The sequence below is a fragment of the Erpetoichthys calabaricus genome, chromosome 10 (genome assembly GCF_900747795.2).
Source record: "Erpetoichthys calabaricus chromosome 10, fErpCal1.3, whole genome shotgun sequence".
Lineage (NCBI taxonomy): Eukaryota > Metazoa > Chordata > Cladistia > Polypteriformes > Polypteridae > Erpetoichthys > Erpetoichthys calabaricus.
Genome location: NC_041403.2, coordinates 136,569,440 through 136,641,528, shown reverse-complemented (window position 1 = coordinate 136,641,528; position 72,089 = coordinate 136,569,440). Strand labels below are relative to the sequence as shown.

At 39.6% G+C, this 72,089-nt stretch overlaps 1 protein-coding gene across 1 annotated transcript; it reads left to right on the top strand.

Annotated features, from left to right (window-relative positions):
* The first annotated feature begins 41,052 nt into the window (after nucleotides 1–41,052).
* Nucleotides 41,053–48,279, top strand: cbln4 (cerebellin 4 precursor). Its single transcript, XM_028810614.2, has 3 exons — nucleotides 41,053–41,981; nucleotides 44,349–44,465; nucleotides 46,938–48,279. Exons 1-3 carry the CDS (start codon nucleotides 41,697–41,699, stop codon nucleotides 47,133–47,135), a joined length of 600 nt encoding a protein of 199 aa, XP_028666447.1. The 5' UTR covers nucleotides 41,053–41,696; the 3' UTR covers nucleotides 47,136–48,279.
* Nucleotides 48,280–72,089: the final 23,810 nt, after the last annotated feature.

Here is a 72,089-nt window from a genome sequence, read left to right as displayed (position 1 = left end):
CAGAGCCCATGCTATGTGTGAAGGTGATACCCATTGTTAAAGATAGCCCAGCCACAGACAGACACGACACCACAATGTCCACAACACACACGTTTATTTTACACCATTTACAATATTTACATGTTTGCTCAGTCCTTGGTCCTTTCAGCCGCCTCCACTCAACTCCTTGCAAGCTCCGTCCTCTTCCACCCGACTCCGGCCCCTGAATGGAGTGAGGTAGCCCCTTTTATAACGCCCCGGATGTGCTCCAGGTGTCCAATGATGAACTCCCGGCAGCACTCCCCAGTGTGGTGGAAGTGCCACCCTTGCACCCGGAAGCACTCCGGGCGTACACCATCCCCTGGTCCGGCAGCACTTCCTGGTATGACGGAAGCGCTCTCCTCCAGGGCTCTAGGATCATCCAGGCACCCAGGGAAGAGTAGTGCCGCTCTCCCGGTCTGTCCGTCCTCCAGGCGTCCCTGCGGGGCAGGATCCCTGGTCATCTGCCACACCATTATATCTAGATGATGCTCTTCCACCTCCTGCATCAGCTCAGGCTCCTTCCCCATCAGAGAGGTAATGTTCCAAGTTCCCAAAGCCAGTCTCCACTACCAGAGTCTAGTCCATCCAGGTGTTTCCTGTCTATGCTTGCCACTAAATGGCTGTTGCATTCAACTCTCACCCTTTGTTTTGCAAGTGGTGAGCCCTTAAGACAGCTCCACATTGCTGTTTTGGGATGAGCCCAGCTGGGTTATGTGGGTTGCCCAACCACTAGATTCTCACCAGAGAACCCTATCCCAGGCAGTGTACATTGTTTTTTAATTTGTACTACCATCAAGGCCATTGTGAACCATTGTTTGTCTGCCCTTTCAGACCCTACCAGGTGCACAAAGCTCCAGATAACCCATGTCTGAGCATCCTGGCAAGGTAGTAGTGCTTGAGAGATGCAGGGTGGGTGGGGATTAAGCCTGGTAATTACACATCTGCCATTTACCAGGTGAAGTAGGATTATGAGCAGCCTTCTTCTTTGGTCCCTAACGAACAGCTGGACAAGGGTGACCTCAAAGCCAGTATGCTGCTGTGGGTGCCATTGAGTCCTGGATTTCTTTCATGATGTGTTTCCATTACTGTCTGTCAAGTGTGACATTCCTAGTTTCACTGATATTAATTCAGTGATTTTTGAGGAGATCTTCGATTTGTTTGATCCAGGTCTTTTTCGGGACTCTAAACTCCAGGCAAGAAACCAATGGGCATTCCTGATATGCAGCCTAATTGTTGCCAATCTGATGCTGTGAAGCATGAGGTCTTGTCATCTTTCCTTTGAAGAACTATGCCAGTTGATCTTTTCTCTCAGAAGGTTCTTAATCTTTAATTGTATTTTATTTTAACAGAAATTCCTGCATATTTCCTCTATAATTATACTGCAGCTATTGCTGGACTCATTACTTCTGCGCTCTTTCTGCTTTGTGGCTTGTCTGAATCACCCTGTTGTCAGAGAATCTCTTTTTCTCCTAACACTTGAAACAAGACTGAAGTCCTCTTTCTTTTGTATTGCAATCTGATATTGACATATTTTGTATTGTGTTGTTAGCTGAGTCCCCTCATGTATTTCTAGTGTTATACGGTTTGATTTTGTTGCTATAATACCCAGCATTACATTCAGGCATTGATTGCACATTAAGCTGCCTTTGTGAGTGCTAATATATGGGTTCAAGGCAAAACGGAATGGCAAAATTAATTATCACAATGGAATTTTATGCTTCTTCTCCATTTATTGCTTTTATGTTTGCTGTATGAACCTATCTGAATAAAGTATTAGCTATTCCACAGCAGTGGTTCCAATATGTTATCATCAAAAAAAACCTTACTGTTAAAATGCAGAGAGCAGAGGGTCACAAAGTGTAGTGTGGACTATTGAGGAAATTTATGGTTTGCTGCTGATTCATTTGAAACATCTACTTCAAATAAACTAACACAAGTGTCTGAAAGGTGACACAGAGCTACTGCCTCTATGTGTGTGCAGTTGCACTCCTTGTGTCAATGTAGTAATTTTTCAGGGTCCTCCAAATTTTTACTGCACTTCCCAAAGATATTCAGATGGACTCCACTTTTGCCAGAAAACCCCTTTTAGTGTTGCTGCTAACAGTGGATTACGTACCCAAGGATGTGTTGCACTATTTCTTCCTTTGACATTGTCGGTTTCCAGTTTAAAAAGAGAGCATGATATTCGTAGCCATTGTCTCAGATTGACTGGGATGTTCCCTGTACACAGTAATAGAGCTGATCTTCTACTTCAGCCTAATTATCAGCAGGAAGGAAAGCCTCTAAGCAGAGTCAATTGTCCCTTTACTGACACTACTGGTCAAAAGTTAGAACACCCCCATTTTTCCACTCCATTTGTTAATTGTCTCTTCTCACCATTATGATAACAATATACAACACAGTATTGTCTAAATAATGTTTCAGAGAGTGTGGTAACACAGTTTGTTTCAACACTGCTTTTATACAGGCAAAGAGTTTATAAGTAATCAACACAACTTCGGACACATGCAGGGATTGTGTGTATCAACTTCCAAGCCTTAAATAATGTTCATTGCTGCAGAGCAGCTATAAGTTTTAAATCATTACTTGTTACCTTAAAAAGACCCTTTTGCATAACTCTTAAAATTCAGTTTTTGGTAACCTACACCTTTTTTCATAACCTCTGCTAGTTAAACACTTATCTTTGTACCCTTTTAGGTTATTCACTGGACTCGAACTGCGTAAATATCTGTATAAATTGGAATAACGGAGGTGTTCCTAAACTTTTGCCCAGTAGGGTATATACAGTATAGCTCTGCGATGGGATGACAGCCCCTCTACAGTGCTCCAGTGACAGGCTCTGACCATGATGACCTTGAACTGGTCTGTTAATGGATGAATGCTCGAGTGTCTGAATGGCATAAGGTAATTTTGAGAGTGTCGTGCTGTTGTGCCTTACGCTGCAAGCCTCTGTATCGCTAGACTGCAGTCTCCTCTGTCGGCCTCGAGCAGACTGTCTTGGGTTTCCATGGCAGATTGCAGAGATAGCCTCCTAGTTATTAGTTCTCCTGCACTGTGACAGCATTTGGGAGTAAGTAATACCAGCTGGGAATTTCCACAAGGAAGTGTTAAAAAATAATTAAATTTGATAATTATTCTCCTGCCTCGTCTTCTAAGTCTATTTGAATGCAATCAATAATGTAAAATAAGACAAATTAAACTTTACCCGTGGCCTTGTTCATTAGAGTGTAAATGAAAAAATGGATGTGCATAAGAGTGCTGGTCAGGGGAATAGACAGGGCACATCGGAGATCACTTAACTCTTGACTGAGTAGACGGAAGCCAAAGGAGTCTGGGGAGGATTGTGGGCTGCATTAGACCCTCATGGGCTCTATGGATTTGTAAAAATGAATTGAACCGCAGCTCGGCTCGCTTACTTGCCTTTCTGCAAAACAGGTCTGATAAAATATTCTGTAACCCCTGTGCACTGCTGCATGAAAAATTGAAAACAAAACTTCAGTAAATGATAGCTTGGAAAAAACAAAGGGAGAGCTTCTGAGTACATTTTACTAAACACATCTCTAGCATGCTGGGAGAGTATTTTAATGGAAAAGAGTTTTGTTTTCTTTCCATCCATCTGGCTACTTTATTGATGTCAAATTTCTTGTGTATAATTAACAGCCAACTTGCACATAAATAAAAAGCATTATGCTAATTCATGATTCTGGAAGTTCTGTTTCTTTTTCGTTTCTCAAGATATACCCGATTTTACATAGTGGGATTCTCATTATTAAGGATACTTGTGTTCCCTTGTGAAAGTCACTACTATATATGAATAAAGACTGATGATCATGAATTCATCTCACCATCTATCAGTTTTTTGACATGTCTAACTTAATCACAGGATAGGCACAAGGCATGAACCTCTGCAGGATGGAGCTTCAGTGGACACACTGGACCAGTCTGGAGTTGGTTAACTAGCCATCAAGATAGCTAACAATGTTGCTCCACCATACTTGACTGTTGTATATCCAAATTCTTCACTGAACGGTGGTAAACGAGATCATGGTAGAAAACGTAGAGGTATATACAGTAATCCCTCCTCCATCGCGGGGGTGGCGTTCCAGAGCCACCCGCGAAATAAGAAAATCCACAAAGTAGAAACCATATGTTTATATGGTTATTTTTATATTGTCATGCTTGGGTCACAGATCTGCGCAGAAACACAGGAGGTTGTAGAGAGACAGGAACGTTATTCAAACACTGCAAACCAACATTTGTCTCTTTTTCAAAAGTTTAAACTGTGCTCCATGACAAGACAGAGATGACAGTTCCGTCTCACAATTAAAAGAATGCAAACATATCTTCCTCTTCAAAGGAGTGCGCGTCAGGAGCAGATAATGTCAGAGAGATAGAGAAAAGCAAACAAATCAATAGGGCTGTTTGGCTTTTAAGTATGCGAAGCACTGCGGCACAAAGCTGTTGAAGGCGGCAGCTCACACCCCCTCCGTCAGGAGCAGGGAGAGAGAGAGAGATAGAGAAAAACAAACAAGCAAAAATCAATACGTGCCCTTCGAGCTTTTAAGTATGTGAAGCACCGTGCAGCATGTCACTTCAGGATGCAGCTGCACAGAAGGTAGCAACGTGAAGATAATCTTTCAGCATTTTTAGACGAGCGTCCGTATCGTCTAGGTGTGCGAACAGCCCCCCTGCTCAATCCCCCTACGTCAGGATCAGAGAAAGTCAGCGCAAGAGAGAGAGAGAGAGAAAAGTAAGCTGGGTAGCTTCTCAGCCATCTGCCAATAGCGTCCCTTGTATGAAATCAACTGGGCAAACAAACTGAGGAAGCATGTATCAGAAATTAAAAGATCCATTGTCCGCAGAAATCCGGTAACCAGCAAAAAATCTGCGATATATATTTAAATATGCTTACATATAAAATCCGCGAAGTAGTGAAGCCGCGAAAGGCGAAGCGCGATATAGCGAGGGATTACTGTAATGCCATAGCTCTTCTGTGTTGACTCACCTCACTGAGGAAATGAACTCTGCTTCTAAAACAGAAAACTAAAGGGCATTGGCTTTGAAGACACATAGTTAGGATTTCTTCACCGTTTCTAATTCAGGAACAGAGACCTGCTAATGTAGATGTGGCCATAAACAATATCCATTAATCCATAAGATGGACACCATATGGGCAGCAGCAGGCAGGAGTAGTAGATTTGTAGTATTGTCATGTGTACAGAGCAAAGTGAATCACATGCCATAACTCCAAGACTACAGAGTTGTATTTAACTTTAATCTTCCAGATAAAAAAAACTGTTTATATCTGGCTTATAAAGTTCAAGATGGACGACATTTGAACCCGTGTACACTACCTGCTAGCATATTTCATGAAAGTGTCCTCAGCCTAGCAGGTGTCAAGCAGAATTGCATTATTGCATCCTATGTGTAGGAAGTGGACCTGAAATAAAGGTTGCATCTTACAAATCGGTAGGCCCTGAGATTCAGAAGCTGAAATGAATACAAAGATAAAGAGCATGCTTTCCTGGGAAAACACAATTACTGTCATCAGATGAGGTGGCTCCAAATAATTAAGCAGATGAATGGCACAGATAAAGGAACATAAGACATTTTAATGAAGGTAGGCCATTCAGTCCAGCCCAGCCTATCCATTTATTTGCACCCTGTGTTTCTAAAACACTATCCTGTCAAGAGATAAATACTCCCTAGGTGGTCATTTTCAAATCATTAATAATTGTTTTCCACAACTAACCGTTCTTTGGGTAAAAAAAAAAAAAAGAAACGATTTTTGCCCAAAATATGTTGTTTTAGCGGCTTCCAGTAAAACCTTAGTCTATGTTTCTATTACATTTAAACATATTCAGACTGTTGTCATTTTCTAACCCTGCAGAGCTATCACTAACCACCAGAGGGCGCCCAGAAGCTCAGCTGCCATTTGTCTCCTATTGTTTTAAGCTGCACTTGGATCATTCGGTGAGGGATTTCTTGATGCTTCGCTGCTTTTTTCTACTGCCACTAGTAGGATGGCAGAATGTGTGGAGCACGGCATGGATGGTGACCAAATTAAAGGTGGTGGATCTCATGTATGAGCAATTATTTTAGGATTTAGCAATACACTATACATCAAAGAGAGAAGTGTTCAGGAGGTTTGTGCTGATGGTTAATGGCTGAGCTTCCTCTGTCTATGTTTAAAGTTTATGACTTAAACTACTATAAACAGTGATCCAGATAAGAGAGCAGCATGGTGAGGCTTAGAGTGTCCAGTAGAAGTAAAGGTGATAGCAGATGCCAGAAAGTGGACTGTGGTGCTTTGCTGATGCCCTGCTGGTTGTGTTTATTGATGAGGCCAGAGGAGCAGAGTGTGAGTGGGGTCATCTCTCATGCACCCAAAGCAGGAACATTAATAGGATCACATTAGTTGAAGCTGCTGAGATGAAAGGTCTTGCTGTACCTCTGGCTGTCACTGCAAATCTTCAGTTCTATTTAAAAAATGTATTTTACATACTCTGCACCATTTGTCTGGCACTCGGTAGGCTATTTCAACAGATATTGGACAACCTTCTGAGGAGAGACTGCATATTTCAGAAAACTTTGGGAATTGTTCTTTTGATTGTAGGGAAAGCCTGGATTAAATTTACATAAACAAAAGAAGCAGCAATGATGTAGAGAAAGCAATCCATAGGGTCCCCATGGCCACACATGCAAGGCCATATCTTAAGTCCAGGATTACTTAACGCTTTCAGTGCTCTTCCAAGTTAAAAATGGAAAGCCATGTGGGCTGTCAAAAGGGGTCCAGGAGAGAGAAACCTTGTTAAACAATAGCACAAGGTTGAAAAGCCGTTAAATCTAAGTACTAAGAACACCGGATTCTAGCTTGTCATGATTTATCTTTCAAAAATACTTTTGACAAAGAAGAGCTTAAAAAAAGCATCAAATGCATAAAAGGACTTGCCTAAAATAAGCAATCCAGTAGCAGACAATGTCCCAAAAACCAATCTAAAATACTGATCAAAAAGGAAGGCCATAATCCAGTAAATCAAAATAAGTTAAAGCTAAACACAAAGAGCACTCCCAAACACCAAGCTTCTTGTGGGAAATGCCTTCCCCGTTTCCCACAGGCACAACACAGTCCAAAGCACAGAACACAAACAATACTCTTTCTCCACTCTTTTCCTTCTCCTCCACTCCGCTGGTCAAGCTTCGTCTTCCTCCTCCCGACTCTGGCTCCCCGAGTAGTGGCTGCTGGTTCCTTTTATTACACACCTGGAAATGCTCCAGGTGCTTGATTACTCGTTTCCGGCAGCACTTCCGGGTGTGGCAGAAGAACTGCCCAAAAGGGCTCAGCAGATCCTGCTGCAGTACCCCCTGGCAGCGCCTGCAGATCCCAACAGGGCTGGACCACACTCCAACTCCCATGAAGCCCTACGAGAGTCCAAAGCACCGCTGCAACCCAGGGGGGTTGCCATCTAGTGTCCCAGGGGAGGTAACGCTCTGGCCACACTTGCTCCCCCAGTCCTCCCTGCATGGAGGTGTCCCGGCCGGGGAAGACCCCCCGCCACATGCTACAGACTTTTAAATAAACAGAAAATACAGAAGCATAGGCAGAAAATACAGAACATGAACTGGCAGCCATAAAACACAGTTGTTATTCCAAAATCTAAGTCAAAAAGAGAGGTGGCGCTAAGTTGAAACTAAAAATTAGAATGTAATTAGAAAAGCACAAGAGATATTTGTTTAAATTATACACAGTTTTGGGTGCTGGTGGTCACATAGCCTGCGGTGGGTTGGCACCCTGCCCAGGATTGTTTCCTGCCTTGTGCCCTGTGTTGGCTGGGATTGGCTCCAGCAGACCCCCGTGACCCTGTGTTCGGATTCAGCGGGTTGGAAAATGGATGGATGGATGGATGGTCACATAGCATCAGTTTAAATTAGAGTGCAACTTCTGGGACTGCACTTGTAGTAATTGAAGGTTGCTTCGAGGCAATGAAGCCACAAAATGTGAGTGACTGTAGGGACTTTCAAAACAAAAAGATAATAAAAATAAAATATATGCAAAGCAACAAATACAACCTATTCAAAGAAAAATCTGAAATTCTTGATATTCAAAACTATAATGTTATACAACCAGAAAAAATGCATTGAACCCAGAGAAAATCTATCAGACTTTACTCTATTGTAACACTCAACTTGCAGGGCTTCACAGGAGTATTGTCCATCTTTTATTCATTTTTTTTTAATCCTGCTTGCATATTGTGTCTAATTATTTGGAATCTTGAATTTTGATCTTGGTCTTAAGTGAGAGTTTATGACGTGACACACGTAATGTAACCCAAGGAATGCACGTACAGGATACTTCGCCCAGGTAACTGGGTCCTTCTCATGGCAAACAGTGGCTTGGACACGTGACTAACAGGAAAAGAACAGCCGCACAGCTTGACTAACAGGAAAAGATTCGGGACAACATCTGCGGATACTGGAACATATTGCATAGGCCCCCCTAATCATTTTTAGTGCAAACACAAGTCATATGCTCCAAGTGCAAAAGACAGTCACACTCTGTTAGGGCATGAAAAAGGTGGAAGCACCTTTGGCAAAGTGACTTGGGGTGCTGTGTTTCATAAGAAGTATGTGAACTACCTTTCTTCAAGGACTGGAGGGCTTTATGAGTGTTTTCTAGTTTACATATAAAGATCTTGAACCTTTAGAATATGTTGCCCCCAATGCCCACAATGCACTCTAGATGCTATAGTTTTCATAAAAGCCTTGGCATATTTCTGTACATCTTCCCAAAATTCTAATCACATTAGGCAGGCAGTAAACATCATATTAACATCCACATGAATACCTGGACCCAAGGCAGGATTAAGACCCCCCAAAGGCCCATGGGTGATTTAATGAATAGAGCTCCCTCCGTGGGCTTGTCTTCTTCCCACAGTGCATCAAGGTGCCATCTCTTCCCCAGGTAAACAACACACATGTAAATAGCTGTTCACATGATGCAACAGATAACAGAATTCATTGGCCCAATTGACCTTCTTCCATTGTTTCAAGATTCAGTTACTACACTTGTCTGTCCATTATAGGCACTTTCAATGGTGGATAGGGGACAGCAAGGACACTGACTGGCCAGCAGCTATGCAGTCCTACACATGGCAGGGTTTGTTGCATTGTGTCATGACGCATTGCCAACATTAAAATTATCTGCAATTTGTGCCATAGTAGCACTTCTGTTTGTTTGTACCAGACATGATAAACTTTGTTGATCTCTCGTGTCGATGAATGTTGGCTGCAGGTGCCTAATGTCAGCTTAACACCTAATATATCCTTGATTGTGACATGTGCCATTGCAAGATAGTCAATAGCATTTGCTTCATATGGGAATGACCATAATGTTTTTACTCATCAGTGTATACTATACATACATACATTCATACATGCATACATACAATCAGTGGCCACTTTATTAGGTACATCTGCTTCTTAACATAAATAACTTGCTCCTCTAATCAGCCAGTCATGTGCCTGAAAGTAAATATGTTCAGACATGCAGATTTAGTCAAGTTTATTTTTTGACTAAATATTGCTAAATTCAAGACGCATAATGCAAGTTACTCTGGCTAAGTGACTGTGGTATATTATTGATGTCAGACATGGTCATTCCAGAATCTCAGAAACAGCTGCTTTCCTGGGACTTTCACACATGGCACTCTAGAGTTTATAGACAACGGTGTGAAATATAAAAAAAAACAACAGCAGCGCTGTGAGTGAAATGACACCTTGTTAACCAGATGTCAGAGAACAACAGTGGTGTGCAGAAGGGCTTCTCTGAATTCACCACATGCCCTCCAATATCCACTCTGATCAGCTAAGACAAGAAAGATCAGGCCACAGTGCAGAGATGTCCAGAGAGCTTTTGTTTCAACACAGTGGGAGCACTTTTTAGGACAGGCTTTGTTACAATAGAGTATTCCCGACACAAAGCAGTACCTGATTGGATTTTTTGGTTTAATTTAACAGAAAGCCAAAGGTATTATAATATTCACTACCTTGGCAAAAAAGGCATTCTGTTTTAAGGTCAGCTTGGGAGCATTCACTGGTAAAGTGCATTGCTGCACCCACCACATGATGAAACAGCTCCGGATCCTGGATGGCAACCCCCCAGGGAGACACGCAGTCCAGTCCTCCATCTTAGGAAATTACTATCTATCTGCTGCAGCCAGGTGTTATGTGGGTGTTCCCTTGGCCTCATCCAGCTGCCTGGATCCTCAACAGTGAGGATCCTGTGAGCTGGATCACCCTTGGTGAATCACGCCACATGGAAGCAGTGCCGTAACTGATGCTCTCTCACAATGCACAATGGAGGTAATGTGCCTCATTCAGGACTCTGTGAGCATTCGACGCCAGTCAAACCAGTGGTACCCAAGGATTCTCTGAATAGATACAGTACTAGAGGAGTCCAGTCTTCGTCTCAGGTGACTGCATAGTGTTCATGTCCTGCAACCATATAGCAAAACAGGAAGCACCAGGACTATAAAGACTTGGACCTTCCACTTTTGCAAAGATATTGGGAGTGCCAACCTTTTCAGCAACCTCATGACCCCCTGTGCTCTCCCAATCCGTCTTCTGACTTCATAGGAAGAATTACCAGAGACACGAATGTCACTGACAAGCTAAGTAAACCTCTCGATGAGCTCAACATTCTCTCCGCAGACAGACACGTTGCTGCTGCCTGTGGCCATGAGGTCATTAAAGGCCTGGATCTTGTTTTTTATCCAGGACACTCACAAGCCCAGACACTCAGACTCCTCACTCATTCTCTTGAGACCCCCCCATCAGAGTCTCCATTGACTCTGGGAAGTTCACAACATCATCGGCAAAGTCAAGTTCAGTGAATCTTTCTTCACCAACAGATGCTCCACAGTCATTGGGCCCCACGACCATACACAACACCCAGTCCATGCAAGCATTGAACAGAGTAGGAGCAACAACACACCCTTCACAAACCCCAGAATCTACTGGGAAAAACGCAGAGGTTCTGGCTTCACTCTGCATAGCACTAATAGTACCAGTGTACAACCCAGACGTAATATCCAGCAGATTTGGGGGGATCCTGCGAAGTCTCAGGATGTCCCACAGAGCAGCTCAATCAACTGAGTCAAAATGCTTTATGAAAAATCAAAAAAGGCTACAAAGAAATTGCTGATATTCACATTTGCACACCATGAGAAACCTCAGTGCCAGGATGCGGTCAATGGTAGATTTCTAAGGCTTAAAATCTGACTGCTGCAGTCGCTGATAGGTGATCAAGTGATCACAGATCTTATTGAGGATGAAACTAGCAAGAACCGTACAGTGTTATCCCTCTGTAGTCACCGCAATCCAGGGCCTCATGCATAATGGTGTGCGTAGAATTCGCACTATAACATGGCATGCGGACAAAAGCGGAAATGTGCTTACGCAAAAGAAAAATCCAAATGCATAAATCTGTGCGAACCCCAACTTCCATGTTCTTCCGCTCCATAAATCCCGGTCAGCGTGAAAACTAATGCACGTGCACGCGCCTTCTGTCCTGCCCCAACTCCTCCCAGAATTACGCCTCTTTGAATATGCAAATCAATATAAATAGCCCTTAAGCTCAGCCTTCTGTGAAAAGGCCATGGCAAAAGCAAGAGGGAAAATAGAAGAATTTCAGCGAATACCAAGTGGAGGCAAGGAAAAACTTACTATTTGTTGGTTTAAACAGTGGTATAATCAACAAAAGGTAGTTGATCGAATGAAACTCGAAAGCTCACGTTCACAAAGTCACACAGTGCCCGAAATAAAAAAGAAGTTGTCACATATCAAAGCCATGAAAAGGCGAGTCGTAGCCCATCGTCTAAGTGTCAAATGAAAGCTTATTAGGGTACAGAGAAAAAAAAGGCACATAGTGGGGAAAAAGCATGAAATGTCAACTTTAATCTCTAGATTTCCACTTTAATCACGTAGTTTATTTTGCCATTAAAGTAGAACATCATAAACTTCATCTTAAAATCATTTAATTTACTAGTTTCTCAATCCCATCGTAACTAAAGTAGCACGTTAAATGCTTTGTTTTGTATTTGATCTTCTATGTGCTCTATGTGTGTGAATCACTACGTGCTTCCAGGTTTTCTCTTCCTCCGACAGGACACAGAATTATTACATTTGTGATATTACAGCTCTCTGAATAATTAAAATACAGAGATGTATATGTGATATCATTTCATGATGATAGAAGTTAAAGCATGTTATTACACATGGGAACACGGTGGCGCAGTGATTGTTCATGTCTCACGCAAGATGCTTGCTGTGCCATGCGTGACCTTCGATGAAATAATTTATTGCAAGCAGTACTGTCTCTTTCAAATGTACTAACCTCCAATTCCTGTCCTTACTTTTCTTTCTCCAAATACCCAATCGCCACACAATCAGCTCTGTAATAGACGTTAAGCCATCTGTAAGCTTAGAACGGCGATTCTTCAAAACCTTTAAGGAACATTGAAATATCTTCGTAGTACGTGTTTAATTATTCTATCCATCTATCCTTCCAGTGTCGCATCAGCACCAGCAAGAATACAACGCGAAGCAGGAATAATCCATGAATGGAGAGCCAGCGGCTCGCTAGTGGTGCGGCACCGTGTCTTCACATGTTTAATTATTAACAACATAGATTATTTAAATGAAGTTAAAGTTTTATCTGTATAATATAATCAACATATTTTGCTGCATTTCATCTTAAAAATGATATGGTCATCATATGTAAATACGCGCTTTATAAAGTGGCTCAGGTTGTGCAATATTATAACTGTATCGCAAGTTTACATTGAGGTAATTGTACTTATAAGTGGATTGATTGAGTGCGTTTAGAGTTCTTGGGATGAAACTGTTTCTGAACTGCAAGGTCAGTACAGGAAAGGCTCTGAAGCATTTGTCGCATGAGAAAAGTTCAAATAGTATGGCTGAGACAGCGTGTGCTTGATGCTGTATACCGATAATTCTCTTTCCGATCAGCTGCTGTACAGCTGTGATTCACACTCAGATACAGTTATATAAATACTCCGAGTGGTGCAGTGAGAGTAATATGGAAAAAGATGATCCTCTGTGGCAACCCCTAACGGGAGCAGCTGAAAGAAGAAGAAGAAGGTGCAGCGAGAGTAACAACGCTAAAGCAGTTATAGTATTTGGAATAGTTTGACCATTCTGTGGACCATTATTTTGTTACAGGTTAATTACAATCAGATGCATTAAACTAATAAACAATATGCGGTTAATTTCAGTGTATTTATAAAGCTGCGTCAGGGATGTGGATCTAAAAAAGAAAGGGTAACCACACAGGAATAGTAGCACTGCTTTGACGCTGAGTGCTGCCAGTGTGCAAAACCGAGCGAAGAACTTGCGTACGACAGGGTATGAGCTACCGTGGAAATGTGTGTGGCTTTATGCCAAGTTTAGGTTTTATACATCGCAATTTGAATGTGGAAACGTTCTTACGCAACATTTTTGTGCGTATGCTCCGTTTATACATGAGGCCTCAGGTGATCACCTTTCCCTTTTCAGATAGGAATATGACAAGTTCCATTTTCCAGTCAGTTGGGATGAAACCCGTCTCCAAAATGGAAGAAAAGATTTCTTGCAATGCAAGGAGGACAGCCTTACCACCACCCTGGAGAGGTTCACCCCGGATAACCACAGATCCCTGCAGCCTTCCTTACCCTCAGCTGGTTCACCAACTGTACAATCTCAGTGAGACTGAGTGGTTCAAAACTAATCAGAAGAGCAGCCTCAAGAACCATGGCGCAAGAGCTACTCAAAGTAGCCAACCCAGCGGGTCACAATTGCCTCATCACCCACCCTGACAAGAAGACAGTTCAAATAGAAGAAGCACTGTATAATTACAAGCAATATCAAACACAAGGTCTGTACAACTTGAAAGCATGAGTCCACATGATAGCACCTCAATCAAATTTTTTTTACCTCTCAAAGTGTCTATTGTAGGACACATATTCTGGAAACTGTTAAGATATTGTTTAATCTGGTACTGATTTTTGTATATATCAATCAATATTTTCTCTTATACATTAGACCTTCACCATGGAAAGCTAAAATGTGTATGATGGACAATCTGCTTCTGTTACACACTGCAAGTGCCTGGCTGGATGGATGGGCATCCAAAATAGGATGAATTGCTATCTGCCCTGGAGGCCACAATGGAAAGAGCAGGAGAATGGAGGCATAACTGGGATGGTCCTTGGTTTCTGTCCCAGTCGGGATGCTGCCCAGATAACAGATACACAAGGGATAAATGGAAATTATGAACAGTTCTTTCCCCAGCATGAAAGATGGCAGTGCGTCCACTGCTGAAGCCCAGTTTGAGCACCTGCAGGGTTGCCTGGGAATTGTGCTATTGAAAAGCGACCCTGTTGGAGTCCTTAGGTGCGACGGGGGTGATCTGTAAAGAATGGACCTCCCTGTTTCGGGTGAGCTTCTGTATGACCTGGAAATGCTTCTGGTATGCAATGCCATGTCATGTTTAGACATTTTGTTGAGTTGCCAGACATGTCCTTATATTACAATGAAAATCCTGGTAATCACAATCCTAAAGTACACACAACCCCAGCTAAGATAAGGTGGGTGATAGATAAAAGCAGAGAGTGGTTTGGCACCAGAAACTTTCCACGAAGTTAGTTTTCCTGTGAAAAAATAATGTGCACAATGGTGTATTTTTAGTGTGTCTTCATGTGAAAAATATGCAGCATGTCACATTTTTAAAAAAGGCACTGCGCTCCTCTGCAGTGATGTGAATGAGAGTCAGAAATAGAATTGATTTTATCAGTGTGGTACAGAAGAAATGCTTTACGCAGAACACAGATAAACATGGAAGTATGAATAACACTTTGAAAGCAGCATTCCTTGTTTTCCACCCAAAAATGACCTTTAAAACCCCAAAACAATCTTCAATGAGTTTCACATTTTGCAATTGTGAAATCAACTGCAAGATGAATTATAGTGTCAGTTCATGAAACTGTATGTGAATTGAAACCAGCAAGCTTTTATCGGTATAGATTGTGTACTTAATAGACTGGGCACAGGAGAGATTTTATATAACGCCTTGAAATTGGGAGAGGTGCTATATAAATAAAATGTATTATTATTATATTATATTATATGAGCCAAAAAATTATGACTTCTACTATATAAAGCAGATAATGTTAACTGTCTCTTAACAAAGCCACATATCAAGATCAGAAATATTTTTTAAACTTTTTGGAATTGTACAGCCCTATAAAAGAATTCTGATCCCCAGAACTAATATGTAAAAAAAAATTACAAAATAACATACATAACATAATAACATACGTGCCCTTGGGAGTCAACCAAAGGGACCAGGAAAAGCCATTTCCACGCCAAGCCAGGGGGCGACGGGGTGTGCTAAACCTCTCTCTTTTCTCTCCACAGATCAAACACGAGAAATCCTTCCTGTCCCGGCCCCAAGGACATCACTTCCTGTCCCGGTCCCAAGGACATCACTTCCTGTCCCGGCCCCAAGGACATCACTTCCTGTGAATCACCTATACAAAAACCCTCATCCTCCATACTTAAACAGTTCTGTTTTAGACTCTAACCTGTGCACACTGTACACTAGTTTACTTTTTGCAGCCAGGGAAACTATATGGGTGGCTGCCCCAAACCTTTATTGTGTGTCTGGCTGTTTCTTTCACACAGTATTTATAAATATATACATATATAGTTATTTAGGGATTTGGCATCCACAGTTTTGACCATACGCAGTACAAAAATATAAAAAAAGTTCAAAGTATTCCTGAAAAAGCATTAAAATTCCTGCATGCAGTCCTGGCCACTAACACACATGCAAGAAACAGCATGCACAGGCTGATTCTGTAGAGACACAGCCCTTGTGTTTGCTTCATATGTGCAACTGACTTTACGCCTTTATATATAATTCCTGAGCATCTGCAGTTTCTGCACATTCACTGGGGTTCCTGGAACCATGTACACACAGTTGAAGAAGGCTAATCGGTACAGTATATACAGTATTTATGAAAAAAAAATGAAATAATGAAGACTGTTTCAAGCATAAAATGTAAATGGAAAGAATGTGCTGACAACGTATGATGCCAACCAATATACTGTATAGTGTCATGTTTGTTAGAGATAGACTTAATGTCAGTCAATCAGTCATTGTCCAACCTGCTATATCCTAACACAGGGTCACGGGGGTCTGCTGGAGCCAATCCCAGCCAGCACAGGGTGCAAGGCAGGAACAAACCACAGGCAGGGTGCCAGCCCACCACAGTAGACTTAATGTGTCATACAGTATTTAGTCTGTTTCAATAATTAGTTATTGTTGCACTGACAATCGTAAATTTACTTTTAGATAAACATGTAGAAGCAAACTGGAGCATAGGATCCTAAATATATATTGACTTGAAAGTCCACATTCACTATAATTCTTTTACCCATCAAGAAGTAAACAAATCTTCAAACTTTTTAACATAATGCCTGAGGAAAAATCATTTTTCTTTTGTTGATAGAACATCCTTGACCAAAAAAAAAAAAGAGTTCTTATGAAAATATACTTCACATTTAGTGAGTGACATTTTGTAAATGACTGATCAGAATAAGTTTTAGTTGGTTAAAATTGTAATCTTCATTTCTGTTTTCCACCTCATTTATTTGGACATTTAAGTTTTGAAATGATCAAAGAAATTATTTTAAATTCTTTATATCCAAAGTTCAATTGTCTTCTTTGGGCCTTCTGTTTTATTCTGAACTGTCGAATGTTGTTTGATGGCTTTCCTCAAGCAATAAGTTAAACTTTTTCAAAAGCCAAAGTACTGTATGTCTGCAACACGGTAAAAAAATATTCATTAGTGTAACTTAAAAAATAGCGTCAAGTGGTAACAATCAATTGAATCAATTTTTCTGAACTCATACTTTTACTTAATGATAACCCATTTTTTCACGTCAGTTCAATTTATATTAATGTTTAACCAGAGAAGGAACTTAATTTGAGGAAACAAATTCTCCTACTCAAAAATGGTATTTCCTTTGAATAAAAAAGTGAAAGTTTCAATTTTAACTAAATATGTTTTTATGTTAACTTATAATTTAAATTTCATTAAGCATTTTTTTAATTGGCTCTATTTCATTAGAATGTCTCAAAGGCTATCAAGCAATTTCAATTAATTTCTTCCTAATTAGTTGTGTTGTTTCACAAACATAAATGAAGTACAGTAAACATAACAGAAAAACCCCTTTAGCTTTATTACTGAACATTTGCAACACAAAAATCATCATTTATAAAAACTATATGAAATCATTATATATACACATATATTAAATAAACCTTCATATTTTATACTATATTATATGTAAAATGTTTATTACACTTTATATACATGTTATATTGTGTTATCTACTCTCTCTATATAAAATCCTAAGCCTAAAAGATTTTATGTGACGTTTTTATGTCACATTTTTTGTCACGCTTTAAATTGGGCTTATTTTAAAACCTACATCTGTATGTTTGGTATCATTCTTTTCAGAATTTATCAAACTTTAATGTGATGTTGTTAGATTTTCAGATTCTTATTCTGTTTTTAAATTATAAACTAAATTATCAAGAAAGTTGTGGTTTACTTTTGATTGAGTAAACTTTCTTTCACAGGAACAAACTATTAAAAAAAAGATCTATTCATTACACCAATGTTTGTATTTAGGTGGTTTAGTTAGCTGAAGGTCGAGGTGCCAAAGGCGCCAGGGGCCCCCCTATTTATACTATATAAAGATAAGTACTCAACAACCTAAACCAGATCTGAAACTAGTAGCTGATTAAGAATAATTAAATACATAATTTCATATTTTGAACTGGTTGATCAATAGGACATTTGTTCCTCCTTAACCTCCATGAAGATGAAAATTCAACAATAATTTCCTTGGTAAACAAAAACTAAATAATGTCCCAGGGGGTATTCTCCATATGTGGATTACTGGTTTAGTAGGATTAAATTTTTGACAGTTTAGCATGATCTTAGATCTGTTGGTTCTTCAAAACTTTTCTTGGATGCATCATCATAGCAAAAAATCATAAAAACCTCAAACCTGCTTGGGAGCAGGTTTGTTCTACTGTATGTATACAAGGATTAGCTTGCACACTTAACGAGTTTCCATGCATGGAAAACCATTCAGCCATGATCTCACCATTCATAAATGAGTGACCGACTACAATCAATGTGCAGATAATAACAAGAGAATTTTAAGTCGACAGTTTTGCGTGATTGTCTTGATCCTTTAGCCTGTTCGGATGACCATCTATTTGAGAAATATCGCTTCAGACGATCAGAACTTTATTACCTCCTATTGTTAGGAGCCTAACTTGTAGTCATTAAACTTGGATACAAATATATTTATTACTAATTGATCTGAGTTGAGGAGCTTGCTGCTTAGGTTCTACACTCTGGGAGATTTCTTATTTCCCTCCAGTTCCATAAACACTTTTTGAAAAATGAGAATTTTATGTTCTTAGAGTATCTAAGATTTGTTGTATACATTCATTCAAACAACACTGCACAAATTGTTGCGACAGAGTGTAGTCCATTCAGCACCTCTGCACCCTCAGTAACAATGAAAACTTCTTCAGGTGTGGATAACAAATATGGACACTGTGAGTGTCTTCATTTCTCTTTCACCATCATCTACTACAAGAAAAAGATAAAGATGCACAAATACTCATCTATTACTATATAGTAAAATTTGACAGATAGATAAATAAACCTTAAAAACTGTTAAAGCATTGAGTGTAAATGTCTTATTAGTGTCATATAACAAGTCAAGTATGTTCAAAATATTGAACTACAAAACAGCATATCATCCACAATTGATTATACAAATATTACATCAAAATCATGACTGAACATACTTTTAAATTTAACAGTTGAGGATAAAACCACAAATCCCACTAATAAACAGCATAAATAAAGATAAATTGTATTCTAAGCCTTACCAGATATTCTTTGAATAAGATCTTTGTCATCCTCATCAAGGTAAATAAAAAGGGACCTCAACATGAACTCTCTTCCGGTGTTAACATCATTTCTCTAAATGTAAAAGTACACATATATTAATATTTACTGACCCAGACATTTATAAAAAATAAACTTTTTAAATTTTGTGCTTAAAAATTTCAAATCACTGCCTTAATGCTTTTCACAAATATAATATACCTGAGCTACTGCTTGAATGAAACTGGCAGTCTTACAGCAGGTAACTACTCCTTGGTATTTGATGATGCCTGTCAGTTCATTTGTCCAGCTGTGCAAAAAATCTGGACTGGAGAGGGATTGTAGTAATCCACAGGAACTCTGCATTAATCTTAAAGGAAAAAGATGATACAGTTAAAGAGATTAAGTAACTTCAAAAATTCAAATACTGTAAGGTAAACACTTCTTGGGGAAAAAAGTAATAAACGTCACTCACTTTGGAAAGGGCAGGCCATCGCTTCATGAAACCCTCAACCTTCAGCTGCTCCTTCACTACTTCATGCCTTCTACAGGAAAATATCTTTGCCATGAGTTCTCAAACGACTCTTTCATTATTTCTCACCTTTGCCTCTGTGTTTCTATGTCTGCTTCAAAGCTTTCTGGTGTCTCTCTGTGGGGTAATAATCATCAATTTATATGACACAAATAATTTTCACAAAACAAAAATTAATTTTTCATTAAATTTGAATATAATCAGCATCGACTGCTCAATGCAATACACAATACATGCCTATGCTTTGTCTGAAGACTGATGATACTATTATATTTAATAATATTGGTAATACATCTGGTTAATACTTAAATCCTGAGTTTCAAGTACAGACATTTTTCAGTTTCATCTATTGACACATCGCGTTACGACCATCAAGGGGGGAACCCCATTAACCCCAAAGAACTCTTTGATACAGTAAATCCATATCAGCGTGCTAGATATTCCAACAGGAATGTCCCAAAATTCCACACTCAAAGAAAAAAGTTCTTTGTAATTTACAAAGCATCGCGAGGGAAAAAAAGAAGCCGACACAGCAGCACTAGTTAAAACTGTATATAGAAATATAGTCCTATACACCTTAAATGGAATCGGACAGCACCCAAATGATAGAGCATTGTTTCTATTTGAATTAAAAATTTTATTTTGAACTAAACTTTCAATAACTGTATTCATTAGTTGTGTTCATGCTTGATATAAACCCATTAGAAATTTGTTTCTTAACGTTGAGCACTCAGTCACATTGAAACTGCAACAAACTTTAAAGCAATTTATGTTTTTCTCACATCAGTCCAGAAAAAAGGAGACAATTTCAATTAATTAATTAATTAATTCAAGTCAATTAATTGAGAAGTAAAACATCATGACATTAACTACACTATTGTTTACAAACATGCTATATTTGCATACATTACATACAGAGTATTTCACATTAATAGTGTCACAGAGACAAGCTAATCTTCTGCAGTTACAACTTAACTTCTCTACATCACGATTCCTCTTACACAGTGAATGCCAAATACAAAATTTGAACTATATAGCAAAAAATGTAAAAAGTGTATAATCGAAAAATGTTGTGCAAACTCTTCCAACCCTCATCTCGAAATCAGAACTTGAATACAATGGCGTCAATCGCAGCACACTTCATGTTTATTCTTGAACTCTCATGATTTGTGACTATTGCGTCAGACGTTCTACCGTGTACTGCGCAGGTGTAACAAAACTACAAAGAAATTTTTTTTTGTGTTTGATTGAATGCAAGAAGTTATGTTAAGCGACAGCACGTTTTTTCCGTTTGACATAAGGCAAAAAAATGACATTAGGCGAACAAATTTTTTAATATTCTTCATTAAAACTGTGAAAATTACATTAAATCAAAAGTAGCGCTTTTTCTTTTTTTACAGTAAAGGTAACATAACATCAGGTTCAAACCTGTATCTTTGAAGAACTGCACAAAGCCACAGTATTTGTTTGATAGAAACAAAATTATTTATTTTCGCAGATTATTGCAAAGTCTTTTTAAAAATCAGACCTTGCAAAAACTAACAAACTTCCACATGTAATAACAGTTAAAAAAAGAAATTTAACTGGAGTTGTTTATTGGTATTGGTAAAAAAAAATCAATTGATAAAAATAACCATAGTAATATTAATATATTCAGTTTAGTTATTGTGTAGAAGATGCACGGTGACAAATGCAACACTGTATGCATAAAACAACAGGGACATATAGTAACTAGAAGTACCATGACATGTAGCTACTAAATTCCGCTAATATTTCTAGTAGCTATAGCTGATACAAGGTGTTATGACTGATGGGTCAAGGAACTGCTGGAAGGTTTCATGGAATCTTTGGGTTCCCCAGAATGCAGTTTAAGAAACACCGGATTAGACAGGAAGCTGAAACTAGGTACTTTTAAACAATTTGATAAATGCAGAAGGTAAGGGCAAGTGTAAAGACCTAAGTGGATTTGCTAAGGGCCATATTCTTATGACTACACGATTGGGTCAGAGCATTTCTGAAACTCAGAAGATTGGTGGATGCTTGCAGTGAGCTGTGATGAGTACCTGCCAACAGTGAGTTGAACTGGGTAAAAAAAAAAAAAACTTCCAACAGGGTGTTACAGTAGGTGGTGAAGGGAGAAGTCAACAAAGGCTATTCATTCTGGTATGAACCAACAGAAGAGCTACTGTGGCGCAAATCACAGATAATTGTAATGAAGGTTATGGTAGTATTGTGTCACGAGACATCTTTGCTTTGAACCCTGCTACATTTGTAATTACATAACTTCACGCCAATTAGAGTGTCCATGTTAATCCCATTTACTATTAAAAGCAGCTACAATGGGAATGTGAATCAGAACTGCACATTGGATCAATGGAAGAAGGTTACCTGGTCTGATGAATCACGATATCTGCTGCATCATGTCAATGTCCAGATACCTGTGTGTTGTTTACCTGAGGAAAAGATGGCACCAAGATCCACTGTGGGAAGAACACAAACCAGTGGAAGAATTGTGATGCTTTGGGAAAGGGTCTACTGGGAAACCTTGGACATTCATGTGGATGGTAATTTGTAGACCAAGTACACTCCTTCATGACAATATTATTCCTGGATGATGTAATATTTTTGCAGCAGAAACATGTGCCCTGCCACACTTGTACAGATTGTTTGGGAATGCTGCCCTGACCTCCAAATTCTCTAGATCTCAATATACAGTAATTGAGCATTAGTGGGATGTGTTAAAACAAGAAATACAATCCGCAATAACTCTATTGTACAACTAACAGAAATTAGAAGATCTGCTGCTAATGTCCTGGTGCCAGATACCACAAGACACATTCAAAAGTCTTATAGAGTACATGCCTTAGCTGGTCAGAGAAGCAACAGCATATTAGGCAGTTGGTTATTATGTTTGGCTCATGTGTGTGTCTACTCATCTATCTATTATAAAAAGAAATCCTGTCCTGGAAAGCAAAAGCAAGGCTATGATACGTGATCTTCTCGGAAGACATTTTAAAGACCCGCGAGACCAAAGACATGCCCTACTTACAATCTATCAAATAGGACAATAGGCATCAAAACATTCAGTCTTGTGAAGGATTTGAGCACACACAGATCCAGGGCTCTCAGCGCATATAAAGCGTATAAGGACAGTACGTTATAAATGAAATGTCAACATCTAAGCGAAGAAGAAAGCAGTGCGGAGAAAAGAGACTCAAATGCGTTGGAGAGAAAAAAGGACAAAAAAGAATAATTGAGGTGCAAATTCAGAAAATAAGGAAAGTAATTATCAGCCCAGAACAAGTGGAATTGAAAAAAAAGCACGTCCAATCCGGCTCAGAATTAAAAGACAATGAGTAAAAGACAAAGTAGAACTTCATAAAGACGTTTACAAACATTGGCGCTAAACACATGCAGAGCAGGTTAGAGACTATGAAACCAGTGAAATTAGAAAGGCTCAAAAAAAAAAAAAAAATGTTGACACTATACACATGTCCATCCATCCATCCATTTTCCAACCCGCTGAATCCGAATACAGGGTCACGGGGGTCTTCCTGGAGCCAATCCCAGCCAACACAGGGCAGGAACCAATCCTGGGCAGGGTGCCAACCCACCGCAGGACCTATACACATGTGGAGAAAGTTAAAGGATATGAAAGTAGGAAAATTAGAAAATATAAAAAAAGAAAGTAAAGATTGCATTACCGCAAACAAACAAACTGCCTCATTTAACTATAAACCAGTCTAACTTTGGTTTTGCAAAATAATTACTACACTATTGCACCTTAACACTTAATTCTACTTTATTCACATAATTTTACTTATTTATTATGTTCTACTATACTGTTATCTTTCAATCTATGACTTTTGTTTATCTAACTGATATTCTTCTAACTTTGCACAGTTTTTGATAAGTGGATCAGGATGCATTTCACTGCATGTTGTCCTGTATAACTATGCATGTGACAAATAAAGAATCTTCAGAATTTCAAAAATGGAGTTTACCGCACATGCATTTATTGGTTACTTTGTTCATGTATATATATTTATCTGTCTGCTTATTTAAAAAGCTAAATTTACCCCAGGAGTCAAAAACATTCTGTCTAGCCCTTGTACAAAAACCTAGACAAAAGCTGGGGTATTACCTTGGTAACCCCATGTACTTTTGGAACTGTGAGAGGAAAATAGCACGACTTTACAGACAGGAGTCCAATGCAGAACTCTACTTACTTTTTTACTTTGTAAAAAAAAATGATTAACTGCTGATGATATAGATCGTTTTGTCTGTGCTGAAATTCCAAACAGAGAAACCTATCCTGACCTCATTAAAAAGATTCAGAATATTGGAACTCGCAAGATTACAAATGTTGTTTTTACAGAAGTTCTGAAATAAAAGTGAAACGAATGAAATAGCAACAATTCAAAGAAAAAAAAATCTTAAAAGTGTGTATCCGGAAAACCAAACACGGGGGTTGGCGAGTGAAGTGAGCAGGGGACGAAGCCCCCTAGTTTAATAAAAGATAAAGGCAATCAAATTCATCTTCACGTGTACTGTACATGGTTAACAAAGCCAGTGGATTCAACATCATATATGCAATGTGTAAAAACATAAAATGATGTAATTGAACAAAATGTATGTGTGTAAGTACAGAAAATAGAACAGAATGATCAAACTTGTTTGTGTTTTGCGTACGTGACAAAAAGCATGTATACTTTCTGGAAGTTTTCTTTCAATGATGTGTGTGACAAGAAAATATACCTTTAGGGTAAGGACTTTACAAATTGGAATAATACAAAATGAGTCAGGACGCTATTTTTATTGCTTACGTGGTCAACGATCAGGAGACTAGAAAGGTATAAAAGAGCAAGGACATCTGCACTCGAGGCAGATGAAGTGCGGTGTCCTAGGACTGTATTTCTCTGTCATTTTACCCTTGCCTGGTATGTATCAATAAAAGGTTTTTACTAATTTTAATTTTCTTCTCTGTCTTCAGTCACAAAAAGTGTCCACAGTTTTTGGCGCCCGGACGTGGGGCAAGAGACGGCCGGTCGACTCCTCCAGCGAGACCATTTCAGTGATCCGTCTTACCAGCGGACTGCCGTCAACTTGAGCGCTCCGGCAGCAGAGCATGCAGCTCCGGCAAAAGTTAGGACTGCCCTGTCCTGAAACAGTTCTTGCGTGAGGAGCCCCTGGTCTCCTCTTTGCTACATCCACGGTGACTGAACGGATTTCCAGACAGAGCTTGCACACTTCCAGGCTGGGGTAAGCACCGGGGAATTTCCGAACATTTTTTATTTTCTAAATTACGGGAGGGCGAGTTTCCTGTTGACCGTCTAGTCATACTCATATCTCAACGGGTTGCTTAAGGTGATGGAGACTTGACCCAAGCAGTTTGACGCATACGAAAGGTCTGACGAAAGGATACTGGCCTCACCCATATCCTAGACTCGGCTGGACGTATTGATGTAGTATTCTGCTGAACCGAATCGGACACGAAGTCACCTGAGCTGGAATCCGGGGATGTGAGCGGACAGGCTAACGGGACGAGTAACGGGGTGGTATATATATGTATGGAAACATAAACAGAAAAAGAGCACAGATTGCAGGATTGCTGTTAGGACGGAATAAATAAATCTACATACTAATAGCAACAATACCGTGTTCTCCTGGGAACTGGGACAGGACCGATAGTTAGGTGTCTCCCCTTGGGAAAAAAGAAGGGAACAGTAAGGGAACAGTGAGTGGCACACTTAATACCTCACTGATTCATACGTACAAGGGATTAGGCGAATCAGTATATAGTTGGAAAATTAAATACAGGACCCGGGAGGGCAAGGGGACATAATGGGAACTTATAACAGTAAGCCTGTTAATCGCCGCACAGGGGGATCAAAATCATTAATGCTGGAAGAATTATTTTCGGAGGATCAACAGACGCCCCGTAAAAATGGGTCTCCTAGGAAATTTATAGAAAAGAAGACAGGTTTAGATTTCAAGAAGGCATGTAAGAAATGGAATAGACAGAGTGGTGGGCGTTGGCCGATAGAGGGGACAGGAGATGCAAGTGAAATACAGGAAACTAGGAAGATCCTGTGTAGGAAAAGCAGGGTTGTTATAATAGTGGACCATATCGAATGGATAATGTTCGATAGATGGGAATTAGTAATAAAAGACAGAAATTTAGAAGCAGTACAGAAACAGAATGAATTGTTGCGGGCAAATGAGGGAAAGGCTAAAAAGGAGAAAGAGGAATTATTAATTACATTACAGAAAGTTCAGATAGGCACTGAACCACAGGCAGATGGGAGGAAAAGGAAGAATAATCCAAATAAAGACCCCCTTTATCCTATTATTTTTTCCCCTCCTCAGTACCAACCTCAGGCACCTCCATTATCCCCTCCTCTATCCCCCATTCCGACTGCCCCCCCTGCACTACAACTAGCAGAAGTTTCCCCTGATGATCCCCCAGGCACAGATCACTATGACCCCTCTACCCATCGTGATGACCCACCCTGTACTAGACAAACCCCCGTCTCCAAATGCACTCGAAGTCAAACCTCCACTCACAAACCAGCTCCAACTTTTTTCTCTTCTGATCCTTCACCTTTACTTACTTGCCCTTTAATAGAAGTTCCCAATCCTCATTATAACCCTGCCCATCCAGCCGGACCCCAAAATCCCACAACAGTTATGATAAATCGGAACTGGGACATCCAAGAACTAAAAGATGTCGTGAATGCACTTCCAGATCCAAAGGAAGTAGGAGGACTAAAATTTGTTGAACAACTTGATCAGTTAGATAGCATGTATAAGCCTAACGCTGCTGAATGGACCCAGGTACTTCGTCGAAAGCTTGGGACCACATGGGCCACTGTTAGCAGGGGTGTCCGCAATGACGTTCCATGGGTATGGAACCCAGTTTTAACTCGAGGACAGGGGATTGGTGGAGAAGGCGAATTTAACCCACAATGGGAGGCGTTGAGACAAAATATTGCAGAAAAATATAAAAAAGGAACGGACTGGTCCCTAATTTCTGCTGCAAAACAAAAGAGAGACGAGACGGTTGATGAATGGACACATAGGATTCAAGACCTTATGGCTAATCACTCGGGCTTGGAAAATGTTGATGACCGCACCCATGCTGCAGTTCCACCTTTTGTTTCCGGTTTGCGCCTTGATATACAAAACAAGGTCCGCACTTCCTGTATTGAGTGGGAAAGTGCCACGTTTGATGAAGTCAAACGACATGCTGAACATGCCGAAAAACAAACTAAGCAGAAGGAATCGGACTCTCATGCCAAATTATTGGCAGCACAGATGAACTATTATACCAGGAATGCTCCTGACCGAGGCCGAGGATATGGCCTTAGAGGAAGGGGACGAGGACGAGGAAGAGGACGAGGTGGTTTTAGAGCTCCTCCTGTTGACCACAATAAGAATCCTTTTATTCCCTCTCCCTTTAATTCCAATGCTAATTCCTACTCTTGCTACGCCTGTGGTGAAACTGGACATTTTCGTCGGGAGTGCCCTCACAGACAGCAACAGCCCCCACCTCCCCCTATTCCACCTGTTTTTTCTGACACCCCTGACCAACAATACTGGCCATAGGAAAAACGCAGGGACCTCCAGCCACTCTTTTCAACTACCTTTGCTCACCCATAATTCAGAGACTGATCCTTTACTGACATTGTTCGTTGATGGCACTGAGACTATTTTCTTAATTGATACTGGTGCCACTCGATCTACCCTCTCGCTGGCAAAGGTCCCTGCCTCGAACGAGACTGTTACTGTGCTTACTGCTTCTGGACAACCTCACCTTCTTCAAGTATCAAAACCTCTTCAAGTCCAGTCACGTCCTGGCGGACATACCTTACTGCATCGTTTTCTTTTGAATCAGCTCTGTCCAGTTAACCTTTTAGGAAGAGATCTCATGACAAAACTTTCTCTTTCTATTTCTATGACTGACAAAGGTTTTTTCTGTTCAACCCCCAAGTTGTTGTGTCAAATTGCCCCTTACCCCAAACCCTCTTTTGCAGCTTGGACTTTAGATATTTCCCCACACACCATTCTCCTCAAAGCCCTACACTCTTTTTCCCCTTGTCTCTTTCCCAATTTACAGGCCCCTGACATTTTACACTGTACTGCCCAATACTTCCCTATAGAAGTAGACACCCCCTGGCTAGAATCTTTCCTTACTTCTGGTACTTGCCCCGAAACCCTTCACATCTCCTGTGTTTTTATTTCATCCACAAAGGCAGCTGCTTCTGTTCATCTTACATGCTCACAGCATATATATTATCTTGGCGGCTCAGTGCCTCATATTTCCTTAGCTAAATCACGCACTGTTAAATGGGGGGAAATGGTCCCAGGGAAAGAATGATTATGGAAGGATAGCCCATTGTGAGCCTCTGGTGATCCACCCGAAATCCTCCTTCCGCCCGCACCGTGCCCAATATTCTCTGTCTCCCGAAGCAGAGGCTGGCATCTCCGCCGTACATTCCGATCTCGTCAAACGCGGTACCGCCGTTGGACATGGACCGTCATGCCTCAGGGATACACTGAAGTCCCTTGTGTATATGAACAAGCTCTTGCCCAAAATTTTAGAAGGCTTTTGGCCGGACAGGATACAGTATGTAGATGGAAATGATATGTAGCGCTACGGAAGAAGATTGTACAAAAGATACCCAGAAATTGTTGCTGTTTTTGGGGGACAATGGCCATAAAGTTTCTAAAGTTAAGCTGCAGCTAATCAAAACAACTGTAAAATATCTAGGTCATGACATTACGTATGGAACAAGAGCTCTCTCTAGCGATCGCATTACAGCCATCCAAAATCTTCCTAGACCGGTCACAAAACAACAGGTTATGTCTGTTTTAGGTATTCTGGGCTACTGCAGACAGTGGGTTCTAAATTTTACTGAAAGAGCACAGCCGTTGCAACAATTGGCTAATACTCCTGGCATCCCCCTTTCTGGCCAGGTCCAATGGAATGAACAGGCTGAGAAGGCTCTCTGTGACCTCAAAACTGCTCTTCTATCTGCGCCCGCGCTTGGTTTGCCTGATCATTCTCGTCCATTCACTTTGTTCGTGGACAAAAAGCAGGGATTTATGAATGCAGTACTGACGCAACAACATGGAGATAAACAAAGACCGGTGGCTTATTTTTCTAAAAAACTGGATCCAGTGGCCGCAGCACTTCCTCCGTGTCTTCGTGCTGTGGCTGCAACAACAGAAGCTGTATTAGCAAGCACGGATGTAGTTCTCATGAGCCCCCTAACAGTTAAAGTGCCTCACGCTGTACATTCTATCCTAGTACAAGCCAAAACTTCACATCTCAACCAGTTACGCAGTGGTCCAAGGGGACCGCCTGCTGGAAGCAAATGGAATTTCATCAAGCTTGAGTGCACAAGCAGCTGAACTCGTAGCACTCACTCGAGCATGTCAGCTGTCCGAAGGGAAGATCGTAACAATTTATACGGATTCCAGGTATGCTTTTGGAGTCTGCCATGATCATGGAGCACTATGGAAACTAAGGGGATTTAAGACCAGTACTGGCAAACCCATCCAACATCAGAAATTGATCGAATCCCTTTTAGAAGCTATAACCAAACCATCGAAGCTAGCGATTGTTAAATGTCAAGCTCACACAGGAAAACAGGATCCTGTTAGCAAAGGAAATGAATTAGCTGACCACTTTGCTAAAGAGGCTGCATATAATAACACACCAATTTCTTTATTCCAACAGAGAAATGACCAGGACCCTGATAATCAAATTATTTCTTTACAGAGTGCAGCCACGGATATCGAAAGGAGAAAATGGTCCAAAGAAGGGTCCCTCTCTGATGGAGTCTGGACTCATAAACACACTAACAAACCTTTTCTCCCAAAAGCCTCTTTCCCAGGAATGGCAAAAATCGCCCATGGCCTCGATCACGCAGGTAGAGATGCCATGGTTCGAGATGTTGAAAAACATTGGGAAGCTGTAGGTTTCTCTACATATGCAGAGCAATTTTGCAGACGCTGTGCAATATGTCAAAAGTTTAATGTGGGAAAAGGTACCCAGGTAAGTCCCACCGTTACCCCTAATCCAATGGGTCCGTTTGAACACCTCCAAATGGATTTCATTGAACTAACCACGTCTAAAGGGTACCGATATTGTCTTGTGATTATCGATGTGTTCTCCCGATGGGTAGAGGCTTTCCCTTCAAAACACAACGATGCCAAAACAGTAGCTAAAGCACTAATTAAAGAGATTATTCCAAGATGGGGTATCCCTCAAAAGTTACAAACAGTTAATGGCACTCATTTTGTGAACTCCGTTATAAATGAATTAACCACCTGGCTCCAAATTAATGTGCACCATTATTGTAAATACCATCCCCAAAGCGGAGGCATCGTAGAACGATGCAATGGCACTTTAAAAGCTAAACTCGCAAAAATTTGTGAACAAACTAATTTATCATGGCCGGATGCACTACCCTTAGCTTTAATGGGACTAAGGGGACGGACACACCGACAACTGGGACTATCGCCGTTTGAGATTCTGACCGGACGTCCCATGCCCATTGGCATGGTTGTAGGAAATGTGAATTTGCATACTGTGGACAATGATCTTCTCTCTAGTCTTGCAGGTTTGCGAACCTCGTTGAAGGAAGTCCACCAGCAGGTTAATCAAGCCTGGAGGACCAGCCCACCTTCTAAGAATTTACCAATTCCCTTGGGCACCTGGATCCTGGTTCGAGATACTCGGAGGAAACACTGGCATCAGCCTAGGTGGAGAGGACCATTCCAAATTCTTCTATCCACACCACACGCCGTGAAAGTTGAAGGAGTGCCTGCCTGGATCCACGCATCGCATTGCAAGAAATGGCTATCTTAAAAATACTTTTTTCTGTTGACTGTTACCCGCACCCTCTCAGGCTACCCAAGGATGGGTGGTGATCTCTATCTAAGTACTTTACCGCCTCAATGGAAAGGGCATATATGCTACATGAGGAGCACATGTCTCGTATAGCTTCTTCCATTTTCTCCTCCCCATCCCCTTTCCCCCCCCCCCCTTCCCCTTCATCAACCATTTCAATTTAATTATATTGCCCACATCATTTTGTTCAAAAAGGGAGGAGTGTAAAAACATAAAATGATGTAATTGAACAAAATGTATGTGTGTAAGTACAGAAAATAGAACAGAATGATCAAACTTGTTTGTGTTTTGCGTACGTGACAAAAAGCATGTATACTTTCTGGAAGTTTTCTTTCAATGATGTGTGTGACAAGAAAATATACCTTTAGGGTAAGGACTTTACAAATTGGAATAATACAAAATGAGTCAGGACGCTATTTTTATTGCTTACGTGGTCAACGATCAGGAGACTAGAAAGGTATAAAAGAGCAAGGACATCTGCGCTCGAGGCAGATGAAGTGCGGTGTCCTAGGACTGTATTTCTCTGTCATTTTACCCTTGCCTGGTATGTATCAATAAAAGGTTTTTACTAATTTTAATTTTCTTCTCTGTCTTCAGTCACAAAAAGTGTCCACAAATGCATCATAGATAAATGAACGTGGCCTTGAGTGTATTGAGAAATTTACAACTGGGTTGAGCAAGTCAGGCATATTATATTGTAAATGAGGTAAGATTAAAGATTCTTAATTAAACTGGCATCCCATAAGAGTGATTCCCAAAGGCACAGATCTGTACCTAATGTATGAAATTGTTACACCATTCATTTTAGATTTTAAAGAAAATGTGTAATAAATGTCTTGTGTACTTTGCTCAAAAGCCTTCCATTTCCCTGTTTTCTGAATCTCTCTTTTCTATCACTAGACCCCAACAGCATCTGGTTCTAGACAGAATCTAGACTGGTGGACTGCCATCTTTGCTCACACACTGACATCCACAGCAGACCAGTTTACAAAGACATCTTAAACTGAAGGTACACCATTTAGGTTTAGGAGAAAACTGAAGGACTCTTAAATGAACAGAGGAGGACATGCAAACTCCACAAAAACAAGGGCCATGTGAGGCCTTCAGCCCAAGCCTGGAGAGTCATGGGTATGATATACAGTATTAAAATAAAAATACAAATCTTCTTATCATTTAGTTTGACACTTAAAAAACAGTGATCCATTTTTTTAAATTCATAGTGCTGCCACATTGACTTTCCTTCAAATAAACATAATGGTGTTACACAATTCCTCTAAGGCCAATGCTGCACTAAATCTTAATTTATAGGCGAAAATTAGGAATGGCATTTTTGCTGCTCCACCTGAAAATGGTCACACAGCGACTTGCATGCCAGAGAAGAAAGTCTTTAATAATAAAATGTTATTTTGTCAAACATTACAAAGCAGAGCAAAGCAAATGTTGACATATTTACAGGGTCCTATCTATAGTGAGCAGCAAAAATAATCGGTAATCGGTATGTCACTGTGATGCATTCTTTAAAAGGCTATGCCAACAGATGGGCTTGTTTTCTTTATATTTATATATAGCTTGTGCATTGATGTACACACACAATTGTAGTTTGTTTGCACTGATGAAACAAAGGTAGTGTGGCATAGTGGTTAAAGATTTTCAATCCATGAGACTTTGGGTTCAAATCCTCGTATTGAAACTGTGTGACCATGAGCAATTCACATCACTTCCCAGGGCTTCGACTGGAAAAGCAAAAGAAATGGAACCAAATGGATCTGAAATAAAAGTTCCCTTGTACTATATGAGCTGATGAAGCTTTATATTTATGCTTTAATACAAGGTCCTTGCTGAGCCGAAACATCAAGAGATAGAATGCAGGTAAGCAGACAGAGCTGAAGGTCAGACACAAATGTCCTTGATTGATCCTTTCTGTTTGGACCTTAATTTGATGGGGTGGATACTGGACTTTTTAACTAACAGAACATAATGAGTCAGCATTAATAACTGACTTGTCCTCTGGATCACATCAATATTGCTGTCTGTTTCCTCTTCATTGTACACAAATGACTGAATGAGTTCATGCAAGGACAGTTCTGAAATTTGTTGAATACTCTGTCATTGTGACTCTTCAACAAGATAACGAGGATAGTCATGGGCCTGTTGTTGACGAGTTTGTCCATTGGTGTGATTGTTCCTTTTTACAGCTAAATATCCCTAAGTCCAAGGATATGGTTGTACACCTTATGTACTCCCCGTTTCCTGCTGTATCAACATCAATTATGGACATGGTGGAGTACTACAAATATCTAGGAACCGTCACTGGTAACAGGCTAAACTTTGACCTTTTTAAAGGATGGGACAGAAATGGCTATTATTTCTTTAGAAACTCAATTGTTTTAAAGTGGACTAAACTGTAACAACACTTTTTAAAGTCATTTATTGAATCTGTCATTACATTTGATATTTTAGTTTGGTTTGGCAACCTTACCATTAAGCAGGGGATCCCAAACTCCAGTCCTGGAGGGCCGCAGTGGCTGCAGGTTTTCTTTCTAACTCTTTTCTTAATTTGTGACCCATTTTTGCTGCTAATTAACTTCTTTTGAATTAATTTTAATTGACTTGTTTTTTTAAGATTTGTTCCTCTGAATTCCTTCTTTCTTTCCTTAAACTGCACCCAAACAGCTATGAAAGTGAGTGAGTGAGGCAACAGAAGACCAACTAAGTCAGGGTCTCAAACTCCAACCATTTTCACTCCAAGCAGTTGCTTAATTAGATGCCAATTCATGTTGTTTATTAAACCCGTTCTTTAATTCCATGGCTTGTTACTGCTCTCATAGTGCAATAGCATACATTTCTGAAACTGTTGATTTTCTCTTTTCTAAGAGCACTGTTAGAATGTTTTGGAGACCTGAGCAGATCAACATTCCTGAGAGCTTCATCTTCTTTTATTTTCAGATATTGTATGATCGACACAGTTTTCTGGTCATGTTTTGGTTCATTTTGTATCTGATTATTGTTTGGCAGCTCATTAAGGAAAAAGAAACAATTAAGGGGTCTGAGTCTTCAAGAGCAAGTCAATTAAAATTAATTCAAAAGAAGTTAATTAACAGCACAAACAGGTCACTAATTAAGAAAAGAGTTAGAAAGAAAACCTGCAGCCACTGTGGCCCTCCAGGACCGGAGTTGGAGACCTATGTCATTAAGAATATAAACTATCTTAAAAACATCATAAAAATTAGCAGTACATTTTTTGTTTTTCAGTACACCTCTGTCACTCAGCTAAATTGCAAAGAAGTTATAAAGAAGTTCGACTCAATTCTGTCAGATGGTATTCATCCTCTTTTTTCCCAAATTTCACTTGTTGCCAATCAGGCTGTGGATTTAGATTCCAAGGGGAAAACAGTAACAGATTTAAGAGCTCTTTTATTCCTGGAGCTATGTGCATTTTGAATTCTGTTACTAGAAGAGATACTGCCAAATTTGGAATTACTACTTTGTGTACTTTTAAATGTAATTATTTTTCTTTGTACTAATCTTGTGTGGGTATTTATAAGAGACCTAGTTCACAGTGGATGTGTCTTGGCTTATTTTCTTGTATTTGTTTAATAAAGCCTATTTCCTTCAGGGATAATAAAAGTCTACCTTACCATACCTTATCTTACCTGTGAGGGAGTTATTTATTAAACTAAATCATGAAATTATATTTGAATAAGATATTTAAAGGTTAAAACATGCCCAGCTCCCTTTTGTCTAGGCAGCGGTCTTGTGCTGTAAAATGTTTTTAAACAATACAGACTTTGAACACTTATCCTCAATACAACTGCCTCCCATTGACTCCCATTAACTTTATTTGATTGTTTTAAATTATGCTAACGATGTAACTTCTCAAAGTTTAACAAGCTACAGAAGCCCTTCACGGGAGGTCTTCCAAATCCCAGGATGCACAACACTCCATGCTTCAGAGAGGCTCTTTTTATGATAAACATCCCTGTTAATTTATTTTCTGCAGGTGCAAGTTTGTAGTTTTATTTTTCTTGTGGTATTGTTTCCCTTTTAGCAGGCATGTTCTGTATTTAACGTTTTTATTTTGACACTAGTCTGATGTAGGTTTTGTACATAAGGGTCCTTTCTTCATCCTGGCCAGGACACCAGCATATCCACAGTGGCATCTCCTGCCAAGCTCCTGATTATGACAAGCAACGTCCTACCTCTTTTCTGGCTTACTCATTTCTAAGGCCTACTTGACAGGGGAGAAACTGGGACCCATCCCAATATGGATGATAACCCATGCATGTCATCCATTATAATATCTTATATATAAACGTCTATGCGTGGAAGTGTGTGTGTCTGTCCGGCCCGGAAGTGAGAGGTGGAGTCGGAGTAAGGGTTCCACCTCCGAGGAAACAAACTCGCTTAGCCACTAATACAGAAGCCAAGCGAGCACATTGCCAAAACTCTATCCCTTTTACTTTTCCTCCAGCTGCTAATACACAAGTGATTCAAGCACATCGGAAAACGAAACCTCCTAGGAGAGAGATGCCCAGAGTAGTTCCTTTCAATTACCTGACATCTCTACATTTCAATGTTTTTTTTCTGACGATTTCAATATTTTCTAGGACCCCGTGCTTTTTACAGCACGGGCTTACACAGCTAGTATATATATACATAGTATATTCTTATATATACTGCCTAACCGCTGAACTGGTCTGTCTATACTTTGTCGCCTTTCATTTTGGGAATTGTATATTTAATAGTATGTATATTATGTCTGTTTCAACTTTCTATAATAATAATTATTATTATTACTTATAATCAATGTCCTGTAATTTGTAAGATAGGCTCTACCCTGCAACCCAGGGCTTAATAAATGAGTTAGGAAAATGGATGGATGGATGAACATTTTGAGAAATTAATAAAAATCATAGTAAATCCCTATTTTACGTTTTAAAAGCTGACATTTTTTATTAAATGAAACAAATGGCAAGCAATTCACTTATTTACTACTAAGGGGCTTTGCCCCCTGCTCACTTCACTCGCCAACCCCTTTCCCCCCTGCTAGCGCTACACGCCGTTGTGAAAATGGGGGCTGAACGCACCCCAAGGAGACACAGTCGCTCCTCCGAAACCCCTCTTAAATGGTGATACAATGGGAAACAAATACCTTTTTTTTACCTCCTCTTTGCTCGATCAGCTGCTGGCTTGCTGCTGCTGCCGTGCTGCATGATCTGCATCTTGTGTGGCGCTTCAAATGTTTAAAAGCCTGTACATCAGCTGTCCTTTAGTCTCACTGCCTTGTCTCTCTTCTCCCCTAGACATCCTCAAACACTATTCGATCTCTTTTTGCTGCTCCGTTATTTCACCGAGTAATATTTTTCATTTGTTTGCGCTAATGTGATCTTTACTCTCATTTTTGTGAGACTTTCAAATTTTCCTACTTCCATTATCTCTAATCTGCTCTGCATGTGTATCACGGGACTTGCTTCCAAAGGTTGTAAGTATGACGTGACTTGTCAGTCTGGCGGGACATGAAAGTGTCTCTCTATCTCTCTTCAAAAGATCACGTCTCGTCGCAGGAAAAAAGTCTTGTATCATCGCAAGATTTTTTTTTTATAATAGAGAGATGTTAAATTGTTATATTTATCTCTCTATATATAAAACAACAAAATGATGGGCATCTGACGTCTATGCATGGGTGTAATGTTGTCCAGCATCCCAAACAGGGATGGATAATCTGACAAACAAAAGCAACAACACACACAAAGAAAGAAGAACAGAAGGGCTAGCATAACTGGTGAACAGAGGTTCCTAAACGCATGACACAATAGAAGCAGGACTTACCATTATGCCATAGTGTTCATTTTGCTGTACTAGTGTATATTACAGTATATTTGTATTTACACATCTTGTACTTAAACTAAGTTCAAAGCATTAAGTCCAATTTACTTTCATTCACCTAAGATATGTGGTAGTCTACTAGTTTTCAGTTACAAAGAATTGAGAAATTCATCATAACAAATACTTTTTTCACTCTTTATTATGTTGCAACATTGTGCTAAAACATTTTAAATTATTTTGTGCCTCATCAAACAACACTCTACACCCCAGAATGAAAACTTGAAAACAAGATTTTAGGATTTTTAAAAAACTGATATATCCCACTGACACAAGTATTCAGACTCTTTGCTGTATGACACTTGAAATTTGGCTCAGGCACATCCACTTCTGTAGATCATGTTTGAGATGTTTATACACCTTGTTTTCAAGTCCACCTGTTTTCAGAAGAAAAACCAAGCTGTGAGGTCAAAAGAACTGCCTACACAGCTTACAGATAGGATTGTGTCAATGCACAGATCTGGAGAAGGCTTCAATAATATTTCAGGGGCATTAAAGGTTCCCAATAGTACATTGACCTCCATAAAAACTTAAATGGAAAAAAATCTGGAACCTAGCAGACTCTGAGATTGTGCAAAACAAGATTCTCTGTCCTGATGATACCAAGATTCGTAACATACCTGGAGGAAACCAGGCACTGCTCATCAACTGCACAATACCATTCCAAAGGTGAAGCATGGTGGTGACAGCATCATGTTTTGGGTTGTTCTTCAGCAGAAAGGACTGGGAGAATGGACAGGGTGGAGGGAAAGCTGAACAGAGCAAAGAACAGAGATATCCCCAATGAAAACCTTCCCCAGAGTGCTCTGGGCCTCATAAAGGGCCAAAGGTTCGCCTTCCAACAGAACAATAGCCCTAAACACAAAGCAAAGACAACACAAAAGGGCTAACTCTGTGAATATTCTTAAGTTGTCCAGGTAGAACCCAGACTTGAACCCAAATAAACATCTATGGAGAGACCTACAAACAACTGTCCACTAATAGTCTCCATCCAGAATGATAGAGCTTGAAAGGATCTGCAGAGAAGAATGGCAGAAAATCCCCAAACCCTGATGTGTGAACCTTGTCGAATCATACCTAAAGAGAAGACTCCAAGTATTGAGTTAAGGGTCACAATACATATTGATCAATGGTATGCTTCCGTTTTTGATTTTTAATACAGTACATTTGCAAAAAATTCTACAATCCTGTTTTTGCTTTGTCATTCTTGGGTGATGAGAGTTGCTTAATGAGGGAAAAATGAATTTAAATGATTGACATATAAAAAATGTGAAAAAATTAAGGGGTTGAATATTTTCTGAAGAAACTGTATATACCTGTAGTCCACATAAATGTATTCATGAATGGAAATCTTAATTACCACAGTAAAGGGTAAAACAGTGATAAGATGTGAGATTGAGAATCTAGCTTTGCTTAGGGCAGCAGAAATACTTAAGCCGACCCTGTGCCTATGACACCTGAGTGCTCTCTTGGTAACTAACATTCATCAGTCCTTTCTGCCTTTGGACCTTCTGAATGAAATCACCTTCAGACTGTTAAAGATAAAATGTGGTAACGAAACTTCTCTGGGAATATGAGGCCTTCCTGTACCTTAACAGTAGTTTGTTTTAAGACATTAAACCAACATTAAAAGTCACACTATGTTCTGATTTATTTATGTTCAGGTGTTTTTCTTTTTAAAGATTTTTATTTGTTTGTTTTCTGTAAGGATTAGAATGGTTGCTGTCATTATAAATCAAAGGATGGTTTATTTTTTCAGGAGTTTATTATGGAGTTCAATTTTTTTTTAATTAAGCTCATCTCAGGCAGCATTGGACTTAAATCAGGGCACAACAATGGTCAAGGTGACACTCCATTACAGACCATCACTCAAACTGAGTCCATTTAGATTTCTCAATTAATCTGCAGTCCAAAACTTAAACTATTGTATAAGCGGCTTTGAACACAGAATGGGTGGATGGATTTTGCCTTTGTAAAGTCTGTCTCAGGATGCAGAGGACCTAATCTAGTCCATCCCAAGAGCTCATTGCTTTACAGCCCAATTATCTGATTACAGCAGCAGATTAGATTCTGGCGGTGAAAGGAAAATCAAGAGTGTGTGACATGGATAGGCCAGACAAGATCCTCAAGCACAGTATAGGATATTCTCCCCAGAGGACCAAGCTAGAATGTGATAATGTGTTAGAGAAGATAATTGTTTGAGAATGAAACTGCAAGAGAATAATATGTGGCTCATTGGTGACGCACAGAGGAACTGAACTGTCCATCATGGTATACCAGATCAGGGGGATTTCACATTAGATTGTTCAATAATAAACATTTGGTTATAAGTAGGAATTTATTTTTGAGCAAGGTAGTTCTAAGGCACGGTGATGCAGTGGTTACCATCCCAGCTTCACAATTCCAGGACACTTAAGTTAATTCCCTGCCTGGTCATCTGTCTGTGTGAAGCTAGATCTGCATTTATTTTCACAGGATACTTCTGGTTTATCCACTAAATCCTAAAGAGATGCTTCTTTGACTGATGGGTGACTTGCGGTGTCAGTGAGTGTAGCTGTGTGTCTTTTACTGGTAGCCCATCCTGAGTTGGATGATGCCATGTGTATGACACTGCCAGCATAGGCTTGAGCTCTGTGGTGTTATTTCTGTAAAGATAATGGTACCCAGCAATCTAAAACTTTTTGAATAACAGAATCTACGTCTGATGTACAAAAATTGCAATAATCCTCATCAATAAAGTAGATGAATATGTATATTGCTAGACACTAGCAAAGTTAATTCATATTTTTTTGGCAGCTGTTATTTCTAACAAAAGTATACATTTGTGAAATTTTGATAATTTTTAATGGATTCAGATACCTCACTTTTGATTTAATACCATTAATGACCAAAACGTATTTACAATAAGTTGGTTTCTTATTCAATTAGAGAATGACATTGATGTTGCTGCTACGAATTACTAGTGCACGGTGTTTGATTATTACACTTAAATGAATACTTGTAGCTTTGGATAAACTCCTTTATAATACTTTTAATTCGCGTTTAATTTCCGACTATTATTCTACCACACCCACATTCACAGCTGTACAATGCAAGGGTGCAGTCCTTTACACCGCAGTAAAAACGTCAACTGTAAATAAGAATGGAGCTGGGATCTCTCCGTGGTGCCTTTCAAATGTTCGTCAAAGGATGGAACTTTTTAAATGATCAAAATGCAAAACGACATATAACTTAATCGCCATGCCTTTTATATAGACACTACGCAAAAATGAAATTTAACTTAATTTACGTGTATAGATAACAACACTCAGAACTTACAAATATAAACAGCTGAATTTTCTTTTTCTTTCTTTCTTTCGGTTGAGAATGTAATTTTGTACCTTGCTCGCCGTACTTAATGGGGCATACAACGGTAAGGTCTTTACCTTTTTAGCTCATATAGCCTACGTCATACCTTACTATTGTTAACATTTTGTCAACGTTTCAGATTTCTTTGGCAACTTAAGCAATCGAACCGTTATATTAGTCTCTTATATATAATGTATGAAAATCCAAGAACCTGATTTCAGAAATTGTGGAGAAATGTTGCCATCTGGGCATGCAGCATCTATCTATTCATCCATCCATCCATTTTATAAGCACCCAAATCCATATGTTGCGCCTCAGTGGATCCAAACACATGATCGCCAGGTTAAAGGCAGGAACAAGCCTTGAACAAGAAGACAACACACCCATGTAAGCTGGGAGTCCCTGCTTAGCCTAACATACTCTCGAATAATCATTTGAATTTTGCAATCTTTCGAGACTTTTAAACTTAGACGCGTTGATTATTTTTATAACGTGATTATTAATGTCTGTTTATAGTTATAATAAATATAAAACGTGGCATGCAACTTGACAAGCGATCTAGAAAATAATAACCGCATTTTTTCGCTCTGCCCTTTATATTTCAGCAATAAAGGTTTGTCTGTTTATAATAAAGCTCCTTCCGTGTATCAGTTTACTGCACCCGTTTACTCCAGGTTCGAACCGAGGCCAATATTTAACTAAGACTCGCTGTGGATAGGTTTGATTTGATAGATAGGGTGAGCGGAGTTCGCCATGAAATTGCATAACGAATATTTTAGTCTAAAATTAACTACAAGGACTCGCCAAAGTGCGTTCTAATTCGTTGTGACACGCTGATCCTATTGTCTACGATAGACAGAAAATAAGGATATACAGAAAACGCAATTTATATAAATGTCGAAATAACAAGAGAAATTCACAAGCGTATTCCTAACGAGACAAGTAATTATCTGCCTTCTAATGGGGCGTCATTTTAATAAGACGACAAAATCTATATATATCGTGTGTAAAAGTTGAGATGTCTTTTAATTTCTGCCTTACTATTTTCAAAAGAATACACACTTAAACCGTCACCAGTTATGTGTGAACGCTCGCGTCGATTTTTAAATTGAGGTTTTGATTGTCTGAAAAGACTGAATGACATGCTTGTTTTATTCCCGCATTCGTGTGCGTAAGAAAACTTTCGTACACTGCTTACAATTTATAATGAAGAGATGACTAAAATGATTCACGCAGTCCTTTTTTAAAAATATATTATTTAAAAGCTCTCGGACGCAAATGCTTGCGTACTATTGATTTTCATATCCAGTTAATGTAGAAACCGAGGCGTGCAGTTTATGAATGTCTGTATATTGCGCTTTAAGACGCTGCCCCTGCGTATTTTACCTTTTTCTTTCTGAGTGGTCAGTGGCACACTGGCGCTTCTTGCCCCTGCGTTGGACGGGCACGCGCGCGCGTGCGTATGAGCCGGCCGGGGTGCGCAATTTACAGGCAGAGTGATTTAGATTCTCTTAAGCAAGCTGAAGTAGCAGTTGCATTCTTTTGTCGCTTCTCTTCTTGGCTGCCTCATGGGGCCGCAGTGTGGCTTCATACCACGGGGAGAGCTGCGCCCGGTGAGTACCCTGAGGTCTTCAGTGTCCGGAGTTCTGCTCTCAGCTAACTCGTGAAGCGCCTCCGCTTTTTAACTCCAATTGAGAAGAGTACGGAGCCGACAACTCGATCATCCGTTTTTGCACAAGATCGCAGGGGCTTGTGGATCATGGTACCGATAAGGCTCTACTCCTCTTCATTCCCGATCATTAATAATTCATCTTTGAGCGTCTAGATGTGTAAGGAAGACTAGAAAGTGCTCCCATCTGAACACTGCGGAGAGGACCAGTGGAGACTGCAAAGCGGACGTCCCGGACCCGGAGGAGACGTACTTGGCTTGTCACTCGGCGTGTTCTTCATTATGCGTCTGCAAAAGTCTCTACTGGCTGTTCTCACCCTAACTGCTGGCTTGGCTAGCTACGTGCAGCTGGTGAGGGCGCAAAATGACACTGAGCCTATAGTGCTGGAGGGGAAGTGCCTGGTGGTCTGTGACTCGAACCCCGCGACTGACACAAAGGGGTCGTCATCTCCCCTCGGAATTTCCGTGCGAGCAGCTAATTCCAAAGTGGCCTTCTCCGCGGTTCGGAGCACGAACCACGAACCATCGGAGATGAGCAACAAGACGCGAATCATCTACTTCGACCAGGTAAAGTGTGGCAAACCCTGCCGAACAAGTTTGGTGTCACGGTGGTGGCGCAGCTGGAACTCGGTGCCCATTAGCGGGTGGGCGTCTGGTGCCACGACATCTCACGACACGTGCTTGGGATAGTTTAGCGCAGAATTCGGGGACTCTACGCATTTCAGCAACACGGCAGGAATAAATCAGTCCAGGCACTTTGAACATGTCACAAACTAAAGACACACGGACAAAGGAGCAGGCAGTTCCGTAGTCTCTTCTTTTACAGCATACTTTATACATCCAGTCTCGCCTGACGCAAGTTACTTTTGAAATTATTTATAATAACAGTGTTTATTTAATCAGTCAGTTAAACACATGGCTTTACTGAAATTCATCTTGGTACAAAGATTATGCTTTTGGCCTCTGTTATAAAGAAATACTGTTAATAGCATGATAACAGAATTTTATTGTAACCGTAAACAACGTTTTATAAGTAGTAATTTTACTAATGATGAACAATGCCCCGCCGAATAAAAAGTAACGAAAGTTCTAACACATCTCCTAAAGATTTGTAATCGAATATAAGGCAGCTGCGTTACAAATCTCAGAAGTATAAAACAATTAGTCAAGGGGGTAATGAGGCCAACCGATTCGGGAGGGGAGGAGAGGGGCGGGGTGTTTTTTTCGGAGTGAATGGTCTAGGAGGGCGTCCCGTCAGCAAAGGGCTTAAATTCAGGAGACGAAATTAATCTAGTAGCAAAGTGTAAATGCGACATGAGTGTGTGAAAAGATAACGACCAAATGCGATGAACCAAGATCTAGTGGAAATAAATGACCGTCATTACACTTTATGTTTTACTTACAGAGAATTATATCCCGATTAGTTATTTGAAGGTCTGCAGTGTCCCCACCTTTGTCTACATTAAAGACGGACTCATCTCGGCTTTCATTATCCTAAACGCCGACTATCTGCATCTCGCACACAGATTACTCATATATATTTTGATACACATGCAAGTCACTACTATAGTGACCGTTGAAAAGAAATTCATTCACATCCATAACAAACGTTAATTTCATGACAGTTTCTTCAGAGATGCTCCAATTCAGAATGATCAACCTTGAAGTTGAATAACATTTCGAATCCGAATAGTGCAGATCGTTGGCGATGCGGCGATCCGATGCGGCACACAACAGCGTGCGGACTGGCAGCTCGGCGTTTGGGTCAGTCAGGAAGGGGGGTCGGGAAAGTGCCCGAGCGGAGCATCCTCGCTTCTTTTTCTTTCTTTCTTTCTTTCTTTCTTTCTTTCTTTCTTTCTTTCTTTCTTTCTTTCTTTCTTTATTAAATTATTGTATTTGTTTTTAATCTAGAAACGTGCCGTGTTCCTAACTTACCATTATTAAGGATATAGTGATACGGTTGTCTTTATTTTAGAGAATCGCTATAATTCTTAAATATGGTTTTTGTTTTACACAAATGAATATTGTTCTAAGCGTTTTCTAACAATTAGCCTAATTTCGCGTCTCCGAATCTTCAAGATTCTAAAGTGGCTGTTCTTCTCTGGTCATTTTGTCACGTCACTCTATGTGTCACGCCAATTTGTTCAAACGGAATACAGTTTTACAATTGTCAAATCAGGTTTTGCATCATTCATAATGCTATAACACTTTTTCTTGTTACGTTAGACGTTTTTTAAAAAATATATATTATTCCAAGAACTACAGCAAATGCTTACCAGAAGCTGAATTTAGTAAAATGTTAAAATGCCTCAGATTACTAAAAAAATGTCATGACTGGGAAGAAATCATTCAGGTATCAAGCTTTTATTTGAAGACTAAAAGAATTTACTAGAAATAGTGTATACAGATAAAATGTACTCAATCCAGAAACATATTCTTACGTTCTTCATGAGATGGTAAATTTGATTCCTAATATAACTGTTTTCAATTATTTTGCTCGTAAATCTGTACATTTATTCAGATGTGATTAACAGGTCATTTAGGATGAAACTCAAATGGACAGCATACAGCTTGAATGTCCGTGCTGGGGAAGGCTGCTTCGTCATTCATTTTAATTTGGAAACCCTATTGAGAAAACTCACTCATTTTTGTGCACTTTTTGCAGGTAAAGGTACATATCAAGTGAGGTGGGTTCATTAAAAAAACAATAAAAAGTTAAGTTATAACTACTTGACAATTATAAGGATAAATAATATTTCCACAATATACGGATAAATATTTTTCCCTCTTCCTTTTGTCTCACCAAACACCAAATGCACAATCAATAGGTAATGTTTTTTTTTTCAAGTGGTATTCAGTTCATTTTTGTGGTTTCTTAAAAGTCACTTCAAAATCAAGTCTTCTGAAAAACTGTTTTGATTTTGTCTTTTGCAGATTCTTGTTAATGTAGGCAACTATTTCACTCTTGAGTCTGTTTTTGTATCACCGAGGAAAGGAATATACAGTTTTAACTTTCATGTCATTAAAGTTTATCAGAGCCAAACCATCCAGGTGAGTTGGTATCTTTCTTTTTTTTAAGTAATTTTGCCTTCTGCCAGGGATTTGCATGGAAAGTTTCCTGCATGATAAGGGGGTGTGGAGCATGAACAGCCTCACATGCTTGTAAAGGTGGTGCAAAGGTGACATGATTAATGGAGGGGCCTCGGCACACAGCGAGCAGCGTGATTATTCAGCTGAAGGGGAATTCAGAGCCATAAGTATGCCAATAAACAGATGTGTGCATGATATGGACAAATATGATCCAAAAATATAGATGTGTATATAAAAATGAATAATCTGGACATATAGATCTGTACATAGTGTATATAACATATGAACTCTCTTTGTCTTTGTGTATTATCTTAAGTTATTGGCATAAAATGTAGATGTAATTTTCACTGAAAACAATCTGTAGATTCCAGGATTTTTTTCTTACAGAACAATAAAAAACAAAGTCATTTAGAAATATTGTATCAGTAAAAAATGTGCATTAAGTTCATTCTTTTTCTTTTTGTCGGTGCAGCAAACATGAAGTCAATTTGCATACTGTTCAACTAATGAATAAGCAAATGTCATTTTTGCATTAAGTTTAAGAAAGCCACCCTTAATTGCCTCAATTAAAAATAGTACTGTAGATAGGTGAAAGAGAGAAACATAATACCTAATGACAGTCACTGAATAAAAGAGAATATTGTCATTAACTCATAAATTTATACAGGCACTGTGGACAGACAGACAGACAGACAGACAGACAGACAGACAGACAGACAGACAGACAGACAGACAGACAGACAGACAGACAGATAGATAGATAGATAGATAGATAGATAGATAGATAGATAGATAGATAGATAGATAGATTTGATTTGCTGCCAAGGGGAAATTAAAACTTTACATAAGCTCAAGACAGAGAGATAAACTACAAGAGACACTGTACAAATCAGAAGACCAATAGATTGATGGCTGTGAAATGTGCTGAGCATTAGACAGACAAGTAGTATTGTTACCATGCCACATGTACACCCTCACTTCGCCAATATGCATTTCACAGGACACGCTGGCACATTTCAAATATATGCTAATATAATCTGCTTCTGGACTGCATTATTAGAGTGGTGACAATACAAACTGGAGGACAATATGAAACACATTGTAATGCAGATTTTGAATTGAAGATTGTGTGGAGCTCTCAAGAAGGTTTCGAGGCATTCAATTCCAAGATTCAGAAATGGATTTTTATTGTTGTCAGGCCTATTTGAAATAGTATATTAAACTGATTTATTGAAGTCAAATATTTTCTAAAGTAAATCATTATTTTGTGACCATTTTAAGTTCTAACAGCCCTTTAAATCCAGTTTTGACTGTTTGTGGATGTGGCTAAGTGTCTCCCTTATGCCACATTAAAAGATATCATGGATGCTGCTCATGATGTGGCAGTGATGTTGCTTTTCCCAGCTTCTTCTTGAACAGAGATGTCCTCAGACCTTACATTGTCCATATAATTTGGTTATTTGGTATCTTCAGTTGTCAGTGCTTTTGTGCACATGTCTGATAGCCTTGATTATCACAATGTACAAAAGGTCCACCAAGTTGAATAGTGCACATCCTTTGAAAAGATGTTGGGCTCTGAGTTGCCATATGCTCACAAATGAGAACAATTTTCATGGAGGATGGACGATGAAGGGTGTTTCACAACTGCCACAGCACACTCAGCATGTTTTGGTTTATATTTTCAGCCTGCTGTTAGGTTTTATTTTGCAGGTTCATTATTGCAGCTTTGCCTTAGCAATGAGGGACAGTCAATTGTTGTGGATAGAAATTTGATGACATGATCTCCTGCATATTCAAAGCTTTTAGGAATAATCCATTGAGCATGTGCTCTGCTAAGACCCTCAGTGTTCTATATGAATGAAAATATCCAACATATGTTTTTTTGTGTAACCTTCAAAATTCAGGTTTACTGTCATGTTCACTGTCAGGTTTGCTTCATGTGTACTTAGTACAATGAAATTCTTACTTACATGTCTACTCAGAACAGTGGCAAACATGCAGTGCCAATAAAGACACAGCCACACACACAAAAGTATATACATCATGCAATATACACATATCTATCTATCTATCTATCTATCTATCTATCTATCTATCTATCTATCTATCTATCTATCTATCTATCTATCTATCTATCTATCTATCTATCTATCTATCTATCTATCTATCTATCTATCTATCTATCTATCTATCTATCTATCTATCTATCTACCTGTCCAGTGTTGCTTTGTTATAATAGTTGTTCAGTAACCTTATGACTTATGTGTAGAAGCTGCCCCTGAATTCACTGGTGCGAGTGCCAATAGTTATCTGCCAGGAGTGATTAAATTTGCTGTGCAGGATGGCCGAGGTGTTTAATTATAGTGTTTGTCTTTCTAGTTAGTATTGCATATGTTAAATGTTATATATTCCAAGTCTTTATTTCGCATTTAGGTGAACCTGATGCTTAATGGAAGACCAGTGATTTCTGCATTTGCTGGAGATAAGGATGTGACCCGTGAGGCTGCAACTAATGGAGTCTTGTTATTCCTTGAAAAAGAGGACAAGGTCTATTTGAAACTGGAGAAAGGAAACTTAGTGGGAGGCTGGCAATACTCAACATTCTCTGGCTTTCTAGTTTTCCCTTTGTAAAGTTGGAATGTTCCATGTGCGATCCATTATCATGCTCCAGTTGCCATTCCAGCTCTGTAAACAACTTGAAACTTCAAAGTGTTGTCATCCTTGTGGATAAATCTCAGTTCCCAAAAAATAGCTTTATGCTCAGGACTGAGAGAGAGAAATGATATCAATCTTTGTTTTTGCTAACTTCTTTACTGGGAAATTGATTCTAGACAAGTCCAAGTTGTCACTCATCCCAAAGTTACTGAGCTTTCATCTTGTCCAGATTGCCTCGATCAACCAAATAATTCCAGACCTCGCATTCTTGTTTCATCGGTGCCCTCAGGCAAACCCTTACAAGTGCTCTGACTCCATAATCAATGTCAAAAGCATTTCAACTTGAAAGCGCAGTGAAAAATATATGGATTCCTGGAGTTAACATTATATTAATTTTTAGTTTGCTGTCATTTTGTTCAGATTCCATACTTTCTCAGTCCATGTCAGAAGATTGAACTCCATAACCTGTAAAGGAAGGCCACATCAGAAGGTACCCCTGATGACACAGGTTGTCTGGATTTCTTTCAAACATTGGTCATGTCCACAATTTGTGGAATTTGTGACAGTAGCACTCATTCCATGATTTGCCAGATAGGATTATGTGACTGCAAATGAGCCAAAGCCACCCTTACAAAATGTAATAACTTCTGGGAATCAGACAGCAGAACGATGTATGGCTGGAATAAGAAATAATTTGTTTGAAAAGAAAACAAGGTGAGCCTGATTGAGGGTTTTGGATTAGAGCATTGATAAAAAAAAACCTGTTGAACTTGTACGTAATGAGTTAAAGAGACTTCTATGCTCCGATGTGATGATCTTTTTGGATCAGTCCATCAAAAGATGCCCTTGAACTTATGCGTATTGAATTATGAGACTCCTATACCATAATGTGAAGATCTTTTTGGAACCACTCTCAAAACAGAAGATATTCGTCCTGGGCAATTCCAAAGAGACCACTGATTTACTAAGCAATGCACAGCTGTTCTGTAAATTCTTCTGTCTCTTCCATCTGCTATTACATGAGGACGTGGACTTGATGAGTCTTTATCTACTGGTACCATATGGATTCATTGGCTAGGAACTACTTAGCTCTTGAGTCCAAAGGTTTGGAATCGCTTTTTTTTATTAAACGCTCCTTGTATCATCCTGCTTTTGAATGCTGTTTTGGGATCTTCCTCAAATCCATTGTTTGTTTGTTTTTTGTTTTTTCTAAATAAATCAGCCATTGCTAAAAGACAAGCAGGGTTCGGGTGTGTAAGATATGTAGAGATTCGCTGATCTGCCTCTAGTACATCATGTTCCCGAAGGGCCTGGTACTAGAATATCATTTCATTCTGCTACAGCTTTTCATGGCTATGTGCTCTGCCAAGCCAGCACAATCTGAACACAAAGTCTGCAGATAAAAACTGTAAACCGTTATTTTATAAATCAAATTTTCACTCCTTTGGGAAATAAGAAACTGCTTATTGGAGTTTTAATTTTATTTTTCATTTATTACCTTTTGCTAATATGTTTCTTTGTTTTGAACCTCAGCTCTTCTTGTTATTATTTTCTCAAATGAAAAAGTTTTGTAATATTGTCGAAATATGTTAGTGGAGAGTCTAAAATGAAAAACAGAAATCAGAGTGAATGTTGAATGAACAAAGAGCAGAAGAGAGGGAAATGAAGATAAGAGGGTGAGGGCCCAAAGGGGAGGCAATAATGGATGTATGCAAAAGAAAGAAGAAATAAAGAAGAGAGTGTAAGACTGCTTTGGAGGTGTTTTATCCAGCCATGACAGAAAATTATGGGGACAGCGATGGAATTGTCCCAAGTTTCTATCAATTCATTTTGGTTAAAATTAGCTGTGTGTCTTTGCACCACCAATGACATTTAAATTACTGGTGTAAGAAATAAGGGGACATAAGAGCAAAGCTGTAGAAACAAGAGGTGGAATTAAAAATATAAATGTGTTATATATAATCTTGATTGAGTGACAAACTCATTTGAATGATATTTCATATTATTGTATCAACATTTAATTCTTGTTAAGTTACTGGGAAGAGGTAAGAAACGTGCCAGAAAAGTAGAATCACTCTAAAATTGTACCAGTTAAAAACAGCAAAAACATACTACAGGACAGAAATTCTGTGCTTGTGAAAAAAGAAAAATATTGAGAATATTTTGAGATAAGAAATACTACATTCACGCTCTCTTCCAATTATCTAAACACTCTATTCAGAGGTGGCCTGATCTCTATTTCCTGGAAAGTAAAGGAGCAGAACAATATTTTGATGAATAAAGGCCATTAGCAATATCAGGCTTACAAGGTTCTGTTTGTCATATCATTGAAGGGTACCCGTGATTAGCGAAACGTTTCACACAGAACTGCTTTTGCAGCGAAACTCTGTGTTTTGCTTTATTCAAAATTATGTGAAACCAATTTGTGTTTCATTTCCAGCAAAATGCGTGCAATCAACACAAAAAGAAAGTTTTTTAGACCTGTCTCGAAGTATTATATGCATTAATTTTGCATGTGTCTGTCTGTCATTTAGCATTTAAATAAAGATTTCTTGCAAAAAAATTTTTAAAAAAGCAGCAGGCTGATTTCCTTTCACATGCAGACATTTGGTGAGCCACCAGAGGTTTTCTAGCAGTACAGTCTCTGCTTTATGAATTATAATGACAGTCTTGGCAATCACGTTCCTAAAGATGTATAGGAGACAGAAAAGAAACCTGAATTTCCCGAACACTTGGAGATTGCACAGCCTCAGCCATTTGTGCAGGTATCAAAAAACAGAAGAAGGAGGTTCTTAAGTAATGGTGCAGAAAACATAGTGATATGCACAATGGTGCATTTTAACATGTCTTAATGTAGAAAGTATGAAGCATGTGATATTTAAAAAAAAAACGCACATTCGCTTAACTTTGTGATGGCGTACACAATTAGAGTTGGTATATGGAAGATGTTTGTAGTTTGTATCATAAAAATGCTTGCAGCGAAACACCAACACTTGAAAACTTTTGCCAGAGTTGCACAGTCACAGCGAGAACATGCAAGCTTCACACAAGCCATGATCAAGCTAGGATTTCAACCCAGGACTCTTAATTCTGTGAGACAGAAGAGCTGTACCACCATGCTTGTCTCACATCTACATGGAAATCCATATTTAAAGATTGCTAAACGTTCATTTTTCAAAATCATCTATAACAGCTTTGGTCAATTTTTACCATCTGTTTGCTTCTATTGGTTATTATATTTTCAGTTTGGTTTGCTTAATTTATTGTTATACTTGACAGTTCATTGGGGTAGCTTGTTTTAATTTTTCATTTAACCCTTTCAGTGCAGTGCTTTTGATAGAAATGCTGTTAAACTGTGTATTAATACACTCAAAAGCTATACAAAATAACAAGGCTAGCTTGGTAATGCAATGGTTAACACTTCTGCTTTATGAATCCAGCATCCAGCTGTGCCTGGATGTTGTCTGTCTAGAGACTTCTTGTTCTCCCCTTACCTTTATGGGCTTTCCTCCCATGTTCCCAAAGACAAGTTAGGTAGATTAGCAATTCCCAACAGGCCCTACACAAGTTAAGGTGTGTGCAGGAGTGGGCTCTGCAATGGAGTGGTACTGTCTGAAGCTCACTCCTGCTTTGTGCAAAGCATGGCCATATCCTGTGACCCTGAATTGGATTTAGTGGATCTGAGAATGTCACAAACCATAGTACTGGATAACTGAAACGTACAATATCTCTCTGCACTTGAAAGAACCAGCAAATATGATAGACAATAAAAAATAAAAAGCATGTCATGCTCATTTTAAATTTCCTCAGATCTTAGCATTGTCCAGTGTGGCGACACTGATTTTGTGGTGTGCTTTGCCTACTTTAGAGACATCACACTTCTCAGAGTCCCTGGAAAGGCATATGCCAGGGTTCTGGAAAGAAGGGTCTGGATGTTGATCAGTTTTGGATTAACAATTTAAGAATTGTCCCGGTTGCGGGGCACTGAACCAGCTTTTTACTTTCACAAGGATTCTGATATATAACTGCATTTCTCAGGGTGTTCTTTTGGGGATGGTTCCGTCATTTATGGGCACCAGGCCTGCTCTTCTGAGCTATTTAGTCACTCTACAACCAGAGTGAGAGCCAAGTTCACACTGGAGTTTCTAATTTCCTTTTTTTAACAAATAAAGCATAATCTTGTGGCTGGCTGTAAGTCAGACTTGTTCTCGGTGGTTGTGGGACTCCACCAGGGCTGCCCTCTGTCATAGATTCTCTTCATAATTTTTACAGACAGAATTTGGAGTGGAGGGCATCCAGTTCTGTAATTTTAGGATTGCATCTCTGCATTTTGCAGATGAGGTGGTCCTGCTGAATACATTGGGGTGTGACCTCAGACACATACTGGAAGAAAGGAGCAAGAGATTGACAGGCAGAATAGAATAGCGTGCACAGTCATGTGGTGGTTGTACCAGTCAATCATGGTGAAAGGCAATCAGTTTATGTTCCCGCTCTCACCTATGGCCACACACTTTGGGCAGTGATCGAAAGTACTAGATCACTGGTACAAGCACCAGAAATGATCTTCTTTCACAGGGTACCTGGGCTCAACCTTAAATATAGGTTGAGAAGTATAGATATTGAGGAGAAGCTCAAGTCAGAGCCATTGCTCATCTCCGTTTGAAAGGAGCCAGTTCAAGTGGTTGGGTTTCTGATTAGAATGCCTCTTGGATGCCTCTCTTGGAAGATGTTTTGGACATGTCCATCTGGGAGGAGGCCTCAGGGCAGACCTGGGACACACTTGAGAGATTATAACTCTCAGCTGGCCTGGGAATGCCTCGATGTACACTTGGAGGAGTTGGAGGAGGTAGTGGGAGAAAGGGGTGTCTGGGTTTCTTTGCTCAGACTGCTGCCCCTGCCACCTTGGCTCAGATAGGTGACAAAAAATCGATGGGTGGATGGAGACATGTAAAAGTATGGCCAGCATAACAATTAAATATCTGTTACAGTGCATTGTCAGTGACTTAAAAAAAGTATAAAATGTCAATATCAACATATCACACTAAATTACCAGTTAGAGAGCTTTGTGCTTTTTGCACTTCTTGTTTAATACATTAACTTTATGCATCCCTGGCACTTGTAGGACTTTCTTTATTATAGTTCAGTTTTGTGTCACTATACCTGACATCCTGTGAAGTTTCTTATTGATATGCCTCTATGTCATAGGTCATAGGTGCTGTCTATGGAGGGGATAGTTTTGGCAACTGCCCCCAAAATCTAAAGTTGGGAGAGCCATGCTCCCTCCCCAATCCTCTGGAGCGATGCTAGAGAAACGTCATAAATGTAAAGGTAAATGTAAAAGTCCATATTGGGTTGTGTTTGAGTGTTCAGGTAGCTTCAGGCTACGACGGTTACATACAGCCTGTATTTAAAGCTCAAATGGGATTTGTGTCTCATTTGACTGCTCAAATTAATTTTGCAAACAATTCAAATACGACTGTGTACTGATATTAATCCTGAATCTGTAAACTTAATAAAAATGTGGCATCCAACCAGAAATGCTGTAAACACTGGATATATTAGGGATGTTTGAGCTAACACACTCCTTCGATATTTGGCTGAAGGCAGGGGCAGAACCCTGGTTCCTGTTTTTTAAAAAAGAGGGGTTATTTTTATTATTGAGGAGGCAAAACCTATGACAGGGTACTGGAATTATGACTTCTGTCCAAAAGTTGAACCACAAATTAGGGGTGCACAATGTGGATTCTGTCATAGCTATTAAATAGTGGATCAGATCTTTAATCTTGCACAGATATTTGTGTCTTAGTAAGAATCTCCCAATCCTGCCTACAAATGCTTTGTTGATTTAGAAAATGCTTATGACAATGTACTCCATAGTACCTTGTTGGCAGTGGTTTGGGAATGTTGGATATCTTTGCCACTGCTGCATGCCATTTTGATCACTGAATTTGTGGAGTGAGAAATGTGTTCACAAAACTGATGGTAAGTCTTGTCTGTTCAGTGTAGAGGATGGACTCTGATAAGAGTGCATCTTAAGTCCTCTCCTGCTCATGTTTTATATTATGGACATGAAACTAAGGTGCATCCAAGGGTTGTAGAGCATCCTTTTGTGAATCTGTTTACAGATGGTGTTGTCCTCTTGTCCTCATTAGGCTGTGATCTTCTGTGCACCTTGGAATGGCTTGCAGTTGACTTTGATGGGATAAGAATTAGAACCTCCGAGTCAGAGGTCATGGTCCTCTTCCAGAAGAGTGTGGCTTGTTCTGTATGGATTAAAGTTGAACAGCTGCCTCAAGTGGAGGAGTTCAAGTAACTTATGCCAATGAAGAAGTAGATGATTGTTAGATTGACAAACAAATTAGTGTAGCGGCAGCTGTCAAGTTAAGTTGGTATGGGCAGGTAGTTAAAATGACCCTTTGGCACAATCCAAGGTGCTCAAGGCGTTTTCCACTGGGCAATGATACAGATGCAGACACTGGATATGTTACTGTGACAATCATCATGACAAATGAAATAAAAATAATGAAAACGACAAAGGTAACTGATGTATGGTAGACACATTGAGTTAAAAGAGTTTGCATGTGTTGTGTAATGGAAACCTGGTCTGGCCTTCATTCATTCACCTAACATTTTCTGTCTGCTGGCCTCACTTAATTGGCTCGGAAAATGAAGATAAATTATGTCACAGTGGTAAGCCAGTAGTCATTGTCTGCTGCCTATTAGAGACACTGCATTAGAAAGTAACCTTTTATTTCAGTTTCTTGTCATTTTTTACCTACTGGGAATTGCATGCAGCTGGAAAACCATTAATAATAATAAGAAAGAGAAGAAATTACAAACTGGTTTCATGAGTGTGTTGCATGAGTAGTTTTTTGGCTTTATTTTCATACAGAAAAAAATTTTAAAAGCCAAAGATAAGCTACACCAAGATACACCAAGTTAGAAGAGTGTAATTTTACAGGTTTATAGGGTTGTTATTGTCAAAATATTATCTATCTGCTTGACCCTGTCCATCAGTCATTGTTATAGGTGACATAATAACTAAAAGAAAATAACTCAATCAGGTAAGTAACTGTTGTAATATGGCATTTTACTCTGGCCTTTAGGAGACAGTTGGAATACCAGTCATGCTGTTGCCTAAGAAGTCTGTGATTTCCAGTCTCTTTTTTTCCAAATTGTTCTTTACTATAGTTTTCCTGCTGTATGGTAATGTGTTTTTGTAAAACATAAAAATAATAAAGTGAAAATAAATGATTCTATAAAAAATTTCTATTTCTCATGGAAAAAAACAGAAAGACATTCAGCCTATCTGGTAATGCTCCATGTGCATTGAGGTCTTCAGTGGAGTTCCTTAGGATTCTGTCCTGGGACTTCTTCATATTAATGACATTGATTCTGGTATAGTTAGTAAACTTGTGAAATTTCTAGTTGACACTAAAATTAGTGGAATAGCAGACACTGAGGAGACAGCAAAAAAAAAAAAAACCTAAAAAAAGACCTTGACAAGCTTCAGAAATGTGCAAAGTTCTACACATGGGCAGAAGGAACATCAGCTATAAGTACAAGATGGGAGACACTGTCATACAGGAATCAACCTCTGAAAAGGATTTAGGTGTTTATGTTGATACAGCATTTTTATTGTCTAAACAATGTGCAAAGCTATTAAAAGTCAAATAAGATGTTAGGCTATATTGTAAAAATCTGTTCAATATAAAACGAAGGACGTTATCCTTAGACTATACAGTACATTAGTGAGACTCCATCTGGAGTATTGTGTGCAGTTCTGGTCATCAAAGCACAAGAAAGACATAGCAGCACTTGAAACTGTGCAGAGAAGAGCAACCAGGTGCATCCTAGGACTTAAGGACACGTCATACTCTGACAGACTCATAGAATTAAGCCCTTTCAGTCTCAAACAGAGGAGACTGTGAGGGGTACTAATCCAGGTCTTCAAAATTCTCGAAGGCATCCGTAAAGTAATCCAGACAAATGCTTTAGCTTTAGAGTGAATTACGTACTCGAGGACTAAAGGGGAAATTAAGTAAAAGTGTATTTAGGATTGAAGCCAGGAAGCACTTCTTTACTCAAATTGCTGTGAGAATCTGAAACTAACTACCTAGAGATGTAGTTGAAGCAGAAACCTTGACAACCTCTAAGAAGTGTCCGGATGAGATATTAGGACAGCTTAGCTAATAGGACTGAATGGTCTCCTTTTGTTTGTCAAATTTTTTATATTCTTAATAGATTTCACTTTCATTTAGTTCTCTTACTCCTTTGGATCTCCAAGTCATTACATGAAAGCACCCGATGATGACAAAACAAAGGCGTTTTTATTGTATACATTTGTGATTCTGACCTTGCAAATTGCACACCACTGTTCTGTAATCCCTACACTGTGCTTTGTTATGATGATGTTGTACTTCCAAATTTCGTAATCATTGCAGTGTCATAAGGCTTGCACTGCTCATTGGGTTTCAGTCCAGGATGGCTTTACCACAGGTCTGTTGACAATAAAGTCACTTAAGATAATGAATAGAACGTGGAAACCATTTGAGTTCTACTCTGTTTGAGGGTCCTCTTTCTTGTATTGCATCTCAAATGAGATTTATTTACAGCTGTTTAGAAAAAGATGGATGGATTTCAGAGAAATCTTGATGTTTAAACATTAATATCCGTAGGCAGTTGTTCTCAAAGATCAATAAATCAGACCTTGTATTCCAGTAGCACTTTGGCCTTGAAAACTGCATAATTGGGGACCCAATAATTGTTGAAAAAAAATGTTTATTATACAGTTCAAGTAAAAGCAATTCCATTTTATCCACTCTCAAAATACTCCCCTTGTGGTGCAATATGCTTGTCCCTGGAAACATTTCCAGCACTCAGCTTTTGTTACTATGTCTAGAGCCTCCTGCAATTTTTCCTGGATTTTCAGCATGCTGGGAAATCATCTTCCCTTTACTTTCAATTTTAATTTTGGGAGCAAAAGAAGTGACGGAGTAATTTCTAATGAATATGTAGAATACAGTAGGTGTGAACTTTCAACCACATTGTTTTTGGTCAAAAAACTTAAATAACACCTCAGTGAGTGCAGAAACACTGTCATGGTAAATCAGTATGTGTTGTTGTTATGTAAAATGCAGTTTTGCCTGTGCCACTAACCTGGATGTTTTTTTCATGATGCTTTCCTGCAGACAGCTCAGCAATTCAGTGTAATGTTGCTGATTGACAGTCTGTTCATGGGGAAGCTCTTTATTAAAAAGTCTGCTAACGTTTGGCTTGGAGAAAAAACATCATCAAAGTTATCCTCACAGGTGTAGAATACATTTCAGAAATATGCATCTGGATCAGCTCGGCACAATGCCAATGAGCAGGCTGAATAACAAGACTGTAGCTATACCTTGTGGCAAAGTCAATAATTAGATCCTGCTTCTGACTGATTCCAGGAATTTTTGTGTCCCCTCTCATATGTATGGGTGTAAATCAAAATGCATTTGGATAAATAAATTACAGATTTACTCATGTGAAAAATACTTAAGCTTACGATATTTTTAACCTGACATTTCTTGGGCAAACCTAAGTTATTGATTTGAAAGGGCATTTTTATTTGGATGGTACCCAGTAAGATCAACAAGGGAGTTGACAAGCACCAAATTATACAAAAACATCAGAGAGTTATCACAGTTTTCACTGTGTTCACAAAATACTTAACAGTGAACAAATCCTCAGCGCTTCATTGCCACAGCCACACAACCCTTCAAACATACAGTAAATCATAATTTGCAAGCTATAAAATAGTGCTCTTATTGAGGCCTACTGAGGTAACACATTAAAATAGGGGATGGGCTTTTGAGTTTCTAACCAATCAACCTACAGAAGACATTAAAAAGGGAAGTAGGTAATAGAAGTCTGGAGATGTGATGTGTGAAGTGTGGTGGAATATTGTGTCTAACCATAAGTAGTGTGAGCAGTTTGTGTCGCCATATCACAAGAGGGGCTTGAGGAAAATGTCAAGAGAAGATGAGTTTGAAGAAAGCAGGGCAACATTTCTCATGTAGCAAGCAACTGTCAACTTTACTTTATTCAGTTACAGAGTCATGTGTTATAAATACTATCCCAGTGGCATTGGTAGGAGCCAGCCCCTAAAATGGTCACCATTGCTGGGTACACTTACACACACACTTAGTTAATTAAGAACTGGAATAATGAAGGGGGGGGGGGGGGGTTACAGGAATTGATTAATAGGATAGGGGAGTAGGGTTAAATTATTGCATACGCTCTCTAGGTATCATATGCTTACATTCTGGTTAAATCAGGCCACCACGTGGCATTGTGCTGAGTTGATCAAGTGCGTACATCTCATGCTTATTCTACAATTGTGCACATGACATGGGCAATTATTTTTTCTCTGAGCCATCATGGCAGATTTTTAAGAAACAATGATGATCATGTTTTTTAACATTGACAGAATTGTTCATAAAAAGTTTGCTCCCTGTGAACATCGACATTACATTGAACTGTTGAGGCATCTACAGGACAGCATCAAGAAGAAACTACCCAAAAACTGAATTTTGCATTATGCCAGCACACATTGGACTGTCAGTAAAAGAGTTTTTGACCAGAAACATTTTGGTTTTTGCTTTGCATCTCTTGTATGTGCTAGATCTTGGTTCATGTGACTTCTTTTTGTTTCCAAAATTAAAACTGAGACTGAAGGGAAGACGATTTGCTACAATGTTGGAAATCCAGGAAGAAAAACCAAATGAGGCTCTACTCACAGTAACAAAAGATGAGAACAGAAAATGTTTCCAGGAATGGGAGAAGTACATGGGCAAGTGTATCTCAATGCAAGCATTTTGGAGGTAAATCAAAAGATAATGCAAAGTTATCTTATAACTTTTTTGGTCATTCCTTGCAACTAAACACACAGAGGCATGGGATGTGGGAGAACAAGTAAGGCAAACATGGGGAGAATGCGTACACTACAGAGAAGTCATTTATTGATTTAAACTCAGGACACTGGAGACAGGAGAGCTAATCACTTTTTCACCAATATTATATTATATTATATTATATTATATTATATTATATTATATTATATTATATTATATTATATTACTCAGATTTGTTTTGCAAGGTTTCAGAAAATGGGAACATCGTAACAGGAGGAAATAGGACATCATGTAAGCTGAGGGTGAATTTCAGGGTGAATTTCATACAAACGTTAGGAGGATTTTCTGCACACAAAACCAAAGAAACATGTAATAAATTACAAGGAATTATGTGGATAGGATTGGTGAGCTTTGTTGACCTGGATAGCCTGTTCTCGTCAAGACTTTTCTAACATTCTAATGTTTTAATCACATTCTCATCCCCTTTTGTGTGTGTGTGGTTGCAGTGGTGCTGGAGCCTGTCTGAGCAACTTGAGGCACACAGTGAGAATCATTCCTGGACAGGGCATCATGTACCCCAGGGCCTATTCATACACATGCTTACATTCACAATGACACAAGGACTAATTAAACTGCGGTAATGTGTTTGGGTTTTGTGCGGACAAAACCAGCAAAGTCTTTAGGGAACAGGCAAACTCCACATAGAACCCAGGATGCCTGATCTGTGAGGGAACAGTGGTCATCACTGCACTACTGATATATTCTGTACTATATTTAAATTGAATTATATTACATCCTGAAGTGGTTTCTGGTGATAATTACAAGTATTCCTAGTTTAACTGGAAGAAAACTGTACTATATGTTCACAATTAAATTAAACAATGCAAATTCTAACTCCAGGTAATTTTCTGGCAAAATAATCAATTCAGCTTAAATGATAAAATGTGCATTTGCTGGCAAAATGAAGCTTGAGCATAACATATGACATTCATCCTTTATTTCCAAACTATGTAGTGAAGCAGACAAATTTTTAATAATACATTTACTCAAGCTTAATTACTATGTACAGGTATATACTGAAAAAAAATCAAATATAAAATTAACCAGATCTATCTTTGAATTTTCCAGGCTTTCTACATCAAGCATAACTCAAGGTCTAATCACTTCAATTAATGTGATGTGTTTAGCTTAAAAATGACCTTCCAGTAGGCAGCAGTCTTCTTAACAATTAGGTCAAGAGTCTGCAATTAAATTAAATTTAATTTAGAATTGTAGAATTTGACCCACAGGTAACAAGACAATTAAATCCCTTTTTCCAATGCAGCTTTCACACATAGTTTTTATAAAAATAGCACTTTTAGTTTCTGTTCACCCACCTGTTTTCTGAGCCTGCTTTTCCCCTTATTCTGTCATAGGTAATGGGAGCCCAGGGCATCACTGTGGCACAATGGACAATGCCCCACCATGTCGCAGAGCTTCACCTCATGTTACCCCACATGCTGTAAGTTTCCTAGAAAGATTTCAGTTTCCACCCACAGTCTAAACATACATTGCTAGGCGACTGGTCGCTCTGCATTGGCCCAGCATGTGAGTGGGTCCTGTGACGCCATGAATTGAACTTTGGCAGAAGCTCTCAGTGATGAAGAGGGACAGTCTGATACTATCGACTCCTTTGTGGCAGAGACGGCCATTACAGATTGACAATATAAATAAAGTGACAGTAGACTTGCTGATTGACAGTGTGGATACATTGTGCTAAAATCGTTTAGATTAATTTTTCACTCATTAAGCAGCACTCAATACCTCTAGAATAACAAAGTGAAAACAGGATTTTAGACATTTTAAAAAATTTATTGAGAATAAAAACCTGAAACATTGTATTGACCCAAGTATTCAGACCTTTTACTCAATATTTAGTTGAATCACCTTTGTCTTCTTAGTGATGATATGACAAGCATCACAAACCTGTATTTGGGGATTTTCCTGCAATGTTCTATGTAGGCCATTTTAGGCCTAGAGATGTCCAGAGATGTTCAGTTGGGTTCAAGACGAGGCTCTTTCTGGGCTGCTCAAGGATATCCTTGTATTGTCCTTGCTTTGTGCTTAGTGTCATTGCCATATTGGTAGATCAACCTTTGCACTCCAGAGCACACCGGAACAGATTTAATAATAGTATCTATTGTGCTCTGTTCAGCTTTCCATCATCCCTGTTCAGCCTTCCAGGCTCTTCTGCTCAAAAACAGCCCTGCAGCTGATGCTGCTACCACCATGCTTCACCATTGGAATGGTATTGCACAGATGATGACCTCTTCCTGGTTTTCTCCAGACATGATACTAATTTTGGCTTTATCAGACCACAGAATTTTGCTTCTCACTATCTGAGTCTTTGAGGTGCCTTCTTCCAAACTTTAATTAGGTTATCATGTGTTACTAAGGAGAGGCTAATGTCTGGTTAGTTTCTCTCATCTCCAGAACTTTTCTTTATAACTTAGGTTCTTGGTTACCTCTCTTACTAATGCCTTTCTCCCACAATTGCTCAGTTTGGCTGGGTGGCCAGCTGTAGGAAGAGTTGTATTTGTTCCAAGCTTTTTCCACTTCAGAATTTTGAAGGCATCTGTGCTTGTGGGAACCTTCAATGATGCAAGAATTATTTTTGTAGCCTTCACCAGATCTGTTACTCAACACAATCCTGTCTTTAAACTCTGAAGGCAATTCCTTCGAACTCAAGATTTTGTTCTGGAACACATTATCAACCATGGGAGCTTCTAGCTCTAGTGTTGTAGCAAAGGGACAGAATACTTGTGTCAATGTGAGCATTCAGTTTTTTTTATTTTTAACAAATGTGCAAAGTGTTGTTTGATGTGCGGGGAAAATGAATTTCAATGATTTTAGCACAAAGTTGCAACATGAAAACACTGTAAATTGTAAGCACGGGACTAAGGTATTCTGTTTGCCTATGAAAATCTTGACAGGCACTCAATGGTAGAATGTTTTTACTGAAAAAAGTCCTTTGTCAGGTATAATAATTATCTTCTCTAAAATATTAATTGTTACTTAAAAGACTTTTTAAGTGTTCAGTCATTGTTAATCTCAAATAAAACATCTTCTTGAATGAGTATAAAGTACTACGAACAGTATGGTGTGAGTCTGTATGAATACACAATGTTGTATAACGCCATGTACTCCATTTACGCCTTGTGTTTTTATTAGTGGCACAGAAACACAGGTCACCAAAACAAAGGTTTGATGACTTCAAGTGTAAAACGCAAACAGTCTGGACAGCAGACAAATAACAACAGATGTCAAACTCAAGAAGGCCATTTTCACAATGACTCTTTGGGCTAAATTGTTATTGGAGGGCACAGATTGGGGAGTCTTATAACCTTTACTTAAGGCAACATCAGTGGGATCGGTGGGAGCTCCTTAAGGATGGGGAGAGATGAAAATAATTTTAAAACAACAACAACATTTATTTATATAGCACATTTTCATACAAAAAGTAGCTCAAAGTGCTTTACATAATGAAGAGAAGAAAAATAAAAGACAAAATAAGAAATTAAAATAAGACAACATTAGTTAACATAAAAAGGATTAAGGTCCGATGGCCAGGGTGGACAGAAAAAAAAAAAAAAAAAAAACTCCAGAAGGCTGGAGAAAAAAATTAAATCTGTAGGGGTTCCAGGCCACGAGACCGCCCAGTCCCCTCTGGGCATTCTACCTAAGATAAATGAAATAGTCCTCTTTGTAGTTCGGGTTTTTCACAGAGTCACTTGATGCTGATGGTCATACAGACTTCTGGCTTTTAATCCATCCATCATTGTTGGAACATCATGGTGCTTTGGGTAGATGGTGGTGGCGCACGTCACCACCAACAGGACACCGGAAAAGGAAACAGAAGAGAGAGAAGGGGTTAGTACAGATTTTGAATGAATAGTTATTATAATGAATTGGATATACAGAGTATCAGGATTAAATTACAGTGAAGTTATGAGAAGGCCATGTTAAAATAATGTGTTTTCAGTAGTTTTTTAAAGTGCTCCACTGTATTAGCCTGGCGAATTCCTACTGGCAGGCTATTCCACATTTTAGGTGCATAACAGCAGAAGGCTGCCTCACCACTTCTTTTAAGTTTTGTAAAGTCAATTCTGAATGACACTGGTAACCAGTGTAGTGACATCAAAACTGGAGAAATGTGTTCGGATTTTCTTTTCCTGGTAAGGATTCTAGCAGCTGCATTCTGCACTAGTTGCAAATGATTGATGTCTTTTTTGGGTAGTCCTGAGAGGAGTGCGTTACAGTAATCTAGCCGACTGAAAACAAATGCATGAACTAATTTCTCTGCATCTTTCGATGATATAAGAGGTCTAACTTTTGCTATGTTTCTTAGGTGAAAAAATGCTGTCCTAGTGATCTGATTAATATGCGATTTAAAATTCAGATTACAATCAACGGTTACCCCTAAGCTTTTTACCTCCGATTTGACTTTTAATCCTAATGCATCCAGTTTATTTCTAATAGCCTCATTGTATCCATTATTGCCAATGTGGACACTTTTTGTGACTGAAGACAGAGAAGAAAATTAAAATTAGTAAAAACCTTTTATTGATACATACCAGACTAGGGTAAAATGTCAGAGAAACACAGTCCTAGGACACCGCGCTTCATCTGCCTCGAGCGCAGATGTCCTTGTTCTTTTATACCTTTCTAATCTCCTGATCGTTGACCACGTAAGCAATAAAAATAGCGTCCTGACTCATTGTACTTTTCCAATTTTGTAAAGTCATTACCCTAAAGGTATATTTTCTTGTCACACACATTATCAAAAGAAAACTTCCAGAAAGTATACATGCTTTTTGTCACGTACGCAAAACACAAACAAGTTTCATCATTCTGTCCTATTTTCTGTACACACATACATTTTGTTCAATTACATCATTTTATGTTTTTACACTCCTCCCTTTTTGAACAAAATGATGTGGGCAATACAATTCTATCTTGAAATGGTTGATGAAGGGGAAGGGGGAGAGAAAGTGGAAGAAGCTATACGAGACATGCGCTCCTCATGTAGCATATATGCCCTTTCCATAGAGGCGGTAAAGTACTTAGATATTATATAGCGAAACAAAGGGATAATACAACAACCAACCAGGAGGAGGAGACAAAATGTCACAACCAAAGAAATGAAAACAGATCTTATCCATTGTCCCCAGGATCCGAAGGAGGATGCAAACCACTGATCCCAGGGATTTGTAATGCCAGAATTAGTGGAAAGTTCTTTAGAGAGAGCAGTAAGGCCTGCCAATGCACGAGTTATTGATCCATCTGGCGCGGTATTATTTGGAATATATGTACAACAAGCATCACCAAACATAGCACAGACACCTCCCTTTTCCGCAAGTAACATGTCCAGGGCTAGACGATTTTGCCAAGTCATCAGAGAAGTACGATCAAGCTGTTTCATGTATGCCTTCAATAGCGTCTTTGGTGAAGTTAAGGATACATATATTCCTGAGTCATGTAAAGAGGGGTTCTTCAAAGTAATGATCAAGGGGTTACAATGGTTGTCAGCACATTCATGAGAGGCATGTCCTTTTATGATAGAAAACCGATTTTTCAAACCGTATTTTTGGGCCTCAAAAGGTTGATAACCCCAGTCCTCAGTTCCAGTGTTAGCAAAAACCCATTGCCAGTTGTCGCAGTCACTTCCCCTCATACACACGTATTTGTCAGATCCGGTCCACTGGGCTTGTCGACCAGTCCCACAGTTGATAATAGAGCAGAAATCAAACTGCACTGATGTGGTAATTCCTAACGGGAAAGTCAAGGTGACCAGGGCAGTAGACAAGGGAAAAGAAAAACATAGTAGCACAGCAATCAAGGGTGCCATCTCTTGCAATGTGAGGCGTGAATCCAGGCAGGCAGTCCTTCAACTTTCACGGCGTGTGGTGTGGATAGAAGAATTTGGAATGGTCCTCTCCACCTAGGCTGATGCCAGTGTTTCCTTCGAGTATCTCGAGCCAGGATCCAGGTGCCCAAGGGAATTGGTAAATCCTTAGAAAGGGGACTGGTCCTCCAGGCTTGATTAACCTGCTGGTGGATTTCCTTCAACGAGGTTCGCAAACCTGCAAGACTAGAGAGAAGATCATTGTCCACAGTATGCAAATTCACATTTCCTACAACCATGCCAACGGGCATGGGACGTCCGGTCAGAATCTCAAACGGCGATAGTCCCAGTTGTCGGTGTGTCCGTACCCTTAGTTCCATTAAAGCTAAGGGTAGTGCATCCGGCCATGATAAATTAGTTTGTTCACAAAATTTTTGCGAGTTTAGCTTTTAAAGTGCCATTGCATCGTTCTACGATGCCTCCGCTTTGGGGATGGTATTTACAATAATGGTGCACATTAATTTGGAGCCAGGTGGTTAATTCATTTATAACGGAGTTCACAAAATGAGTGCCATTATCTGTTTGTAACTTTTGAGGGATACCCCATCTTGGAATAATCTCTTTAATTAGTGCTTTAGCTACTGTTTTGGCATCGCTGTGTTTTGAAGGGAAAGCCTCTATTCATCGGGAGAACACATCGACAATCACAAGACAATATCGGTACCCTTTAGACGGGGTTAGTTCAATGAAATCCATTTGGAGGTGTTCAAACGGACCCATTGGATTAGGGGTAACGGCGGGACTTACCTGGGTACCTTTTCCCACATTAAACTTTTGACATATTGCACAGCATCTGCAAAATTGCTCTGCATATGTAGAGAAACCTACAGCTTCCAATGTTTTTCAACATCTCGAACCATGGCATCTCTTCCTGCGTGATCGAGGCCATGGGCGATTTTTGCCATTCCTGGGAAAGAGGCTTTTGGGAGAAAAGGTTTGTTAGTGTGTTTATGAGTCCAGACTCCATCAGAAAGGGACCCTTCTTTGGACCATTTTCTCCTTTCGATATCCGTGGCTGCACTCTGTAAAGAAATAATTTGATTATCAGGGTCCTGGTCATTTCTCTGTTGGAATAAAGAAATTGGTGTGTTATTATATGCAGCCTCTTTAGCAAAGTGGTCAGCTAATTCATTTCCTTTGCTAACAGGATCCTGTGTGAGCTATCATTTAACAATCGCTAGCTTCGATGGTTTGGTTATGGCTTCTAAAAGGGATTCGATCAATTTCTGATGTTGGATGGGTTTGCCAGTACTGGTCTTAAATCCCCTTAGTTTCCATAGTGCTCCATGATCATGGCAGACTCCAAAAGCATACCTGGAATCTGTATAAATTGTTACGATCTTCCCTTCGGACAGCTGACATGCTCGAGTGAGTGCTACGAGTTCAGCTGTTTGTGCACTTAAGCTTGATGAAATTCGATTTGCTTCCAGCAGGCGGTCCCCTTGGACCACTGCGTAACTAGTTGAGATGTGAAGTTTTGGCTTGTACTAGGATAGAATGTACAGCGTGAGGCACTTTAACTGTTAGGGGGCTCATGAGAACTACATCCGTGCTTGCTAATACAGCTTCTGTTGTTGCAGCCACAGCACGAAGACACGGAGGAAGTGCTACGGCCACTGGATCCAGTTTTTTAGAAAAATAAGCCACCGGTCTTTGTTTATCTCCATGTTGTTGCTGTTGCGTCAGTACTGCATTCATAAATCCCTGCTTTTCGTCACGAACAAAGTGAATGGACGAGAATGATCAGGCAAACCTAGCGCGGGCGCAGATAGAAAAGCAGCTTTGAGGTCACAGAGAGCCTTCTCAGCCAGTTGTTGCAACGGCTGTGCTCTTTCAGTAAAATTTAGAACCCACTGTCTGCAGTAGCCCAGAATACCTAAAACAGACATAACCTGTTGTTTTGTGACCGGTCTAGGAAGATTTTGGATGGCTGTAATGCGATCGCTAGAGAGAGCTCTTGTTCCATACGTAATGTCATGACCTAGATATTTTACAGTTGTTTTGATTAGCTGCAGCTTAACTTTAGAAACTTTATGGCCATTTTCCCCCAGAAACAGCAACAATTTCTGAGTATCTATTGTACAATTTTCTTCCGTAGCGCTATATATTATTTCCATCTACATACTGTATCAATGTACTACCTATTTCCGGCCAAAAGCCGTCTAAATTTTGGGCAAGAGCTTAACCATAAACACAAGGGGCTTCTCTGTATCCCTGAGGCATGACGGTCCATGTCCAACGGCGGTACCGCGTTTGACGAGATCGGGATGTACGGCGGAGATGCCAGCCTCTGCTTCGGGAGACAAAGGATATTGGGCACGGTGCGGGCGGAAGGAGGATTTCGGGTGGATCACCAGAGGCTCACAATGGGCTATCCTTTGAAACACTACTTTAGTTATTAAATGGTCAGGAGTATCAAAAATACCTGGAGTAACTTGTAACCAGTCTGTTCTTTCAAGGCATTTTTCCACCCATGGTCCTATTTCCCCCCATTTAACAGTGTGTGATTTAGCTAAGGAAATATGAGGCACTATGCTGCCAAGATAATATATGTGCTGTGAGCATGTAAGATGAACAGAAGCAGCTGCCTTTGTGGATGAAATAAAAACACAGTAGATGTGAAGGGTTTCGGGGCAAGTACCAGAAGTAAGGAAAGATTCTAGCCAGGGGGTGTCTGCTTCTATAGGGAAGTATTGGGCAGTACAGTGTAAAATGTCAGGGGCCTGTAAATTGGGAAAAAGACAAGGGGAGAAAGAGTGTAGGGCTTTGAGGAGAATGGTGTGTAGGGAAATATCTCATGCTGCAAAAGAGGGTTTGGGGTAAGGGGTAATTTGACACAACAACTTTTGGGGTTGAACAAGGTATGTCCGCCAGGACGTGACTGGACTTGAAGAGGTTTTGATACTTGAAGAAGGTGAGGTTGTCCAGAAGCAGTAAGCACAGTAACAGTTTCGTTCGAAGCAGGGACCTTTGCCAGCGAGCGAGTGGCACCAGTGTCGATGAAGAAAATAGTCTCAGTGCCATCAACGAACAATGTCAGTAAAGGATCAGTCTCAGAATTATGGGTGAGCAAAGGTAGTTGAAAAGAGTGGCTGGAGGTCCCAGCGTTTTCCTATGGCCAGTATTGTTGGTCAGGGGTGTCAGAAAAAAACAGGTGGAATAAGGGGAGGTGGGGGCTGTTGCTGTCTGTGAGGGCACTCCCGACGAAAATGTCCAGTTTCACCACAAGCGTAGCAAGAGTAGGAATTAACATTGGGATTAAAGGGAGAGGGAATAAAAGGATTCTTAGTGTGGTCAACAGGAGGAGCTCTAAAACCACCTCGTCCTCTTCCTCGTCCTCGTCCCCTTCCTCTAAAGCCATATCCTCGACCTTGGTCAGGAGCATTCCTGGTATAATAGTTCATCTGTGCTGCCAATAATTTGGCATGAGAGTCCGATTCCTTCTGCTTAGTTTGTTTTTCGGCATGTTCAGCATGTCGTTTGACTTCATCAAACGTGGCACTTTCCCACTCAATACAGGAAGTGCGGACCTTGTTTTGTATATCAAGGCGCAAACCGGAAACAAAAGGTGGAACTGCAGCTCGGGTGCGGTCATCAGCATTTCCCAAGCCCGAGTGATTAGCCATAAGGTCTTGAATCCTATGTGCCCATTCATCAACCGTTTCGTCTCTCTTTTGTTTTGCAGCAGAAATAAGGGACCAGTCCGTTCCTTTTTTATATTTTTCTGCAATATTTTGTCTCAACGCCTCCCATTGTGGGTTAAATTCGCCTTCTCCACCTATCCCCTGTCCTCGGGTTAAAGCTGGGTTCCATACCCATGGAACGTCATTGCGGACACCCCTGCTAACAGTGGCCCATGTGGTCCCAAGCTTTCGACGAAGTACCTGGGTCCATTCAGCAGCATTAGGCTTATACATGCTATCTAACTGATCAAGTTGTTCAACAAATTTTAGTCCTCCTACTTCCTTTGGATCTGGAAGTGCATTCACGACATCTTTTAGTTCTTGGATGTCCCAATTCTGATTTATCATAACTGTTGTGGGATTTTGGGGTCCAGCTGGATGGGCAGGGTTATAATGGGGATTGGGAACTTCTATTAAAGGGCAAGTAAGTGAAGGTGAAGGATCAGAAGAGAAAAAAGTTGGAGCTGGTTTGTGAGTGGAGGTTTGACTTCTGGTGCATTTGGAGACGGGGGTTTGTCTAGTACAGGGTGGGTCATCACGATGGGTTGAGGGGTCATAGTGATCTGTGCCTGGGGAATCATCAGGGGAAACTTCTGCTAGTTGTAGTGCAGGGGGGGGCAGTCGGAATGGGGGATAGAGGAGGGGATAATAGAGGTGCCTGAGGTTGGTTCTGAGGAGGGGAAAAAAATAATAGGATAAAGGGGGTACTGCTTCTAAATTTCTATCGATCATATCCATTCGATATGGTCCACTATTATAACAACCCTGCTTATTCCTACACAGGATCTTCCTAGTTTCCTGTATTTCACTTACATCTCCTGTCCCCTCTATCGGCCAACGCCCACCACTCTGTCTATTCCATTTCTTACATGCCTTCTTGAAATCTAAACCTGTCTTCTTTTCTATAAATTTCCTAGGAGACCCATTTTTACGGGGCGTCTGTTGATCCTCCGAAAATAATTCTTCCAGCATTAATGATTTTGATCCCCCTGTGCGGCGATTAACAGGCTTACTGTTATCAGTTCCCATTATGTTCCCTTGCTCTCCCAGGTTCTGTATTTAATTTTCCAACTATATACTGATTCGCCTAATCCCTTGTGTACGTATGAATCAGCGAGGTATTAAGTGTGCCACTCACTATTCCCTTACTGTTCCCTTCTTTAGTTCCAAGGGGAGACACCTAACTATCGGTAATTTTCCAACTCCCAGGAGAACACGGTATTGTTCCTTATTCCGTATGTAGATTTATTTATTTTTCCATAGCGCTACATATCTTCCATAGCGCTACATATCATTCCGTTCCTAACAGCAATCCTGCAATCTGTGCTCTTTTCGGTTTATATTTCCATACCACCCCGTTACTCGTCCCGTTAGCCTGTCCGCTCACATCCCCGGATTCCAGCTCAGGTGACTTCGTGTCCGATTCGGTTCAGCAGAATACTACATCAATACGTCCAGCCGAGTCTAGGATATGGGTGAGGCCAGTATCCTTTCGTCAGACCTTTCGTATGCGTCAAACTGCTTGGGTCAAGTCTCCATCACCTTAAGCAACCCGTTGAGATATGAGTATGACTAGACGGTCAACAGGAAACTCGCCCTCCCGTTATTTAGAAAATAAAAAAAAATGTTCGGAAATCCCCCGGTGCTTACCCCAGTCTGGAAGTGTGCAAGCTCTGTCTGGAAATCCGTTCAGTCACTGTGGATGTAGCAAAGAGGAGACCAGGGACTCCTCACGCAAGAACTGTTTCAGGACAGGGCAGTCCTAACTTTTGCCGGAGCTGCATGCTCTGCTGCCGGAGTACTCAAGTTGACGGCAGTCCGCTGGTAAGACGGATCACTGAAATGGTCTCGCTGGAGGAGTCGACCGGCCGTCTCTTGCCCCACGTCCGGGCGCCAAAAAACTGTGGACACTTTTTGTGACTGAAGACAGAGAAGAAAATTAAAATTAGTAAAAACCTTTTATTGATACATACCAGACTAGGGTAAAATGTCAGAGAAACACAGTCCTAGGACACCGCGCTTCATCTGCCTCGAGCGCAGATGTCCTTGTTCTTTTATACCTTTCTAATCTCCTGATCGTTGACCACGTAAGCAAAAAAATAGCGTCCTGACTCATTGTACTTTTCCAATTTTGTAAAGTCATTACCCTAAAGGTATATTTTCTTGTCACACACATTATCAAAAGAAAACTTCCAGAAAGTATACATGCTTTTTGTCACGTACGCAAAACACAAACAAGTTTCATCATTCTGTCCTATTTTCTGTACACACATACATTTTGTTCAATTACATCATTTTATGTTTTTACACCAATCACTAAGATTTTGGTTTTTTCTTTATTTAATTTGAGAAAGTTACTATTCATCCATTCTGAGATACAGGTTAGACATTGTGTTAGCGAATCAAGAGATTTGGGGTCATCAGGTGCTATTGATAAATACAGCTGTGTGTCATCAGCATAGCTGTGGTAGCTCACGTTGTGCCCTGAGATAATCTGACCTAATGGAAGCATGTAGATTGAGAAGAGCAGTGGACCCAGGATAGAGCCTTGTGGAACACCATATAGAATATCATGTGTCTTTGAGTTATAATTACCACAACTAACAAAGAATTTTCTCCCTGCCAGGTAGGATTCAAACCAATTTAAGACGCTGCCAGAGAGGCCCACCCATTGACTAAGACGATTCTTAAGAATATTATGATCAATGGTGTCAAATGCGGCACTCAGATCTAAGAGGATGAGAACAGATAAATGGCCTCTGTCTGCATTTACCCGCAAGTCATTTACTACTTTAACGAGTGCAATTTCTGTGCTGTGATTTGGTCTAAAACCTGACTGAAATTTATCAAGAATAGCACGTTTATTGAGGTGCTCATTTAACTGCATAATGACTGCCTTCTCTAGAATTTTACTTAAGAAAGGCAGGTTAGAGATGGGTCTATAATTTTCAAGAGCAGAGGGATCGAGATTATTTTTCTTAAGTAGGGGTTTAACTACCGCAGTCTTAAGACAGTCTGGGAAGACCCCCGTATCTAATGACGAATTTACTATGTCAAGAACATTATCAATAAGCACGCCCGATACTTCTTTGAAAAAATTTGTTGGTATTGGGTCAAGGGCACAGGTGGAGGGTTTCATTTGAGAAATTATTGTATGTAAATCAGGTAAATCTATCCTAGTGAAAGACTTTAATTTGTTTATTATGGAGTACTGGGGTTTAGGAGGATCCTTAGCGTTGGGGAGATATACTATGTTATTTCTAATATCATTAATTTTTTGATTGAAAAATACAGCGATAGCCTCACAGGTTTTACTGGAAGTACTTAGGAGGCATTCCTTTGAGTTACCTGGGTTTAACAGATGATCAATTGTCGAAAATAAGACTCTGGGATTACTAAAATCAGTAGAGAAGATTAAGACCTATTCCTGCAGGGTTATCTCACTCTGCATTCCAATGTAGGTTGTGGATGTGGCTCCAGCCATCATCAGCTAGTTTAGCTATTATAATATGCCCCTTAATCAGCGTTATCTAATAAACAGTGAAATGGAGATATAGGTTAATTCCAAGGATGTCAGAAACAGGGAGAGCCTTTATTATATACACACTCTTTCATTAACGCATTTACTTAAAATTTCAACCCAAACCACCCTCTTGTATGACACACAGCATGTTTGCCACCTTAAACTCACATACTGTATCCTATCATTCAGAACACAAGTTAGGCTTTGTGCAGCAGATTTTTATGTAGACCCATTCAAACCAGAGAAAGCTTATTTGTTTTACAGAATCTCCCCATTTAGCAATAACACAAACTTATTAAAAATCTGACTTCCTAAAGGCCATCATTTGCAGTGATATTTACCATTTTGCAATCCTATTTCCTGTCGAAATATTGATGGTTTCTTGAAGAGAGAAAAAATGAGATGAGATGAATGCAGGCATTTTGTTTAAAAATGCAGTGGACTACTTTTTACCACGCTTCTTTTAACTTCACCTGTTTGTTGTCTATATCTTGTAATCAATATTTAACTCACTTCCTATTGTCCAAATAACTTGAAATTTTGCACACTTACTCAATTCTGATTACAATGCATGAATCAATAATCATTTTCACTAATTGATCAATTAATCCATGTTAATTAAGAAATTAAATTTTCATTTGAAGAATAGTTAAAGATTTCACCAATAGATGGCGCTAGTAATGGATAGAAATATTAAAGGAAGTGTTAAAATATTGATTACAAAATTATACTAAAACAAACCCAAGACTAAAAAGTTAAATAAAAATAAAGTATTCAGAGTTGTCTAAGCAAAACTTGTAGCAAAATATGTATATAAAAATACTTTTTAAAAACCACTCTTATATTAAGTTAAAAAGTGTACTAAAAAGTAAAAAATAAGTCTCTCATACA

Bases quoted from the DNA above. Each gene is read 5' to 3' on its own strand.
- cbln4 (XM_028810614.2), top strand. From the start codon at position 41,697: ATGCGTCTGCAAAAGTCTCTACTGGCTGTTCTCACCCTAACTGCTGGC. The intron at 41,982-44,348 runs GTAAAGTGTGGC...TGTCTTTTGCAG, and splicing joins GAATCATCTACTTCGACCAG to ATTCTTGTTAATGTAGGCAA. The intron at 44,466-46,937 runs GTGAGTTGGTAT...TTTCGCATTTAG, and splicing joins ATCAGAGCCAAACCATCCAG to GTGAACCTGATGCTTAATGG.